Source organism: Heterodontus francisci, unplaced genomic scaffold (genome assembly GCF_036365525.1).
Source record: "Heterodontus francisci isolate sHetFra1 unplaced genomic scaffold, sHetFra1.hap1 HAP1_SCAFFOLD_571, whole genome shotgun sequence".
NCBI lineage: Eukaryota > Metazoa > Chordata > Chondrichthyes > Heterodontiformes > Heterodontidae > Heterodontus > Heterodontus francisci.
The window spans coordinates 799,033-870,279 of record NW_027141237.1 but is presented as its reverse complement, the minus strand read 5'-3'; the positions used below and the strand labels follow the sequence as shown (position 1 = coordinate 870,279).

The following is a 71,247-nucleotide window of genomic DNA, read 5'->3' as shown; positions in this document are numbered from 1 at the left end:
TTTGCATGCTATTTCCCCGACTTTGCAACTGCACTTCAGATATTCAACTATGGTGGGGGGGGGCATAGGGAGGGGTGGGTGAAGAGGGGGAGGGGTGGGGAGAGCAGGGAGGGGTGGGGAGAGGGAGCATGCAAAATGCAGGGACCAAACAGTTGCAATGCCTGAAGTACTGAGGAGATTTAGAGAAAGCAACTGGGTAGGGGAGAAAGCAACTGGATTGCGCATCCGCAGCTGGAGGGAACGGCTGAATGGAGAGGGCCGGAAGCGAGAGGCCGTAGAGAGCCGCGGGGAGCGAGCGTGCGAAGACCTTGGTGTCACCGGGTCCAGGGACTGGCCAGTAAGTCTTTTGCTGCACTCCTCTTCCGTTCCGCTGCTCCCCCTCCCACTCTCTCCCCTTCCTCCCTCTCCCCCCAGCTCTCCCCCTCCCCCTTCCTTACCCCTCCCTCTCCCTCTTTCACCCCCCCTCCCGCTTTCTCCCCCTCCCCCCTCCCCCTCTCCCTCTTTCTCCCCCCTCCCTCTCCCTCTTTCTCCCCCCCTCCCTCTCCCTCCCCCCTCCCTCTTTCTCCCCCCTCCCTCTCCCTCTTTCTCCCCCCCTCCCTCTCCCTCTTTCTCCCCCCTCCCTCTCCCTCTTTCTCCCCCCCCCTCCCCGGCACCGCTACCGCTGGTCTCCCCGCGCTGCTCTCCCCGGCCCCCGCGCTGCTCTCCCCGGCCCCCGCGCTGCTCTCCACGGCCCCCGTGCTGCCTTTCCCGGCCCTCGCGCTGCTCTCCCCGGCCCCCGCGCTGCTCTCCCCGGCCCCCGCGCTGCTCTCCACGGCCCCCGTGCTGCCTTTCCCGGCCCCCGCGCTGATCTCCCCGGCCCCCGTGCTGCCTTTCCCGGCCCCCGCGCTGATCTCCCCGGCCCCCGCGCTGCCTTTCCCGGCCCTCGCGCTGCTCTCCCCGGCCCCCGCGCTGCTCTCCCCGGCCCCCGCGCTGCTCTCCACGGCCCCCGTGCTGCCTTTCCCGGCCCCCGCGCTGATCTCCCCGGCCCCCGTGCTGCCTTTCCCGGCCCCCGCGCTGATCTCCCCGGCCCCCGCGCTGCTCTCCACGGCCCCCGTGCTGCCTTTCCCGGCCCCCGCGCTGATCTCCCCGGCCCCCGTGCTGCCTTTCCCGGCCCCCGCGCTGATCTCCCCGGCCCCCGTGCTGCCTTTCCCGGCCCCCGCGCTGATCTCCCCGGCCCCCGCGCTGCTCTCCCCGGCCCCCGCGCTGCTCTCCACGGCCCCCGTGCTGCCTTTCCCGGCCCCCGCGCTGATCTCCCCGGCCCCCGCGCTGCCTTTCCCGGCCCCCGCGCTGATCTCCCCGGCCCCCGCGCTGCTCTCCACGGCCCCCGTGCTGCCTTTCCCGGCCCCCGCGCTGATCTCCCCGGCCCCCGTGCTGCCTTTCCCGGCCCCCGCGCTGATCTCCCCGGCCCCCGCGCTGATCTCCCCGGCCCGCTCCACTCTCTCACTCCGGCCATTGTATTCTGCCACGTGTTTGTTAGGTTTCATCTCTGTGATTTTTTGAATAGCGCCATCTTTGGTCCTGGCAGCAGCAACAGTCGCTGGCTATGACGTTTTCGTGGCACATGCTACATCTGCGCATGTGCCAAAACAGCGCCACCTACCGATCGCGTTGTCAACAATTGCGGTCATAGAACAAATGGAGGCAGCTCACCATCTACATATAAAATGGAGGGAGATCTGCTTCTATGTATAAAATGGAGGGAGAGAGAGAGAGAGAGAGAGAGAGATGGTGTGAGAGAGACACAAACAGTCACAGACAGGCAGAGAAAGCAAGAGGGAGAGAAAGACATGGAGATAAAGAGAGAGAGGGAGAGGGCGAGACAGGGAAAGAGAGAGAAAGGGAAAGACAGAGAGGGAGAGGCAGTAGTGGAGAGAGGAGAGGCAGAGAGTGAGAGAGGGAGAGAGAGACAGACAGAGAGAGGGAGAGACAGGGACATTGATAGTGAAAGACAATGAGAGTCAGAGATGGGGTAGAGACAGAGACAGAGATAGAGAGGGAGAGACAGAGACAAGGATAGAGGAAGAGCCAGTGATAGAGGGAGAGACAGAGACAGAGAGACAGAGATAGAAGGAGAGAGAGGGAGGGACAGAGAGGGAAAGACAGATGGACGGACAGGGAGAGACAGAGATAGAAGGAGAGAGGGACAGAGAGGGAAAGACAGATGGACGGACAGAGAGAGATAGCGATAGAAGGAGAGGGAGGGACAGAGAGAGACAGAAATGGAAGGAGAGAATGGGACAGAGAGGGAGGGATAAAGAAAGAGGGAGAGAGAGATAGAAGGAGAAAGAGGGAGTGACAGAGAGGAAAAGACAGATGGAGGGACAGAGAGAAAGACAGAGAGAGAAGGGGAGAGAGAGGGAGTGACAGAGAGGGAAAGACAGGATGGAGGGAAATAGAGAGAGACAGAGATAGAAGGCGAGAACAAAGAACAAAGAACAGTACAGCACAGGAACAGGCCATTCGGCCCTCCAAGCCTGCGCTGATCTTGATGCCTGTCTAAACTAAAACCTTCTGCACTTCCGGGGACCCTATCCCTCTATTCTCATCCTATTTATGTATTTGTCAAGATGCCTCTTAAACATCATTACTCCTACCACATCCCCACCTGTCCCTATATTTCCCGACCACCTACCTGTACTAGGGACAATTTATAATGGCCAATTGACCTATCAACCTGCAAGTCTTTGGCATGTGGGAGGAAACCCACGCAGTCACAGGGAGAATTTGTAAACTCCACACAGGCAGTACCCAGAATTGAACCCGGGTCGCTGGAGTGGTGAGGCTGCGGTGCTAACCACTGCGCCACTGTGCCGCCCGCACAGTGTCAAAGGGATCAAGGGCGAGGGGGAGAAAGCGGGAACAGGGTACTGAATTAGACCATTGGCCATGATCTTTTTTGAAGGGCGGAGCAGGCCCGAGGGGCCGAATGGCCTACTCCTGCTCCTATTTTCTATCTTTCTGTGAGAGAGGCTGACTGAGATAAAGGGAGAGACAGAGAGAGATGGAGAAACAGAGAGAGAAGGAGAGATAGAGATGGAGAAAGGTGACCCTGATACTCTCTCTCTCACACACACAAAAACATGCAGACACACACATCACACACAGAGACACAGAGAGAGAGAGACACAGAGAGACACAGAGAGAGACACACAGAGAGAGACACACAGAGAGACACAGAGAGAGAGAGAGACAGAGAGAGACACACACACACACAGAGACACACACACAGAGACACCCAGACACAGGGACACAGAGAGACGGGGACACACACAGATTTTACATTCCACACTGATGTAAGTAAAAATCCCCAAACACAACCTCAGTAATAATCCCCATTATCTGCCCACTCCTGTATTGCAGGTTTAGTGTGAGGGTTTTAGGGGGGAGTGTTGGATCAGTGTTTAATATTTTCAAACTGCTGGGAAAGAAATAAAGGTTTAAAATTAACCAAGAAATGGTTAAAGCATTGCTGTCCTGGGATTAACATATCAATGGACTGGAAGAGTCAGGAAGGTCCTGTCCTGGGATTAACATATCAATGGACTGGAAGAGTCAGGAAGGTCCTGTCCTGGGATTAACATATCAATGGACAGGCCCTAGAGGCAGGAGATTGAGAGACAGCCCGACATGTCAGAGGCTCAAGGGGTGGAGTTTGTAAACAGCTCACTCAGGATATAACTGGGTAGGAAACTCCCAGTTCGAATGACAAAACCCAACTTTCACTCTCTCTCTGGAGAGTGTGGACACATTCCCCAGTCTGGTTCAGTGTGTGTGTCTCTGTGTGTATCTGTGTGTGTGCTCTCTCTGTCTCAATCTGGTTTATAACTGTGATTTGATTGTATTTGAATATTGTTGATTGTCTGTGTAACTGAGAGAGGAAACCCTGGGCTCTTGCTGTGCTATTTTGTTTAAAAATGTCCTTGCTTTGTATTTTAATCCTATTTTTTCTCCTTCTTTCCCCTCAGGAATTTTCATTCTGAAAACTGCATCGTGAAGGTGAAAAGAGGGAAAGACTGGGACGAGGAATCCTTGGACAGGAGCTTCCTGCAGAGGGGACGGACTGAGGCCTTGTCCACAGGCTGCACCCAAAGGGCCCACGTGAGTTGTGTCTGTTTATTCGCCCGAGGTTTCATTTCCTCTCTGGGGCCCAGCTCGCAAGACTAAATTAAACATCTGAAAGGTGAAGCTGTCTAAAGGCTTGTTATAATTCCCGAATAATGTTGGTGTTTTGGGCAGTGTCGGGAATTTCTCTCTCTCTTTCTCTCCATCTGTCTCTCTGAATGAGAGTAACAGGAGAGAGAGAGATGCAGAAGAGTGAGGGAAACATGGAGGGAATCAGAGGGGGTGAGGAGGGGGAGCCGGCAGTTATCACACTGCTGCTTGTTGGATCTTGCTGTGCACCAATGGCCTGCAGCTTTTCGAACATTGCAACAGTGATGACCACTTGAAAAATTAACTCATTGAGCTTCAAAAGCGAGGAATTAAGTCATAAATGAGAGAGTTTGTAAAGGCTTGTTATAATTCTAGAATAATCTGTGCTTTGGGCAATGTTCTGAAGCTTTACTGTTTAATAAGATGGACGGAGTCCATTTCAATTCATTTTACTGATGTTCTGAGTTTGGATTTCTCTCTCTGTCTCTCTCCAGCTTTCTTTCCCTCTGTCTATCTCAACCTTTAATAGTTAAAAACACACCACACACTGCAATATGATTTGTTGTTGTTTTAAATGGTGAGACAGAAATATTTCATAGCTTATTTCAATAAAGATTAGATATGAAATAGAGAGAAAAAACCCGATATGGACAGAGAGAGAGAGCGCAAGAGAGATGGATACAGGGGCGACTGAGATATGAACAGAGAGAGAGAGAGATACAGAGAGAGATAAAGAGACACAGACACACAGATACGCACTGGTGGAGGGAACTGTCTGAACACTTTTAGCCTCTGCTTTATTAACTGTGATTTTTGTATTTGGATGTTTCTGAGAGATTATCTGTGTAACTGAGGGCAATTCCTGGGCTCTTGCTATGCAATTTTGTTTAACCATGTATTTTAATCAATTATCTCTCTCTCTCCCTCTTGCCTTCAGGAATTTTCATTCTGGAAACTGCATCGTGAGGATGAAAAGAGGGGAAGTTTGGAAAGAGGGATCTTTGGACAGGAGCTTCCTGCAGAGGGGACGGACTGAGGCCTTGTCCACAGGCTGCACCCAAAGGGCCCACGTGAGTTGTGTCTGTTTATTAGCCCGAGGTTTAATTTCCTCTCTGGGGCCCTGGGTTAAACTAGTTTCTGTCGGATTGGGGCCCTGGAGTTTTAAACAGGTTGAAAGCCTGGGGTTAAAGGAGCAGCCCCAGGAGGGAGTCCCATTTGCCACTTGCTCCTTCCAGCCCTGTCTGTGAGATTTGCTGCTGTTTTGGGCAATGCTATGAAGCTAACAGTTAACTAAGATGCACGGTGCCCATTTTCATTCATTTTACTGTAGTTCTGAGGTTAGCTTTCTCTCTGTCTCCACATTCTTTCCCTGTGTCTCTATCTCCCCCCATGCTTTCTCTTCTCTGTCTCCATTTCACACTCGCCTTCTCCATTTGAACCTTTAATAAATAAAAAACATACCACACACAGCAATGTGATTTGTCATTATTTGAAATGGTGAGACAGAATCAGCAGCTCGTTCCCAGTTTAAAGAGGGAGTTTCGCCTTTTCTGGGGACTGAAATCTGGCTATTGTCACATTGCTGCTTGTGGGATCTTGCTGTGCATCTCGCGCCCTGCAGCATTTCCTACATGACAGCAGTGAGGACACTTTGAAATTCAGCTTCCCGAGGGTCTGAGTATGGATTTCTCTGTGCTTGTACAAGAATTTTACAACAATTACAAGAGCTGAATGTGAAGCTGTATAAAGGCTTGTTAGAAGTTTAAAGAAGGAGTTTAGCATTTTCTGAGGACTGTGATGGGATATCTGGCTATGATCACATTGTGGGATCCTGCTGTGCATACATTCCCTGCATCAATTCCTACATTACAACACTGAGGCAGAAACAGATGGAGAGAAAAGGAGGGCGAGAGAGAAACAGCTGGAGGTGGCAGGTTAAGTACAGAGAGAGAGAGAGAGAGAGAGAGATAGGGGGAGGGTGAGTGAGGGAGGGAAGGCAAAGAAAGTTGGAGAAAGACAGGGAGAAAGAGAGAGAGAGAGAAATCCACTCAAAACCTTGGCAAACTGGGATTTTGCTGTCTCTCTGAATGAGAGTAACAGGAGTGAGAGAGAGGCAGGAGAGTGCGGGAAACATGGAGGGAATCAGAGGGGGAGAGAGGGGTAGCACGCTGTTATCACACTGCTGCTTGTGGGATCTTGCTGTGCACCAATGGCTTGTTCCCAGTTTAAAGAGCTCGTTTCCCCCTTTCTGGGGACTGAAATCTGGCTGTTATCACACTGCTGCTTGTGGGATCTTGCTGTGCATTTAGTGCCCTGCAGCATTTCCTACATGACAACAATGAGGACACTTTAAAATTCAGCTTCCTGAGGGTCTGAGTGTGGATTTCCCGGTTTTCTCTCCCTCTTCCTCTGCTTTTCTCTCCCCCCGCACTTTCTCTATTTTAACCATTAATCAATAGGAGTCACAATGTGACGTGTGGTTATTTTAAACGGTGACAGAAAGACTTCAGAGGACGTTTCAATCCAGATTAAATCCCAGATCGAGAGAAAAAGAAACAGATGTGGATGGGATGTGGGGGAGGGAGCAGGAGAAAGACAGGGAGAGGGGTGTTTGTGATTTTCAAACTGCAGGAATGTTCCTCTCTCTGGGATCTCTAAACGTACAGCACTAAAAACAGATTATCTGCATGTTATCATATTGCTGTCTGTGGGATCTTGCTGTGTACAAATTGCCTGCAGGTTTCCTGCTTGCAACAGTGAGGACCACTTTCAAAATTAATTCATTGATTGTCAACTGCTCCCGAGGGCCAATAATTACAAGAGCTGAACGTGAAGCTGTATAAAGGCTTGTGAAAAGTTTAAAGATGGAGTTTAGCATTTTCTAAGGACTGTGATGGGATATCTGGCTATGATCACATTGTGGGATCCTGCTGTGCATACATTCCCTGCATGAATTCCAACATTGCAATACTGAGGCAGAAACAGGTGGAGAGGAGAAGTGGGAGAGTGAGAGACAGCTGGAGGTTGCAGGTTAAATGCAGAGAGAGAGAGAGAGAGAGATAGGTGGAGTGTGAGTGAGAGAGGGAAGGCAAGAGAAAGATGGATACAGACAGAGCGAGGGAAAGAGAGAACTCCACTCAAAATGTGGTAAACTGAATGTTGCAGTGTCACCATTGCTGGGATCTTGCTGTGCACAGCTTGCCTGCAGAATTCCCTGCATTGTAACATTGACTGAATTTTAGAAGTGAATTCATTGCGCGTAAAGCTCTCCTGAAGGCCTGGAATTGAAGTCCTGAGCTTGAAGCCAGTATAATTCCCGAATATTGCTGGTGTTTTGGGCAGTGCCGTGAATTTAAGGGTGAAATGAAATGTGCATCAATGCCCCGCAGCATTTCCAACATTGCAACGTTGATGACCACTTTACAATAAATTCATTGAGTGTCAAATACTTCTGTGAATCAGCAATGAAATGGCTGAAATGGGAAGGTTTGTAATGGCTTGTTCTCATTCGCAAATAATGCTGGTGTTTCAGGCTGTGGACTGAATTTGACAGTGAAATGAAACACCTGGGGAGCATTTGAATTCAAATTTTCTAGGATGGGAATGTGTATTTCTCTCTTTATCCTGCTGCAGGAGAGAGGATGTGGGTCACCAGTCTTTGTGTGTTTTTACAATGAGGCAGAAACAGATGTCGAGAGACACAGAGAAATCGCGAGAGAGAGAGAGAGAGAGAGAGAGAGACAGAAGGAAATGACAGGGTAAACACATCCACACTTCCCAGTCTCTGTCTATGTCGGGGGATGTATTTGCAAGACGGGGATTCACTGAGAGATTGTTTTCTGTCAGAGAGTCAGAGAAAGAGCCCTGGGCTCTTGCCGTGTTTTATTTCTGCTCATAAATGCTTTGCTTTGTTTGAATCAATTTTATTTCTCTTTTTCCCAAGGAGAATCTTTTCGGAAGCTGCAGTTGTGATGATGCCGAGGGAGAATCTTTTGGCTACATGGAATTCTCAGACAAGAGCTTTAACCAGAGAGGAAAATAATAATAAATATATATGTGTCATTGTCAAATTCATTTCTAGATACAGAAAGGACTGTGTGATTTCGGGGCTGATAGAAAAACAAAGTGCTGGAAATGCTCAATATTTCCGACACAGTTTTTATTTCAGATTTCCAACATCCGCACTATTTTGATTTTGTGTTTTCCGGGGTCTGTGGATTTTTTTTTACCACAAGGGAGGGGGCTGGAGGGCTCTCCGAAGGAAATTGTTTGGGAAGCGCTGCTCCAGAACAGTCAATGCAATCCCGTAGATCTCCCTCTCTCCATCTCTTGCTGCAACTTGTTCCCTGCACCTTCCTCCTTGTTCCGAGCTCTGTTTCTTCACATCTTTAAATCCCTATCTCTGTATCTCTCAACATCATTTCTATCTCTGCCTCTCTCTAGAGTCTCGCAGGTTTCCATTGTCACTCTTTTTGCGACTCTTTGCATCTTTATCTGTCTCTCTCTCTCTGTGCATTTCTTCTCTCAGTCACTTCCAAATCCCTGAATCTTTCCATCTCTGATCCTGCTTTCCTGCAAGATTATATCTGCATTTCCCTCCCCCCTGTCCTGGGACACCCCTCTATTCTGCAAACACATCTTACTTTGTATCTGTGCACCTCCAAATCTTTCTGTCTCTGCATCTTTCTCTTTGTCTGGGATCTTTCTCAATATCTACATCACTGCTGCATTCTCTCTGTACACCTCCAGCTCTCTCTCTCTGTGTATGTCTCCATTTCTCTCTCTCTGCCCTTCATGGTATTTCTGCCCTCTGTTCTCAGTTTCTCTCTCACTGGTTCCGGACTCCCTGCATGTCATTCTCCATCTCCCTTTCCATTTATTTCCCTCTCTTTGTTCTGTCCTAATCCCGGGATCTCTTTTCTGTGTTTCTGTCCCTCTGTCTGGGGGTGGATTTGAACTCGCTGCCTTGGTGTTGTACAGGACGATTGTGAAGCGGGATCCTGCTTTCCATCTCTGCCCAGTTTTGCTCCCATTGAGGTTAAAACAACGGATAGATGCTGAACGGACAGCCGATTCACAACCACCCGAACAACCCTGGTTTGCACCATTGGCACCTAGTCCATGTCAAGCCCAGTGTTTCTTTGCCTCTGTGTATCCGCTCCCTGACTGTCTCTGCCTGTCTCCTTGTGGCTCAATGGGGAGAGGGACAGATCAGCCATGATCTAACATTGGTGGGACAGGCTCAAAGGGCTGAATAGCCTCCTTCCATCCCTGTGCCAGTCAGTGTGTGTGTGTCTCCCTCTGTTTGATTCCCTGAAGCCGATGGGGAGAACAGGTGAAACACCTTTCTGCAGCTAGGGGAGTGTCTGAGGCTGGTATCTTCCTGTGTGTTAAAATCTCAGAATGCCAGTTAGTCTCTGGGGGCCCTTGCGCTACGCCCGGCCCTGTGTTTGTTCAGACATAAGTTAAAGGTGCCGGGGGGTTTGGGAGCCAGTTGATGGAATTCCAGTGGCTTATCCAGATCAGGAATTAAAGTGAATGAAAGACTTTCGGGAGACTGAGCCAAACCCAGGAAAGTGATGCAGGTGGGAATTACACGGGGGCGGCGGGGGGGGGGGGCGGTGGTCTGCTATGAGGGAGTTGATACAGGGTGGGAATTAGTATGGGGGGGCTTTTACAGCACAGTGAGGGTATTTAGAATGGGGGGAGTTTACAGTGGGGAGGCAGGGGGAGAATTAGAGGGCAATATTCACAAAGGAAATGAGTTACGTTAAAAATGAGAGGGGGGACGATTCTCCAAGTTTAAAATCGGAGGGGGCAGTGGGGACTCTCCAGGTTTAAAATGGGAGGGGGTTGTGGGGATTCTCCAGTCCGTTAATGGGGGTTAGATGTGAGATTTCACAGGGAGGATGGGGCTATTTACATGGGGTATTGTTCACAGGAAGGGTATTAGTTGGGAGTCTGTCCCTGGGGGTATTTAGATGAGGGACTGTTCACAGATGGGGTATTTAGATGAGGGTCTGTTCACAGGAGGGGTATTTAGATGGGAATCTGTTCACAGGAGGGGTATTTAAATGGGAGTCTTGAGATGGGAGTCTGGTCACAGGAGGGGTATTAGATGAGGATCAGTTAACAGGGGGATATCAAATAGGGGTCTGTAGACCAGTGGTATTTAGATGGTGGGGGTGGGGGTGGGGTCTATTCATGGGCAGGATATATGCAGGTTGGAAAAATAGCCCGGGGAAATTTGCAGCCGGGTGTGGGGGCGGTGGGGTGCGGGTGGTGGCAGGATCAATTGCAGGGGGGATTTGGAGAATATATTCCGGGGGCGGGATAAATTGCGGGGGGAGATAAATTGCGCAGGGGAGGAATAAATTGCGCGGGGGGGGGATAAATTGCGAGGGGGGATAAATTGCGAGGGGCGTGATTAATCGCGAGGGGAGATTAATTGCGAGCGGGGAATTAATTGCGTGGGCGGATTAATTGCGAGGGGGTCATTAATTGCGAGGGGGGATTAATTACGAGGGGGGGATTAATTGTGAGGGGGGAATTAATTGCGAGGGATTAATTGCGAGAGAATAGCAATGCATGGAATTGAAATCCAAATCATTATAGTCATTTTGAAGTAGGAATGACGGTCCTCATTCCTTAATGAAGTGGAAGAATGTGGCACTTTGGAGAAAATGGTTCCTTTCGAAGCAGATCAAATTCTTCTCCTGTGACGAGCACTTTCTCTTCCGTTTCAATTTTCAGAGAGAAAAAGGCAAGTCACCCAAAACAGCCACAGTGTGTGGTCAATTTCCACATGGAGTGGCATTTCACAAGCTGGTTTACACAATGACATTTGCAACATTGAACAGGCTTGAGGCCTATTCCTGTTCCCAAATTTATTGATGCTGCGATTTGCAGACCAGTGGGATGTGGGAAATAGATGTCAGGTTGAAATAACCCCTTAGTCGTGTTACAAGATTCCATATTTTGTTAAAACTTCGAATCAATATTTATTTTAAAAATGAAATTCGTTTTCATGGCTATTGAAACATTTGGAGATAGCTGAACTTTATGGATGCTTTTGAAGAAAAAGGCCAGGCCAAAAAGGGGCTCCAGGTTTTGACCAGTAAACAAATACTGGAAACCTGGTGATTTCAAGAAACCACAGTGTGGATTTGAACTAAGAGCTACCCTTTGTTGTGACAACAGAGAATTTATGACCTGCTTGAGATCTGCTTGGAAAACTAGTTTCACTTTGAACTGTTAACAAATGCTGTTTTTGGACTAAAAGCAGACAGTTAGAATCTTCATCTGGACCTGGCAGGAGATCAGAAGAATGACCAGACAACTGTTACCTGCGTCTTTGAAGAATACCTGCTCTGGAAAAGCAAATGCTGGTATGAAGTGGCACTTTGCCTCCTGTAATTTTGAATATATCCTGAATGCTTGCAGAAACCTTGCACCTTTTAAAAAAAGGACTTTTGCATCGAATGTGTGTGAGAACTGACACCTCTGTTGCTGCATTCTGATGGGAGACCTATCTGAAGCCCCTGGAGTTGAATTTCTTTGAACACCTATCCAAAAACAAACTCATCATCAACTTCACCTGTAAATACTCAGAGCTGCATCCAACTATTAGACTTTGAGACACCTCGGCAAACCAAAGGACTTCCTTCCAGTTAAAGGCAGTCTAAGTTTTTTTTATTCCTCTTATTTCGTTGAAGTAGCTGTAAGGGGATAAGGGGAATTTGAAGAAGAACTTTTTTTACCCAGAGGGTGGTGACAGTCTAGAATGCACTGCCTGGGAGTGTGGTAGAGGCGGGTTGCCTCACATCCTTTAAAATGTGCCTGGATGAGCACTTGGCACGTCATAACATTCAAGGCTATGGGCCAAGGGCTGGCAAATGGGATGAGGTAGACAGGTCAAGTGTTTTTAATGCATCAGTGCAGACTTGATGGACCGAAGGGCCTCTTCTGCACTGTATTAATCTGTGATTCTGTGATTGATTTCAAGGGCAGTCACTCTCACCTCATCTCCAGAGTTCAGCTCTTTTGTCCATGCTTGAACCAAGGCTGTAATGAGGTCAGAAGCTGAGTAGCCCTGGTGGAACCCAAACTTAGCGTAACTGAGCAGGTTATTGCGAAGCAAATGCTGCTTGAAGGCACAGTTGATGATACCTTCCATCGCTTTACTGATGATTGAGAGTAGGCTGATGGGTGGTAATTGGCTGGGTTGGACTTTTCCTGCGTTTTGTGTAGAGGACATACCTGGTCAATTTTCCACATTGCTGGGGAGATTCCAGTGTTGTCACTGCACTGGAACAGCTTGGATAGGGACGAGGCATGTTCTGGAGCACAGGTCTTCGGTACTATTGCCGGAATATTGTCAGGGCCCAAAGCCTTTGCAGTATCCAGTGCCTTCAGTCGTTTCTTGATATCACGTGGAGTGAACCGAATTGGCTGAAGTCTGGCATCTGTGATGCTGGGGACTTCAGGAGGAGTCCAAGATGGAGCATCAACTCGGCACTTCTGGCTGAAGATTGTTGCAAATGCTTCAGCCTTATCTTTCACACTGATGTGCTGGGCTGCCCCATCATTGAGTATGGGGATATTTGTGGAGCCACCTCCTCCGGTTAGTTGTTTAATTCTCCAGCACCATTCATGGCTGGATGTGGCAAGACTGCAGAACTTAGATCTGATCCGTTGGTTATGGGATCCCTTGGCTCTGTATTTTGCATGCTGCTTATGCCGTTTGGCACGCATTTAATCCTCTGTTGCAGCATCTCCAGGTTGGCACCTCATTTTGAGGTATGCCTGATGCTGCTCCTGGCATGCCCTCCTCGTGAACCATGTTTGGTCTCCTGGCTTGATGGGAATGGTAGAGTGCGGGATATGCCAGGCCATGAGGTTATAGATTGTGGCTGAGTACAATTCTGCTGCTGCTGATGGCCCACAGTGCCTCATGGGTGCCCAGTTTTGTATTGCTATACCTTTTCGAAATCTATCCCATTTGGCACGGTTATAGTGCAACACAACCCGATGGATGGTATCCTCAATGTGAAGGCGGGGCTTCGGCTCCACAAGGACTGTGCGGTGGTCACTCCTACCAATACTGTCATGCATCAGCGGCAGGCAGATTGGTGAGGACGAGGTCAAGTATGTTTTTCCTTCTTGTTGGTTCCATTACCACCTGCAGACCCAATCTGGCAGCTATGTCCTTCAGGATTCGGCCAGCAGTGGTGCTACCGAGCCATTCTCGGTGATGGACATTGAATTCCCCCACCCAGATTACGTTCTGCGCCCTTGCCACCCTCAGTGCTTCCTCCAAGTGATGTTCAACATGGAGGAGTACGGACTCATCACCTGAGGGAGGGCGGTAGGTGATGATTAGCAGGAGGTTTCATTGCCCATGTTTGACCTGACGCGAGGTGACTTCATGGGCCCCTGAGGTGTTGAGGCCTCCCAGGGCAGGTCCCTCCCGTATACCACTGTGCTGCCACCTCTGCTAGGTCTGTGCTGCCGTTGGGACAGGACAGACATGGGGCTGGTCATACACAACATAAAAGCTAAATACCGCGGATGCTGGAAATCTGAAACAAAAACAAGAAATGTTGGAATCACTCAGCAGGTCTGGCAGCATCTCTGGAATGAGAAGCAGAGTTAACGTTTCGGGTCAGTGACCCTTCTTCGGAACTGACAAATATTAGAAAAGTGACAGATTATAAACAAGTGAGGTGGGGGTGGGGCAAGAGATAATGGGGCTGGTCATGGTGGCGCTTGGGACGTTGTCTGCCATGTATGAGTATGTCAGGCTGTTGCTTGACTAGTCTCTGGGTCAGCTCTCCCAACCTTGGCACACTCCCCCAGATATTAGCAAGGAGGACTTTGCTGGTTCGACAGGGCTGCATTTGCCATTGTCATTTCCCTTGCCTTGGTCGATGCCGGGTGGTCTGTACAGTTTCATTCCTTTTTAATTGACTTCGTAGCGGTTAGATGCAACAGAATGGCTTGTTCGGCCATTTCAGAGGGCATTTAAAAGTCAACAACATTGCTCTGCGTCTGGAGTCACATGTCGGCCAGACGAGGTAAGATTTCCTTCCCTGAAGGACATTCGTGAACCAGATGGGTTTTCAGAACTATCGACACTGGTTACATGGCCATCATTGGACTCGCTTTTAATTCCAAATTTATTAACTGAAGTCAAATTCCACCTTCTGCTGTGGTGGTACTGGAACCCATGTCCCCAGAGCAATACCCTGGGTTTCTGGGTTTCTGATCCAGTGAAACACAGCACTACGCCACCGCCTGCCCTGATGCCGATGTGGTTGGAAGGACAAGGAGGGGCCCCCACATCCTAAAGCGTGAGAACATAAGAAAGAACAAGCAGATAATAAATTATAATTAATTTAATGTTCGTAAAAAATTTCAACCACGAAGATTTTGCAAGTTACTATTTGCAAAATCGCAAACTGCTCCCACCCTTCTAATAAAAGGTGAGAAAATCCTGCTATTCTTCCGAATTTACTGCTCCTCAGTTTAAAAATGTGTTTGCATCTACACGAGAAAACATGTATGCCTGCTTGTTGAATTGTATTGTCACAGAGGTGAGTTAGACTCGCTGTAATGTCCCTCCTCTATAAAATGACTCACTGTCTGCCAAAAAATGGAGGTGAGCCCATGTAAAAATAAAAGGAATAAAGTAGCTACTAGCTACTGAAATAACACAGCTCTTTGCTTTCAGCAAACTGGGGACTATTTTCTTCTTGCTGGATGGAATATCAGTTGAAAGCCAGTGTTGATCTAGTTACAGTTCGTGGTCAAAAGAGGAAGCAGATGGTCTGCTGAAATAACAAGGAAAGACGTTGCTGACACAAGCAATTCAAGATAAATGACAGCTTTACCGGACTGAAATGAGGAAGGTCAATAGATCAGCCACAAGATGAAGCACGGGAAAATAATTCAGTTATTTTATTAAGATATAGGCTGATCACTCCCAAAAGCAGCTCAATGACTATCAGCGCCTGGGGCAAAGTATAAACTATGTTGAGATGTTTGCATATGGTGGCTGGTCCAATCTTCAGCAGTGTTCAGAAATGGTGCTTCTTAGATAACCCGGCCCTGTAACCTGACCATAATGAGCAAGGCGGAAAACAATATATTAACACCTCTGACATTGTGTGTTGTCGGCTCGGCTCATGCTGTCGTTGCTAGGGCCTGCCGCCCTGTGGTCCCCAATCTGAGAGCTGTTGTCTACGTTCTTCGGCGAGATGACCTTTAATGTGCATGACCCACCAGTTTAGATTAGTGCAGCAGTTTGACTGTAAATGTCACTGCCTCAGCTCTGGTGTTAAACCGCATTCTGAGTAGAAATAAAACGGCAGGGCTCTTAAAAAAACAAACAAACATTGCTCTTTGGTGGATTGTGGCACATTTTTCTCTGCTTCCTCTATGAAATTTGCAACGGTACTGGTAGCACTTGTGGAATAGAGCAAAATGTAATCAAATTTACAATGAGGTATTCTCTCTGAAGTGTCACTTGCGCCCGTTCCATTGGAAAATTGCAGACCAGTTTCCTCATTTTTCATCTGACTTTTTTGTCGTGGATTTCCTCTGCATGCATTGCTCTTCTCTCTGGTAAGTTTGCACATGATTTTCTGGGTGATGTGTTTATTTTCGAAGATACTTCTATCGTCTTACTTCAAACTTGAAAATTTAAGGGGCGTCTCCTGTCTTCAGCAGTCCAGAGGCCCGGGTCCTCCCAAAACGCTAGGATTATGGCAATTAAATATATCAAATAGGTAACCGCCCCTGCATCTTTCTGCACTGTCAGGGCTCATTTCTGACTTAATATCCCAAATTACGAGGCACAAACGTTGACTGGCAGCGAAAATGTCCAAGCACCAAATAGAGAAATGTGATTGGCAGGTATTTCACCAATTCAAACAGCTAGAAATGATAAAATCGTACTTCATCCTACATTGAAGGAGGCCATTCGGTCCATCGGCTCTTAGCCCCAGGGCTCAGCTCTTTCCCCTCAGAAATTCAACTTTACACTTATTTATCCAATTCCCTTTTGAAAGTTTCTGCAGAATCTGATTCCAATCCCCTTTCAGGCAGCACATTGCAAATCACAACAACTCACAGTGTAAATAACATTCCCTTCATCTCCCCCTCTGGTTATTTGACCAATTATCTTAAAGACGTACCCTCTGGTTAATGACCCTCCTGTGACTGGAAACAGTTTCTCTTTATTTGAAAAATCCTTCATAATCTTAAACACTTCTATTGAATCTCCCTTACCCTTCATTGTTTTCTAACGAAAACTATTACAGGTTCTCCAGTCTCCCAACGTAATGGAAATCCCTCCGGCCCTGGTACCGACTAGTAAATCTGCACGACACCCTTTCCAAGGTCATGACAGTCATCCTAAAGTCCGGTTACAAGCATGGATGCAATATTGCAGCTGAGACCTAAACCGTGGTTAGGTTCAGAATAAAGTGTTTGTTTTTGTACAAGATGTCTGTCTTTATCAAGCTCGGGATCCCCAGGCTTATGAACAGCTTGATCTACTTGATCTGTCACCATCAAGGATTTGTCTGTGTACACCTCCAGCTCTCTCTCTTCCTGTACACGCTTTAAAATTATACCATTTAGATTATTATCGACTAACCTCATTCCTCCTTCCGAAATTCAACATCTCATGCTTCCCTGCCTTTAAATTAATGTGTCATGTGTCTTCTCATTTTATTGTGCTATCCTGGGTCTGGTACCATCCTGTTCACTGTTTACTGCATATTCGAGAGCTGTGTTAACTGTAAACGTTGAAATAACCCCCTGTGCCCAAGTCCAGGTCACTAATATATGCCAGAAACAGAAGTGGTGCTAATACCAGCGCCTCACAGACACCACTATATAGTTCCCTCCGCTCTCAAAAACAACCCTTTTTAACTTATCAGGTATTTTAGGAACCACACCACCTCTGAAAAAAAAGTTCCTTATTTCCTGTTTGTCAATGTAAGGGGCATCTCATATACTGAGCAGTTCAGATTCGGGTCCCTTACAAAATGATGTGAATATACATGTTTTAGGCAGATGGCAGTTCTCAGCATCATTCTGTCCTGTCCACGGTGACTTATAGATGTTACTATAAGGAGGCACAAATATTGACTGGTGGCTAAAGTGGCCAATAACCAAGTAGAGAAGTGCAGTTGACAGACAGCTCATCATTTGAAACAACCAGAAATGTTTTCAGCCAGAATTAATCTGCCTTGCTGAAGGTACTTCGTTTAATAGCACAGCCTGTCTGTTCGTCTTTCTCTGGATCGATCTATCCATCTATCTATCTATCTATCTATCTATCTATCTATCTATCTATCTATCTATCTATCTATCTATCTATCTATCTATCTATCTATCTATCTATCTATCTATCTATCTATCTATCTAACAATCTATACACCTATCATAACTTCTTGGAATCAAATAGCACAATTGTAGGTCATTCCACGCATTGTACCTGTACTAGCTCATTGATAGAGCTTTCAATTCTCTTTCACCCTGGCCAAGTAGTGTTTTCAATTTCAAGTACATATCCATTTATTTCGGATTCAGTCTCTACTTTCACCACCCTCCAGGTGGTGCATTGCCGACCTTAACATGTTACTATATGAAAGGAATTCTCCACATCTCCCCGACTGATTCTATTGCCAATTCTCTTAAACCTCTCTCCTCTCATTCCCAAGCATCCTGCCACTGAAAACAACGCTTCCCAATCTACAATGTTAAAAGCCTTCAGCATTTTCACACTGCTATTCAATTTTCCCTTAACCTTGTCTTCTGGAAGGCGAAGAACCCCAGCTTCTCTGGTCTCTCCACATTAACTAAGTTGCTAATCCCTGGTATTACCCCAGTAAATCTCTTCCACACCCTCTCCAAGGCCTTGACATCCTTTTCAAAATGTTGTGCCCAGAACTGAACAGAATACTAAATCCAGGCTCAACCAATGAATTATGAAATTGTACCGCAGCTTGTTGGCTATTGTGCAGCGTATATTTCCACTGAGAACGCATAGGATGTCCTATGCTTTGAAATGAACCTTCTCAACTTCTCCTGCCACCTTAGAAGATCTGTATGGGAGCGTCCTGGTCCCCCTGTTCCTGCCATCCCTTCAAAATTGTGCGATTTAGCTTGTATCTCCTCTCCTCCTTCTGCCTTTGACAATTCAACATCGCACACCTCTCTGCACTAAATTGTATCTGCCATGTGTCTGTCCACTTCACCCGGGTGGCAACTTCAAATTGAAGCCTGATGCAATCCTCATCATTGTTTACTATTTGCCCGAATTTTGTCTCTGCAGCAAACTTTGAAAATATGCATCTTTATGCAAGTCTAGGTCATTAGCATATATCAAAAGGAGCAGTGATCATAATGAACGCCTGGGAGACACCACTGCTCATGTCCCGCCACTCTAGAAGGAAATGGTTCACCCCCACTCTCTGTCTTCGGCTTCTTAACTAATATCGCCCCCATGCTCCAAATATCCAACTGTATTTCAGGCGCGTTATGGAAATTTCTCTGATTCCTTACTTCCTGTTTGTCAATTTAAGGGGCATCTCCGATCTTGAGCAACCCAGAGTCAGTCCCTCGCAAAACGCTGCGAATATAAAATAGGAAAATATTTATTTTAAATATTTGGCGGATTCCAACATCATTCCATGCTGTCAAGACTTACTTGTGATAGATATATGTCGCGAATAGCGAGGCGGGTCTTGATTAGCAGCTATTAACAGTTAATAGTAGCTGAATAACCACAGAACTGTGATTGACAGCTATTTAGTCCATAAAATAGAACACGAGAATTTCTTTCAGCACGAATTAATCTTCTTTGTTTAAGTAGCACAGTTTACAATGTTTTTAAATCTGTCTGTCTGTCTGTCCGTGTAACATCATAAAAGAACAGAATGTATTGAATAAACGTAATAGAAAAAAACAAGCCGACAAAATTAAACTCAATAACTTTAACAAACAAACCAAAGTCAAAATAAATTAAACATGAATTAACAGACAAATAACCGTCCATATGTATAATCACAAATTAGACCTTATATATTCGACACAACAAAGGTAAATTTCATGGATTTACTGGGCAGTCCACTGAGCATTTTGGAACCAGCTACATCCACAAAGTTCTGTAAAGCTCTGCGCTTCCTCAGGTGGATCTGCAGCTTCTGTCTTTCAAGATTCAGCCACTGCTTCTCATCCAACAGCAGTTCCCCATCAACCCAAGCTCCACGGGTACTGGTCTTCACCAAAAACAGCGCATTATTCCAGAACCTCCTCAGCTCTGCTCAGGACAGTTTTGATGGCGTGGATCCACCAATGTTACCTGAAGTAACTGAAACAGCTGCAGCCTTTTGTTTCGGAGGACCAGGGTACTGCTGGGTAAGGGAAAACTATTTATTTGGGCAGTTTTAAAATCATTTTCTTTTTTGCGAGGAGCAGCTTTGACAGAACGAGGTGTGGAGTGAACTTACAGCTGAGCAGTCAATTTCAGTGTAAGTTACAAGTTAATCCCCTTTTCTTTCGGAGGACCAGGGGACTGCTGGGTAAGGGAAAACTATTTATTTGGGCAGTTTTAAAATCATTTTCTTTTTGCGAGGAGCAGCTTTGACTGAACGAGGTGCGGAGCAAACTTACAGCTGAGCGGTCAATTTCCGTGTAAGTTACAAGTTAATCCCCTTTTGTTTCGGAGGACCAGGGGACTGCTGGGTCAGGGAAAACTATTTATTTGGGCAGTGGCAGTACCCGAGACACTACACGTGTAGTGTCTCCCACCCACCCTCCTCCTCTAACCAAAAAAAATGACTCTGGTGTGTTGATAAGGTAAGCTTTTTATTTAAAATGTTCAGTCCGTCGGATTGCTAAGCGAACAAGTTTTGACTTTTTTTTTTTGTTTGGTTTTTCAGTAGATTTGTTGGGAATCTAGAATAGTGGGAATGGCGGTAAAGGCAGTTGTAAGTTCCTCCTGCAGAATGTGGGAGGGAGGGGTCCCCAAGAGTGTCCCTGCTGACTGCATCTGCGGGAAGTGCACCCAACTCCAGCTCCTTGCAGACCGCGTTAGGGAACTGGAGCTGGAGCTGGATGAACTTCGGATCATTCGGGAGGCGGAGGGGATTATTGACAGGAGTTATAGGGAGGCAGTCACACCTCAGGTAAAAGAAGTAGGTAGATGGGTTACCGTCAGGGGAAGGAGAGGGAACCAGCAGGCAGTGCAGGGATCCCCTGTGGCCGTTTCCCTCAACAACAGGTATACCGTTTTGGATACTGTTGCGGGGGACGACTTACCAGGGGTAAGCAATGGGGTGCAGGTCTCTGGCACAGAGTCTGTCCCTGTTGCTCAGAAGGGAAAGGGGAAGAGGAGCAGAGCATTAGTCATTGGGGACTCCATAGTTAGGGGAACAGATAGGAGGTTCTGTGGGAACGAGAGAGACTCACGGTTGGTGTGTTGCCTCCCAGGTGCCAGGGTACGTGATGTCTCTGATCGTGTTTTTGGGATCCTTAAGGGGGAGGGGGTGCACCCCCAAGTCGTGGTCCACATAGGAACCAACGACATAGGTGGGAAGAGAGATGGGGATTTAAGGCAGAAATTCAGGGAGCTAGGGTGGAAGCTTAGAGCGAGAACAACCAGAGTTGTTATCTCTGGGTTGTTGCCCGTGCCACGTGCTAGCGAAGAGAGAAATAGGGAGAGAGAGGAGTTGAACACGTGGCTGCAGGGATGGTGTAGGAGGGAGGTTTTTGGTTTCCTGGATAATTGGGGCTCTTTCTGGGGTAGGTGGGACCTCTACAAACAGGATGGTCTTCACCTGAAACAGAGGGGTACCAATATCCTGGGGGGGAGATTTGTTAGTTATCTTCGGGGGGGGGGGTTTAAACTAAATCAGCAGGGGAATGGGAACCTAAATTGTAGTTCCAGTGTACAGGCTGTTGAGAGCAGTGAGGTAGGGGATAAGGTTACAGGGACGCAAGAGGGCACTGGCACGCAAGAACTTGGTTTAAAGTGTGTCTACTTCAACGCCAGCAGCATCCAGAATAAGGTGGGTGGGCTTGCAGCATGGGTTGGTACCTGGGATCCTGATGTTGTGGCCATTTCGGAGACATGGGTAGAGCAGGGGCAGGAATGGATGTTGCAGGTTCCGGGATTTAGATGTTTCAGAAAGAACAGAGAAGAGGGTAAAAGAGGCGGGGGGGGGTGGCATTGTTAATCAAGGAAAGAATTACAGCGGCAGAAAGGACGTTTGAGGACTCGTCTACGGAGGTAGTATGGGCCGAGGTTAGAAACAGGAGAGGAGAGGTCACCCTGTTGGGAGTTTTCTTTAGACCTCCGAATAGTTCCAGAGATGTAGCGGAAAGGATAGCGAAGATGATTCTCGACAGGAGCGTGAGTAACAGGGTAGTGGTTATGGGGGACTTTAACTTTCCAAATATTGACTGGAAATACAATAGTTCGAGTACTTTAGATGGGTCTGTTTTTGTCCAGTGTGTGCAGGAGGGTTTTCTGACACAGTATGTGGACAGGCCAACCAGGGGCGATGCCACATTGGATTTGGTACTGGGTAATGAACCCGGCCAGGTGTTAGATTTAGATGTAGGTGAGCACTTTGGCGATAGCGATCACAATTCGGTTAGGTTTACCTTAGCGATGGGCAGGGACAGGTATATACCGCAGGGCAAGAATTATAGCTGGGGGAAAGGAAATTATGACGCGATTAGGCAAGATTTAGGATGTGTAGGATGGGGAAGGAAACTGCAGGGGATGGGCACAAACGAAATGTGGAGCTTATTCAAGGAGCAGCTAATGCGTGTCCTTGATAAGTATGTAGCTGTCAGGCAGGGAGGAAGTTGTCGAGCGGGGGAGCCATGGTTTACTAAAGAAGTTGAGGCGCTTGTCAAGAGGAAGAAGGTGGCTTATGTTATTATGAGACGTGAAGGCTCAGTTAGGGCGCTTGCGAGTTACAAGCTAGCCAGGACGGATCTAAAGGGAGGGCTAAGAAGAGCAAGGAGAGGACACGAGAAGTCATTGGCGGATAGGATCAAAGAAAACTCTAAGGCTTTCTCTAGGTATATCATGAATAAAAGAATGACTAGAGTTAGAACAGGGCCAATCAAGGATAGTAGTGGGAAGTTGTGCGTGGAATCAGAGGAGATGGGGGAAGCGTTAAATGAATATTTTTCGTCAGTATTTACAGTAGAGAAAGAAAATGTTGTCGAGGAGATTACAGAGATACAGCCTACTAGGCTAGATGGGATTGAGATTCACAAGGAGGAGGTGTTAGCAATTTTGGAAAGTGTGAAAATAGATAGGTCCCCTGGGCCAGATGGGATTTATCCTATGATTCTCTGGGAAGCCAGGGAAGAGATTGCAGAGCCGTTGTTGTTGATCTTTATGTCGTCATTGTCGACAGGAGTAGTGCCGGAAGACTGGAGGAGAGCAAATGTTGTCCCCTTGTTCAAGAAGGGGAGTAGAGACAGCCCTGGTAATTATAGACCTGTGAACCTTACTTCGATTGTGGGTAAAATGTTGGAAAAGGTTATAAGAGATAGGATTTATAATCATCAAAGCCACTGTTGGTCCAGTTACAGTTCGTGGTTAAAAAGGAAGCAGATGTTCTGTTGCAATAACAAGGACAGATCTTGCTGACACAAGCAACTCAAGATAAATAACAGCTTTACCGGACAGAAATGAGGAAGTTCGATAGGTCAGCTATAAGATGAAGCACCAGAAAATAATTCTGCCATTTTATTCAAATACAAGTTGTTCACTCCCAGAAGCAGTTCAAGGGCATCCAATGCCTGGGGGCAAGTATCAGCTGTGTTGAGATGTTGGCATATTGTGGTTGGCCCAATCTTCAGTGGATTTTGGAATTGGCGCTTTTTAGATGGACCCGGCCCTGTAAACTGACCATAATAAGCAGTGCGGCAGCCAATATCTTAACACCTTTAGCATTGCGTGTTGAAGGATCGGCTCATGCTGTCGTTGCTGGGGCCTGCAGCCCTGTAGTGTGCTCACTGGAGCCACCAGTATTTGGGCAGATGTCTAAGTTCTTCGGCGAGATGACCTTTGTTGTGCATGGCCCACCAGTTTAGATGAGTGCAGCAGTCTTACTGTCAATGTCAGTATCTCAGCTCTGGTGTGAAACCGCTCTCTGAGTAGAAATAAAACCGCAGGGCTGTTAGGGAAAAAAAATACTTAAAATGTGTTGCAGTACAGGTTTGCGTCTGCCTGCAATGAATTTGGCCTAACCATCAGCCTCAAGAAAACGAACATCATGGGGCAGGATGTCAGAAATGCTCCATCCATCAATATTGGCGACCACGCTCTGGAAGTGGTTCAAGAGTTCACCTACCTAGGCTCAACTATCACCAGTAACCTGTCTCTAGATGCAGAAATCAACAAGCGCATGGGTAAGGCTTCCACTGCTATGTTCAGACTGGCCAAGAGAGTGTGGGAAAATGGCGCACTGACACGGAACACAAAAGTCCGAGTGTATCAGGCCTGTGTCCTCAGTACCTTGCTCTACGGCAGCGAGGCCTGGACAACGTATGCCAGCCAAGAGCGACATCTCAATTCATTCCATCTTCGCTGCCTTCGGAGAATACTTGGCATCAGGTGGCAGGACTATATCTCCAACACAGAAGTCCTTGAAGCGGCCAACATCCCCAGCTTATACACACTACTGAGTCAGCGGCGCTTGAGATGGCTTGGCCATGTGAGCCGCATGGAAGATGGCAGGATCCCCAAAGACACATTGTACAGCGAGCTCGCCACTGGTATCAGACCCACCGGCCGTCCATGTCTCCGTTATAAAGACGTCTGCAAACGCGACATGAAATCGTGTGACATTGATCACAAGTCGTGGGAGTCAGTTGCCAGCATTCGCCAGAGCTGGCGGGCAGCCATAAAGACAGGGCTAAATTGTGGCGAGTCGAAGAGACTTAGTAGTTGGCAGGAAAAAAAGACAGAGGCGCAAGGGGAGAGCCAACTGTGCAACAGCCCCAACAAACAAATTTCTCTGCAGCACCTGTGGAAGAGCCTGTCACTCCAGAATTGGCCTTTATAGCCACTCCAGGCGCTGCTTCACAAACCACTGACCACCTCCAGGCGCGTATCCATTGTCTCTCGAGATAAGGAGGCCCAAAAGAACACATGTTCCTCTGCTTCCTTTCTAAAATGTGCAACGGGGCTGATAACGTTCGTGTAATGGAGCAGAATTGAATTAACTTTGCAAGGAACTATTCTCTCTGAAGTGTCATTTGCACCTCTTCCATTGGAGAATCGAATACCAGTTTTCTCATTTTTAACATGACTCCAGTGGCATGGATTTCTTCTGCATGCATTGCTCTTCTCTCTGGTAAGTTTGCACATGATTTTCTGTGTGATGCATTTATTTTAGAAGATATTTCTAACTTCTTACTTCAAGCTTAAAAATGAAAGGTGCGTCTCCTGTGTTCAACATTCCAGAGTCCCCGGTTCCCCCAAACCGCTAGGATTATGGTATCAAAATATATTAAATAGGTGGCGGCACCTTGCAACTTTCTGTACTGTCAATACTCATTTCTGACTTAATATGTCCCCAATAGCGAGGCAGAAATGTTGACTGGCAGCGAAAATGTCCTTGCTTCAAACAGAGAAATGTGATTGGCAGGTATTTCACCATTTCAAACAGCTGCAAATGATAAAATCATACATCATCCAGCACAGAAGGAGGCCATTCAGTCCATCGGCTCTTCGTCCCAGGGTCCTGCGCTTTCGCCTTAGAAGTTCAACTTTCCAAGAAGTTATCCAATTCCCTTTTGCAAGTTTCTGTTAAATTTGCTTTCAATCCCCCTTCAAGCAGCACATTCCAGATCACAACAAGTCACTGTGCAAATGACATTCCCATCATCTCCCCCCTGGATCCATTGCCAATTGTCTTAAATATGTGCCCTCTGGTTACTGACCCTCATGCCACTAGAAACAATGTATCCTTACTTACCAAATCCTTCATAATCTTGAACTTCTGGCTTAAATCTCCCCTTAAACTTCATTGTTTTCGAACGATAACTATAACAATTTCTCCAATCTCCCCACATAATAGAAATCCGCCCGGCCCTGGTGCTAACAAGTAAATTAGCACGACACCAGCTCCAGGTTTGTGATAGTCATCCTAAAGTCTGGTCCCAAACATGGATACAATATTGCAGACCGAACCAGTGATTTATAAAGTTTCAGAATAAAGTGTTTGTTTTTGTACGAGATGTCCGTCTTTATAAAGCTCGGCATCCCTATGCTTATTAACAGCTTAATCAACTTGACCTGTCACCATCAAGGACTTGTCTGTGTACACCTCCAGCTCTCTTTCTGTATATGCTTTAAAATTATACCATTTTGATTATTATTGACTCACCTCATTCTTCCTTCCAAATTCAACATCTCATGCTTCCCTGCATTTAAATTAGTTTGTCATATGTCTGCCCATTTGACTAGTGTCATCCTGAGTCTGGTACCATCCTGTTCACTGTTTACTGCATATCCGAGCTCTGTGTTAACTGCAAACCTGATAATAATGCCCTGTGCCCATGTCCGGGTAATTAATATATACCAAAACGAGCAGTGGTGCTAATGCCAGTGCCTCACTGAGACCATTATATACGACCCTCCACTCTGATAATCAATTCTTTACAACTGATCAGTTATTTTAGGAATCAAACCACCTCTAAAAAAGCGTTCCTTATTTCATTTTTGTCACTGTAAGGGGCATCTCATATACTGAGCAGTTCAGATTCGGGTCCCTTACAAAATAATGTGAATATACATGCTTTCGATGGATGGCAGTTCTCAGCATCATTCCGTCCTGTCCACGGTGAGTGATAGATGTTGCCAGTAACGAGGCAGAGGTATTGACCGGCAGCACAGTGCCCAATCCCAAGTCGAGAAGCGTGGTCATAATTTGAAGCAACCCGAAATGTTTTCAGCCCGAATTAATCTTCCTTACTTAAGATAATTATTTAATAGCACAGCCCGTTCATTCAACTAACTAACTATCTATCTGTCTATCTGTCTATCTGTCGATCTATTCCTCTCTCTCTCTCCCTCTATCTGTCATAAAATCTGAGCATCATGAAGCACATTAGTAGGCCATTCAGCGCATTGTGCCTGCACTAGCTCTTTGACAAAATTTTCAATTCCCTTTCACCCTGGCCAAGTCATGTTTTCCTTTTCAAGGATATATCCATGTAGTTCAGATTGAGGCTACTTTCGCCACCCTTCAGGTAGTGCATTACCGACCTTAACAAGTCACTGTATGAAAGGAATTCTCCACACCTCACTTACTGGTTCTTTTGCCAATTATGGGTTAAATCTGTCTCCTTTCATTATCGAACATCCCTCCACTGCAAACAGTTTCTCCCGATCTACTCTGATAAAATCCTTCAGCTTTTGAACACTGCTATTCAGTTTCCACTTAACTTTCTCTGCTGGAAGTAGAACAACACCAGCTTCTCTGGTCTTTCCACATGAACTGAAGTTACCTAACCCTTGTATTACCCTCGTAAATCTGCTCAGCATCCTTCCCAAAATTTGGTGCCCAGTCTGAACCAGTGAATTACGAAATTGCAGTGCAAGTTGTTGGCTTTTGTACACCGTATATTTCCACTCGTAAAGCAAATGATCCCGTATGTTTTTAAGTCAGCCTTCTCAACTTTTCGAGCCAACTTACAAGGTCTGTTTATGAGAACCTCCGGGTCATTCAAAATTGTACCATTTTGTTTGTATCTCCTCTCCTCCTTCTGCCTTTGACAATTAAACATCGAACACCTCTCTGCACTCAATTGTACCGGCCATGTTTCTGCCCATTTCACCCACGTGCCAATTTCAACTTGAAGTCTGCTGCTATCCTGATCATTATTTACTCCTTGTCAGAGTTTTGCATCAGCTGCAAACTTTGAAACTATGTCTCTGCATGTACGTCTATGTCATTAACATATTTCAAAAGGAGCAGTGATCCTAATGAACACCTGGGCGACCCCTTTGTACAATTCCCGCCACACTGAAAAGCTATGGTTCACCACCGCTGTCTGCATTCGGCTTCTGAACCAATATCGTCCCATGTTCCAAATACCCCATTGTATTTGAGGTGCTTCATGCAAATGTCCCTGCTTCCTTTCTTCCTGTACGTCAGTTTAAGGGGCATCTCTGATCTTGAACAATCCAGAGTCAGTCCCTCAGAACACGCTGTGAATATGCAATTGGAAAATATTTACTTTAAATAGATGGCAATTCCCAACATCTTTCCATGCTGTCAAGGCTTACTTGCGACTGATAGATGTTGCGAATGAGGGGGTGGTATTTGATCAGCAGCTAAAGTGTTGAATCACCTCAGAAATGTGATTGGCAGCTATTCAATCCACGAAAACCACTAGAAATGCTTTCAGCACTAATTAATCTACTTTGCTTAAGGAGCGCACTTCACAATGTTGTTTTTCAGTCTATCTCATGTGTTTGTACGTGTGCCATTTCCCGATCTATCACTCAATCTATCTATGCATATTGTTATGATCCCGTGGAGATTAACAGCACAAAAGAACAGAATTCATCGGAGCTATCAATAGAAAAAAAAACAAGCGACAGTGGCGCAGTGGTTAGCACCGCAGCCTCACAGCTCCAGGGACCCGGGTTCGATTCTGGGTACTGCCTGTGCGGAGTTTGCAAGTTCTCCCTGTGTCTGCGTGGGTTTCCTCCGGGTGCTCCGGTTTCCTCCCACATGCCAAAGACTTGCAGGTTGATAGGTTAATTGGCCATTATAAATTGCCCCTAGTATAGGTAGGTGGTAAAGAAATATAAAGGGACTGGTGGGGATGTTATTGGAATATGGGATTCGTCTGGGATTAGTATAAATGGGTGGTTGATGGTCGGCACAGACTCGGTGGGCCGAAGGGCCTGTTTCAGTGCTGTATCTCTAAACTAAATGTTTATATTAACAAACAAACAAAAATAAAAAAATATCAAGGAGGAATTAACAGTCTATATATATAATTACAAATTACACCTAACTATTCGACACAACAAAGGTCGATCTCATGGATTTAGTGGGTAGTCCACTCTGCATTTTTGCACCAGTTACAGCCACAACGTTCTCCAAAGCTCTGAGCTTCCTCAAGTCGATCTGCAACTTCTGCCTTTCAAGATTCAGCCACTGATTCTCATCCAACAGCAGTTCCCCTTCAACTCACACTCCTCGGGTATGGTCTTCACCAAAAACAGCGCCCTACTCCAGAACCTCCTCAGCTCTGCTCAGGACAGTCTTGATGGCATGGATCCACCAGAGTTACCTGTAGTAACTGAAACAGCTGCAGACACTCGTATATGACTAGCTCTTGGATTCAGCTTCCACTACCTTCACTCCGCATGCACACTGCAATCTTGTTATCTGAGCTTGGACAGCTCTGAGTCTGATTTATCTGGTTCTATCCAGTTCTGTGTCCCCTGAACCCTGAAGTTGCTGGTTTCCTTTTCAGTTAGGGACTAACACAACATCCTTTGTCTGAAAAGGCGATTCGGGATATCAATCCTGAACGGCCAAGTTCTAATTTTAAGATAGTGCCCTGATAGTGCAGATTCCCTCAGCACAGAAAATAGCTTTGCCTGCATCTAGACCACCGAATTCCAATATGGCCTGAAACATCTCCGTTGGATCACTGGTTCGCCTTTTGCATTCAGTGGAGTACAAGGCAGATTTACGCATCATGCCCTCGTAATTCAACCCTTGAACCACCGGTGGCACTTCAATAAATCTATGCTTACACCTCCCCCCACCCCCTACAAGGCCAGTGTTTCCTTCGTGACGTGTGGTGTCCAGAATAAAATGGAATTCTGCAGTCTGACTAAAGCATATCTTTCTCCCCTTTGGCATTCCATCGTTCTTCAGATAAAAGCCTTTTTGATTGCATTTTAAACATTCGCATCAGTTTTTAGTGATTTATGGAGTTGGAGACGCAAATCCCTCAGCTCCTCCACGGTTTCCAGTCTCTCGCTATTTTTGTTTCTCTTGAATCCAGTGTGGATTATCTCACACTTCCCCACAAAGCACTCCGTCTGTCTCTGTTTTGGCAGCTTCCTGAAACTGGCTTTACCGCATTGGAACTTTCTGCTTCAATCTCCACGTTCTGATGATCCTCCTGACTTATTGTCGCCTGCAAACGGGGAGCGACAACTCTCTCTATTCCTTCATTCATATCATTGTTGTATATGCTGAAAAGCTGAGACCCCAGTCCGGATCCCCGGGAACGCCACTTGTCATATCACCCAATCAGAGTACTTCCCCTTTATCCCTACTGTCTGTTTAGTATATCCCAACCAATTATGAACCCACGTCCTAAGGTTATCTCCAATTCAATGAGCTCTCATTCTTGCCATATATCGCATACACTCTTGTGCAGAACCTTATTTAATCTGCTTTGGAAGTAGATAGAGATAACGTTTACAGACATTCCCCTGACCTTTTTGTTTGTGACCGTTTCAAAATAAAACCTTAGTCAGGCATGGGCATCACATCCATCCATACCGACTCTCATTGTCAGCCTGTACTTGTTCAGATGCTCATCCACTCTGTCCTTAATGATAAATTCCGGTAACTTTCCTACAATTGAAATTAACCTGACAGATCTGCAGTTACCTGACATCTTGCTTCTTGCTGTCTTTAAAATGGAATTACATGTGAAATTATCCAGGGGGTGCCGGGCAAAAATTGAAGGACTTCATAAAATGATTACAAGCATATTTTCAATTTCCCCGCCTCTTTTAATAAATATCTAATGGTTGGTCCTTTCAGCCCTCAAGGTTTCCCTACCTGACGACCCTTTATTTGCCCCTGTACCATTTTAAAGGTATATTAAGCCCACGAAGTTAGAGTCACACAGTCATATACAGCACAGAATCACAGAATTGTTACCATGCAGAAGGAGGAAATTTGGCCCAGCAAGTCCATTCCAGTTCTTCGTTTGTCCCCTGAACTGAGATTTTAGGTTCTCCTGAAGAAGTATGGAGTGTTCTTCCTCTATTGTGAAAAAAGGATACAAAGTAGGCACTTAACAAGTCTGACATTTCTGTATTGTCCAATAGAGTTTATCCTGTCAATGTTTTTAATGGTTCTGTTTCCCCCCATTAGTTTCTTCATATATTTATTAAAACGAGTACTGTTAGTGTTGGTTCCCCTTTCAACTATTTGCTCATCGTCTCTCCAGAGTCCTCTTTATTTGCATCATTTTGTTGTTTGATTTACAGTTGGTCCCTACTGCTGAATTTCACTTGTTGGCATTTGTGTAAGCCTTTTGTTTCAGCTTGTTCTTTGGTACAGACCAAAGATAATGAGAAATAGAGCGTTACTTTGGTTACAACTTAATAGAAATAAAATGCAACCTGAAATCTAAGAGATACGAAAGAGCCGTGACAGAAAGTCATCGGAGCCAGCTAAGAGAAACTCGAGTAAAGTAAAATTAGAATGTTTATCCTACAAAGACAGATAAGCATTTTGAAACAGTAGCACTTATTTCACAAAAAAAAATTGAAAACAATTCACCCAACGAAAAGTGGGTTCTTTCTTTGGCAACGGAGGAAGACAGGAATAGGAGGAGGCAATTCATCCCTTCTTGCCTCTTCCGACATTCAATTAGATCATAGTTGATCTGTAGTTTATCTCCATCAACCCACCTTTATCCCCTGACTCAACCAAAGTGTATCGATTTCCATTGGTTACAAAACTAGAATTATCCAGGGTGCTGGCATACATGAGTGCAACGCCATCTCAGTCCCTCGGGCTAAGTCTGCGCTATTGCGTCGACAATTTCATATGTGCTCCACCTGGTATTCCGTTCTATTGACGTCAATGGAGCAGAGTAACGGGCAGAGAGAATAATGGGCGCCCAATACAGTACTGCGCTATTTAAGCCAGTGGCCAGCTTTTACCCAGGGCAGTGCCTTGTGCACAATGGGCAGGTAATCGCGAAAGTGCATCTGCACTTCCATGGTAGTTAAATGTGTCTGCTCAGGACTTTATGTGCTATTAATAATAGGTGCCTTTGATTTGGATTGGAAATATTTCAACTTCCTTTTTGTGGCCTAATCATCTGAAGAAGGGTCCATGACCTGAAACGTTAACTCTGCTTCTCTCTCCACAGATGCTGCCAGACCTGCTGATTATTTCCAGCATTTCTTGTTTTTTACGTCCACAACTCTTGTTGTTCTTGCAGTTCCGGCCAGTAGAAGTGTCGCAGTTAATGAGTCCCTCACTGCTATTGTTGGGAATGAGGTGCTGCTTCCGTGTCAGATACCAAACAACAACACAAAGTTGGTGCAACTGTCCTGGGAAAAATCTACTGAGGAGACGCCCTTGATGGTATATAACCCTCGGTTTGGGATAAATTTCACAAATGAAAACTATTCCAGACGAATAGTTTTCAGAAACCATTCTCTGCAGGATGCATCAATCATAATAAAGGCTTTGGATATACAGGATGAGGGAAATTACTCATGCCGTCTCACATTATTCCCTCAGGGAATAATCGCTAAAAGAGTTCATTTAAGGATTCTAGGTATGTATTATCCATGGAGCAGAGCTCATGTGAAGATTTCTCTGCAATGCAGTATCTAAGTGCAGAGGGAGTTGTGATGAATCTTGGTATTGTGCACCCGGGTACGAAATCATTTCCCCTGTAATTGGCATTTGTCATCAAAAACAACTGATGCATATTTTCAATTATTTATTGTAGGCACATCCTAACTTTTATTTGAAACACACAGCAGATAGTTATTATTTGGATTATCCATTATTATTTGCTTTGCGGTTTCAAGATAAACATATATTCATTGGAACTAAGGTGTATCATATAAACCCTCCATCATCATTAGGTTCCCCTGTATTGGTATGGTGTGCTGGTCCTCTATTGTGTCAGATGTTACAATGTTCATCGCGTTGTTGACTAATCATAGCAATCAATCGCTATCAATTGGTCTGCATCTGACCCAGCATAAGGTGAGGAAACCCCTCAGTGTTGTAGCGATGTACGGAACCATATGTCCAAAACCAGCTGTTCATCCCGATCATGGTACACTTATCCCATGCTGTGTCTCAAATTACTCATATACTCTGTCACAGATGCGGTATTCCTACTTGTATTATTCAGCCTATTATAGCTCTTGGGTACACTTGGTCACTTTATTCCCCATCCACCATCTGTCCTCAATCGCTCGCCTTCGTGGCACCAACTTTTCACAGCTTCACTCCGCTGTGCCCGAGTATAACCTGCAGATCAAATACATTGACTTTCCCTTCCTGGCCAAAAGTGTCATCTCTCACCTCCAGTAAGGCCCAAATCTCCTTCTTCAGCCAAACACTCGGCCGAGGTTACACCTCCTACTAAGTGGCTCAGTCCAACACTAACGGTAGCGCTCCTCATGGCTCTTGCTAAACGGGTAATCAAAGCAGCCAGTTTCAATTATGGGATTTCTCAGTCACAGCTGTATAACATAATTGGTCTTTCGTTTATTATTGCTGAATATCTCCACAAAGTCCATCTCAGGTGGCAGAATCTTCAGCTAACTCAGCTTTCAATTCGCTGCTACATTTCTAATCACCGTTACAAACTGCTCCGAACCGAATTCTCCGATGTTTGGTCCTTTCCCTTGAAGCCCATCGTCACGCCCATCTTGTGAAGAGATTTGACTTCTTGCACTACCTGCAGTGCATAAGTTCGAGGTGCATCTTACTAAAAGCAAAAAGCTTCTGATTTGAAAACAAATCACTTTTTCATATTATTCCTGCTCATTCCTTGCTTCCCTATTGCCTTCATCCCATTTTCCTTTCTTTTCCGCATTATTTCTTACTTCCATCCTCGCTGTCTTTCTATAATGTTATCCATTGTGCGGTTGGACCAATGGATTAATGTTTTAGTTTAATTAAACGCCGTTGACATAGTTGAAAAAGTGATTGATTTTTTAATTATTTGTCTTCCTCCCAAGCAATTCCCACAAACAGAGCGATACCCATTCTGACAAAAGCTGGTGCTTTGGTGATGCCAGTGGCTATTTGTACCTCAGCTAATGGGAATCCAGCAGCCAACATCACATGGATTTCTAATCTGCCTGGCAACTATACATCAGTCCAGATGGAAAACGACAACGGAACAATCACTGTTACCAGCCAATACAAAATGGCACCGAGTAGCTCCGATAATGGTCGTAAGCTGGCGTGTGTTATATCCCACTCGGCATTAAGCACCACAGAGAATATCACTGTACAATTATCAATCCTCTGTAAGTGCAGAGGACAAACACAAATAAGAATGTGATCCAATTCTAAGCATAATATAGTTGAACAACAAGGTAGCCAAACAGGACAAGCATTGACATTAGCTCATTGAGTGAGTTGACATGTTCTAGATATCTATGATTACATTATTTCTGGGCGATTTACTGTGACTGTTTTTCATTGCCAGCCCTCTGTTTGTAAACTCCAACTGAATACATGTAATTATCCCGAAATCAATATATTCTTCAGGGGTCCAGATTCAATGAAGCTTGCATTATCTTTAGAATGTGACGATCAATTGACTTGTGTATCATAACACTGGGACATTTTCACTTTGAAGGATAACTCTGCTTGGGATGTAAAAGTTGCTATTTAAATGCTAGCTATTGTTAACTTGCAATATGGACGCATGAGCTGCCCATTGTGCGTCCTGTCCAATGTTGCTTTCGAGTGAAGTCACTGGATATGGCAAATTGCGCAGCGGGTAACAATAAGCTGACAATTTCCCCAGTTTGTATGACCGCCCGATGCACGTTTTGTCACCATGTGGTGTTTGTTGAGGCACCACCTCAATAGGCATGTGTGTGGCTTGACAGTGATAGGGTGAAATCTGCACAATTGTAGTTCAGGAAAACCTCTTATCTCGATATTACTTTTCACACTATTTGAACAGAGACGTTAACGTCATGCAAATAATGTGTTACTGCTCCTTTAAGCCTTCCACTGAGTGTTTTTAAGAAAGAGGCAGCAAAACAGGAAAACAGGATCCTGTTCTCATTCCACATGGAGGGTGACCGGATAGTGATCAGGAACAGCAACCTGATGGTAGACGTGACTGTCCGTTATCTGGGAGAGTTAATGTCAATTGTAATGTTCCTATAGTGCTGAGATCGTTAAAAAAAGACTCAGTGTATGCAGACCAGGAACCAACTGGCATTTTCCTGGTTCCCATGGCTTAATTACCCAATGGGCACTCTATTACAGCCACCCAGGGCTACTGATATGAAGTAAAAAATATTAAAGCCGTTAACATAGTTAAATAAATATCTCAGGACTTTCGTGAATGGTTCTCCATTCACTTTGTGATTGTTAATAATGCTCATAGAAGTTACATGACCCCATTTCTGACTTCATTTCACAGAATATCGAGCAGATTCCTTGGTACAAGTAGAAATGTCGCATATTTCTTTGTTATTTTCTTTGATGTACACACGCAAGGCCCATCCAACGTTAAACATAAACGATGTTTTCTGTATGTAGGTGGCCCATAGTTGGTATCTGCTTACTGCCATTGTGGTTATTTGCTTTAAATTTAAGTTAATTTAAACTGGATTATCTGATACGTTGGATGCACTGACTACATGAGCCCAACCATTTCCTCCATAGATCCACCGGAAGTGACTATAAAAGGGTATGATGGGAATTGGAGTGAAAATACAAGTGATGTTTCCCTCGAATGCGTCGCGAATGCCAATCCACCAGCAACAATGTACTCTTGGCAAGGGTAAATAAGTGTTGGATTTATTAAGGATTTCATTGTATACATTTCCAAAAAGGGTACAGATAATGGATGGCTCAGATAATTGTATAATTTCATCCCCTTTGTGATATGATTGTTTAACTGAAAAAAGAGCTATCAAAACTGTTATTGTTTATATATCAGTGTTGTTAAGGGAAATGTTTGCGAATATGTCCTGGAAACACAGCGAAAGTGAGATGAATCCTCACTGACTGGCACTGGATGCATATTCCAATGATCTTTCGGAAACCCACATTGAGAAACTGTGACATGTGAACAAATATACTGATGGATATATAGATTGACAGATCAGAGAGAGTTCATTTGTTAAATTAATATCGAAATACATTGGCGCATTAATATACAGCAAAGTCAATTGAATTAACATCAAACAATCATCCTTCCATTGTTATAGCCCACTGTTTGGATTTCTGAAAAAAAAAGAATTGGCAATAAACCTGAAATCATTTTCACCGCAGCGAAATGTGTTGTCGACAAAATACAACTAAACCTAAATAACCAGCTGTATGTTGGGGTGAGATTTTCCTTGACCGTTGCCAATTATGGACATCTTAAGCAAAGCGAGCCTTTCAAGACAAGGGAAACTGTGTTATGACGAATCTTCACTGCTTGTCAACATAGCACGAATGAAGAAAGGGAGATTTCGTGTGTGTAAGATAATCATGCATGCACTTTTATTTTGAACGACACATTGGGTGTAATTTTAATTTATCTGGCTCGCCAGGGAACTAATGTGTTTGGGCTGAACACAGGTTTTATACCCTGTCTGAGTGACCACTGTTCAAAACTATGGAGAGTAAAATAGAGTGGGATCTGAGCCCGCCAGTTTCCCGCCCTATGATTAGGTTCAAATTGCTCTAGCATTTCCTTCCATGTAGCGCACAGAGTTTGGACCAAACAGCCAGGATAATTTTAACACTTATTTGGGGTGGTGGGGCGGGGGGCGGGGGCGGGGGGGGCGTGGGTGGCGATGGGGAGTAGGTGGGGTGGTATGGGGTGATGGTTTGAAACGATCAATATAGAACTGGTTCCCCATTATACAGCACGCCTGATATTCCTTACCAATGCAGTCAGTGGAAGGTGCAATCCGCAGGAGCCTATCATGGATGGCTAACTCTATAAAGGCCAAAATTAAAACTACCCTCCTGTAGATAGTCACTGGGACATTTTCAAAATGTGGATTTACTAATATTATCTTCCTATGCAACTACCTGTTTCCAAGATTAGCAGAAGGACTACAGACTGAAAATGCAAAAATATACATAAAGAAAGTGAACAGTCTCATGAATGGAAACTGGACCTGTGAAGCGACCAATTCCGTTGGGATAGGAAAGGGTGAAGTGGAGATAATAATAAAAGAAGGCAGCAATGCAGGTACATGTTAATGAAGTGCAGTGAAAAGCGCCAGATTCATTCCATTTTGTGAATTAAAGCACATGTAACGGCATTTGATAAAAGATTAGTCAAAAATGGTTCATTTGGCTAATGCATTCACTTTGGAACGTCTGGAGATCACGAAAGGTGCCATATAAATTCCAATGGTGAACGAGTCACACACTGGAACGGGAGGCTACCTTCATTTCCTTCATCTACTATTTCTCCATATTTACACTTCAATCGGTCTGGGTGTGGTTGCTTCATTTGTTGCTGTAATTCTTGGTCAGCCTGAATAATTAAGTATGTAACAATATGAAGGCCTTTTTCCGAAGGCCCGATATTTTGCCAAATGGGAGTAAAAGGCAGATTTTTCTGCTCGCATATCTTACATTACAGAGTTGCTTGGGCCTAGCGAGTACACGGTCACTGGGCCATTTTGAAAGCACACTGTAAGGATTTGCCTGCATCCCTTCAGACAAGGCAATCGAATCACATGAATTATATCATGCTGATCTAGCTGGCCTAATTATCAGGGCCAGTGTGAAACTAATGAATTAGGAGCTGAATCTTGAATTAATTATATTTCTGTTGTACTTCCACATTAATTCCTTCCTAATTGTTGTTCCCTTGTTCGAAGCAAATTACATCTCCCACCAAGAATGACAATCGACCAGAAGAGAGACGCAGTGATACAATATGTTTTGCCCACGCTAAATTCGATGAACTGACTACATAACATGTCCCTCTGCTTCGATTCATGTTTTGAATTGCGTATTACGTAATCCTTTCAAATGTATTTCCCCAGATGACCCTGAAGATTTAAACACGATCCATATCACCATAATAATCGCTGTTATTGTGTGTGTTGTTGTAATCGTATTGGCCCTGACGTTAACATGGTGGAAGAGACGAACTCAAGGTATTTTTTTTTAGATTTAGAATTAGAACATTACAGCGCAGTACAGGCCCTTCGGCCCTCGATGTTGCGCCGACCTGTGAAACCATCTGACCGACACTATTCCATTTCCATCCATATGTCTATCCAATGACCACTGAAATGCCCTTAAAGTTGGCGAGTCTACTGCTGTTGCAGGCAGGGCGCTCCACGCCCCTACTACTCTCTGAGTAAAGAAACTACCTCTCACATCTGTCCTATATCTTTCACCCCTCAACTTAAAGCTATATCCCCTCGTGTTTGCCATCACCATCCGAGGAAAAAGACTCTCACTATCCACCCTATCAAACCCTCTGATTATCTTATATGTCTCTATTAAGTCACCTCTCCTCCTCCTTCTCTCTAACGAAAACAACCCCAAGTCCCTCAGCCTTTCCTTCATTGAAATGAAACAGTACAGAAACTAAGTTTATTTGCTGCATGGGAAGACAAGTAGCTCGAACCCAGTTTTTAACTGGCGTTTTGCATTGGCCGCTTGTTACAAGCCGACTTTGATAGGCCTTGGAGCCAGGCTGTGCCAACTGCGGTTCAGTTAGTAGCACTTTCACCTCTGAGTCACCAGATTCCAGGTTCATCTCCCACTCCAGGGGCTTGAGCACAGCAATCGAGGCTGTATACACCAGGACTGAGGGAGCACTGCACTGTCGGAGGTGCTGTCTTCCTGATGAGTCAATAAACTCTGCCTGTTTGGGTGGATGTAAAAGATCCCAAGGCACTATTTCGAAGAAAAGTGGAGCTTTCTCTGGTGTCCTGGTCAATATTTGTCCCTGAACCCGCTTCACAAAAAAGCAGTTTATCTTGTCATTAACACATTTCTGTTTGTGGGAGCTTGGTTATAATATTCCAAAATTCTCTGGATACAGGAAAGGTTCCAGTAGATTGGGGGAAAAGGGAGGCAGGCAGAAGGTAGCAAATTATAGACCAATTAGTTTAACATCTGTCGTTGGGAAATTGTTGGAACCCATTATTGAGGAAGTAATAGCAGGACATTTAGAAAGTCAAAACGCAATCCATCAGAGTCAGTATGGTTTTATGAAGGGTTAATCGTGTTTGACTAATTTGCTAGAGTTCTTCGAAGCTGTAACAAGCAAAGTGGATAATGGAGATCCTATAGATGTAATTTATATGGACTTTCAGAAGGCATTTGATAAGGTGCTGCACATAAGGTTAATACACAAGGTCAGTTCACATGGGGTTAGGGGCAATTTATTGGCTTGGATAGAGGACTGGCTAACCAACAGAAAACAGAGAGTCGGGATAATTGGTTCTTTTTCCAGTTGGGAAGATGTAAATGGTGGATTGTCACAGGGTTCGGTCTTCAAGCCTCATCTATTTACAATCTATATAAATGACTTGGATGCAGGGATAGAAAGTATTATAGCCAAATTTGCAGATGACACTAAAATAGGTGGGACAGTAAGTTGCAACAAAGAAATAAGAAATCTACAAATGGAAATGGATAGATTAGATAAATGGGCCAAAATTTGGCAGATGGATTTTAACGTAGATAAATGTGAGGTTATCCATTTTTGGTCGGAAGAATAGAAAGGCAAATTAATATTTAAATGGAGACAAACTTCAGAGTGCTTCGGGGCAGAGGGATCTGGATGCCCTCGTGCATGAATCACAGAAAACTAGTTTGCAGGTACAGCAGGTGATAAGGAAGGCAAATGGAATTTTGGAATTTATTGCGAAAGGAATAGAGTATAAAAGTAGGGAAGTGTTGCAGCAACTGTACAAGGCATTAGTGAGACAGCACCTGGAGTATTGCATAAAGTTTTGGTCCCCCTACTTGAGAAAGGATTTAATTGCATTGGAGGCAGTTCAGAGGAGGTTCACTACATTGATTGCAGAGAGATTGAGCAGGTTAGGCCTTTACTCTCTGAAGTTTAGAAGAATGAGAGGAGATCTAATTGAGGTATATAAGATGATTGACGGGATTGACAAAGTAGACACAGAGAGTATGTTTCCTCTTGTGGAGCAATCTAGAACGAGAGTTCATATTTTTAGGATAAGGGGAAGCAGATTTGAAACAGATGAGGTGAAATTAGTTCTCTCAAAGGGTCTTGAATCTGTGCAATTCACTCACCCACAGTGCGGTGGATGCCGGGACATTGGGTAAATTTAAGGAGGAGATAGACCGATTTTTAATTAGAAATGGGTTGAAGGGTTATGGAGAACGGGCAGGAAAGTGGAGTTGAGGTCGAGATGAGATCAGCCATGATCGTATTGAATGGCGGAGCAGGCTCTGGGGGCTGAATTGCCTACTCTTGCTCCTAGTTCTTATGTTCTTGCTGTGTTCACGCTGGCTGCCGCCTGTTCGGCTTTATAACAGTGGCTACACATAAAAAAAGTACATTATAGCACTTTGAGATGTTCGGTGGCCGTGAAAGGCGCTACATAAATGCAAGTGTTCGCTTTGTTTCAATGGAATTAATTATCAGGCAGGGTGTGTAGTGACTGGTCAATCCGATACCCCTAGCTTGAAGCTTGCCTGAGATGAATGTTTACCCTGTATATCTGCAGGTTTGTGAAATCTTGGTGACTTTGACAGGGAATGAACGGTATTCATTCACAAAAAACCAACAGTTGTTAAGTAAACCTCAATTATCAAAGAAGGAATGGGGATAAAAGAGAGATTCGACACAAAGCACAACAGTATGAAATGCGAATATTTTGACTGTATCAGTTGGAAATTTATAGATTAATCACTTTAAGGCATGCTGTTCTTCCAATTTCACAGAAATAGGTGTTCACCAAGATGGCAACAGCTCCGAAACTCAGGTAAGTTAAATGCAACGTGTCTGTTGCCAGTTAAATTCTCAGCCATTGTTCCATTTGATTGACACTTTTTGTTGTAGATTGTTATCAGAACTCCCGGATATTTAGCATCCACTGGAAGGAGGGCAGAAAGGAAAACCAGATGCAAAATCTGTGGGATTTTCTTTAGCCTACATTCAATGGAAGGAATAGCAAAAGGTTCTGTTACAGACTTATAATGGGCCCAAACAGTTTTATCCTCTGTGTGTTAATACAGTTAATACTTCACACACAAGTGAAAACGTCCAAAATATACCCCGTTGTAGCATAACATTTCATACGGATGCACCTTCTCGGGTTAGAACGTGACTTTTTTAATTATAAGGGATGAGAAATGATTTATTATGTTGCTCAAGCTTTGTGCTAAGGGATTCTGATAGGAAAGGTAGTATGATTTCCCATTTCTCTTGTTCGCCCCTGGGTTCCTACAGTTAGATCTCGGGCTGAATTTTGCCAACTCTCCGACGTCGGCGGTCTGGCAGGGAGTGGGGGGCGGGGAGGGGGGGCGGGCGGAAAATACTTCCGCGAGAGGCCCACTTGGGGCCTCGATGCCGGGAATGTCCCGTCCCATTTTACCGGCTGTGGCGAGGCCTCGAGGCAGCCCCCCAACCCCCTTTCCCGCCGCCCCAGCTACTCAGTGGCCGAGCTTCATTCAGATATTTAAATGAATTTAAATCAATGAATTATCACCTTCCTTGACCCGATGGTCGTACCACGCCGATATTCCGGTTGGTGGCCCGAAGTCCCTCACTTTCGGATCTCCACTGGGAGCTCCGAGGCGTGACTATGATGGGGAGGGGGGAGGAGTTAATGTTTCAAGGCGAAGTGGGTGGGGTGAGACAAAAACGACCACAGTTCTTTGAGGGGCTACTGGGAAGGGGTTGATAGCTAACGGAATAAATTTTCGGGACTGGAGTGCGGGAAGGTGGTGAGTGAAAATTTATTTTCTGGGGGGTGATAGGAACAAATAATGAACGGATTATTGTTTGTGGGGGAGGGGTTTGGAAGTGTGCATAAAATTTTATTTTTATTTATTTGTAAACATGTCATTTTAAAAACTAAAAAGCAACTGAAGAGCTTGAAGCCATTTAAAATAGCGCTGGCTCTTGCGTCGTGGCGTCGGAGGCCTTGCCGGGGTTGGTGCGCCCGCTCCCTGGGCGTCATCGAGGGCGGGTGCTCCTCCCGCTCCATGTTAATGAGCCTCTGGGGAAATATCGCGGCGGCTCCACAGCGCACCTGTCCCGCATTTGCCGTGCACATTTTGACGTTGGCCGCCGAGCAGGTCGGTGAGTTATTAAAATTCTGCCCCTCCAGTCGGAAACCAAAGGTCGAGATTTTCCCAGTGAAAGGCTTGTTGGAAAACTGAGTCCATTTATGTCAATGGATTGAAAGTCACTGACAGCGGTTTTCTGACAAGACACGCGACTTTCAGAAAATTCAGTCCATAACAAACCAATTACATGGACTGTGCATCTGTCCAATGAACGGAATATCGGGCGCTCCTGGGAGATTGCGCCCGTTTTGAACTGGCGCCAAGATGAAATTCTAGCCGGTTATTTGTCAATTTCAAGCAGTTGACCGATGTCCTGTGGGTTTCTGACATTTTTCTCCTATTATTTCAACTGACGTCTGCCCTTACTAGTCTGAAATGGAAGTTTGAAATCATACTTTCTCCCCCCACAGGCAGAACAAAGGATTGTTTATGCGGTGCTCGATTTTAGTGTACAGGCGAAGCACGTTTCTGCCCAAAGGGAAGAGGAGAGTACGGTTTACGCAGGTGTCAAGTACAGCCAGAATTAATTTCGCTTCATTTCCTCAAATAGAATAGACTTGAAAATGCTGTGCAACACTTGCGCAGTAAGGTCAAAGGTACCATGTGTTTTCATGTTAATGCTTGAGCATGCGATAATTCCAGTATCAACTCGCCTTGTTCATTCCGACTCCTGTGCCTCTGGCTATTGGATCGCCTGCGAAAAATGCAGGGAAATCGGACGAGTCTGAGCGAATCGCCTCATGACCTCGCAAACCACGGACACGAAATCAGTCCGAATTCACTTGGTGTTTGTCCTCAACTCCAGCTATTGTCAGGTCACAAGAATATAGTCCCAGGGACAAGCACATGAGCAAGAAAATGCCCACTACATGTGGGTTAATGTGATCTCAATAAATAAAAGCTGTGCCTTGCATCCGCTGCCATCTTGTAATCTGAACCTCAGGCACTGGTTTTGCTGCTTGCTATATGAAGCTGCTGAACAGAATGTAAAATAAATGATGGATTTTCGCAAATTCTCGAGCGCTCTTTAGATTCTCACATTGCCAAGGTGTGGGGAGGTGGGGGGGGGGGCGGGGGGCGGGGGGGAAGAGGTCTCCTAAAACAGTTGCTAGTGAAGGCACAGCAAGTCAACACTCTGGCCATTACTATTTCCTGTTGAATTGGCTACAGCGCAAGAGGAATTTCAACTAAATATCTTTTTTATCCAAAAGACGCTTATTGAAAATAAAAGAACGTTTTTGCATTGGTCTGTTGTGGGATGAACTTAAGAGCAGACCACATTAAAAAGCTGTAAATGAAGGTCCCCGGAGCTTGACCACACATGACCAAGGAGTTGTGGGTGTCAACCGACAGAGTGAGATATGTTTAGATTGGCTGGTACAGTAACTGTCTGTATATATAAGTGTACATATATTATATATGTTCCAGTTAAGCTGAAAAAACAATGCTTGCTTTGGCTGTTAAACCAAAGGAGCAAGCAATATTACATGGTCCAGCTTTGATAGGTGGCCTATACTTTTGCTGAATGCGGTTGTTCGATTTCAAGAAGCCCGTTTTATTTTGTGAATATAATAGTGATGCTGGCATCTGGAACCTGCATTAATATTTTCAGCAACCAGTATCAAATTCCGAATGTATGATTCCCAGGATCAATGTTGTCATTGCGATTTAGTTTTGTGTAATTGCAGTGAGACAGGGACAGCAGAAGATGGAGATCATAGGATCATAGAATCATAGAACATTTACGGTACAGAAAGAGGCCATCTGGCCCATCATGTCTGTGCCAGCTGTAAAACGAGCCACCCAGCCTCATCCCATCTTCCAGCATTTGGTCCGTAGTCCTGCAGGTTATCACACTTGAGGTGCGTGTCTAGACACCTTTTAAATAAGTTGCGTGTTTCTGCCTCAACTACCCTTTCAGGCAATGAGTTCCAGACTCCCATGTGAATGGATATTTCCTCATCTCCCCTCTCATCTTTCCACCAATCACTTTTACTCTGTGCCACCTAGTCACTGACCTCTCTGCTAAGGTAAATAGGTCCTTCACATCCACTCTATCCAGGTCCCTCACTATTTTGTACATTACAATCAAATCGCCCCTCGGCCTTCTGAGTTCCAAGAAGAACAGCCCCAGCCCATCCAATCTTTCCTCAAAGCTGCGTCTTCCAGTCCCAACAACATCATTTCTGTAATGAGGTAACCAGAACTACTCACAGCACTTAATTTGTGGCCTAACCAATGACTTAGGCAGTTCCATAATAACCTCCCTGCTCTGACATTCTATACCTTAGCTAAGAAAGGAAAGGATTCCATATTATTTCTTAACCAAATTATCGACCTTGCTAAAATCCATGTAGACCGCATCAACTGCACTACCCTCGTCAGTCTTCTTTGTTACTTCTTCAAAAATTCAATCAAGTTAGTCAGACAAGTTCTTCCCTTAACAAATCCGTCCTGACTATCCTTGATCAATCTGTGTTCTTCTAAGTGACAGTTCAACCTGTAATTATTCGGTGTATCCTTCGCTCCATTTTTGAACAAAGGTACAACGTTAGCAGTTCTCCAATCCTCCGAAACCAAACCTGCATCCAATGAGATGTGGCAAATGATGGACTGACCTTCTGCTTTTTTCTCTCTGGCTTCTTTTGACAGCCTGCAATACATTTCATGCGTCTCTGGCGATTTACCCACTTTCAAGGATTCTAATTCAATTGATATTTCCTCTCCCCCTATGCTTATCACAACCAATACTTCACAGCCCTCTTCCTTGGCTACAATATCTGCATCCTCTTCCTCTTTAATGAAGACAGACCAAAGTATTCATCAAGAGCATTGCCAACATCTTCTGCCCCAGCACAAATGTTACCTCTTTGGTCATTTATGAACCCTACCCCTTGCTTAGTTTTCTTCTTACTCCGAATGTATTGAAAAAACACCTTTGGGTTCACCTTGATTTTGGTTGCTAATATTCTTTCATGCTCCCTCTTTGCTGTACTAATTTCATTTTTGATTCCACCTCTCCACTTTTTATATTTCTCTCGGCATCCTGTAGTATTGAGTTCATGGTGTCAGACAAAAGCTTTCCTTTTCTGCCTGATCTTACCCTGTGAGCCCCTTGACATCAATATGGCTCTCGAGTTGGCCGTCTCACCCTTTTTCTCAGAACACCTTGAATCTCCCATTTGAATGCCTCCCACTGCTCAGATACTCTAGTACCTTCATGTAGCTGTCGCTGTCGCTTTCGCTAAATCACTCCTCTGCTTAGTAAACTTGGCTTTGCCCCAATTCAGGACTCTAACTCCTGTTCTATCTCTGTCCTTTTCCATAATTATGTTAAAACGATCTGAATAATGATCACAACCACCAAAATGCTATCCTACTACCACTCCTTCCACCTGCCCAACTTCATTTCCTAAAACTAAAGCTAAAATTGCACCCTCTTTTGTTGGACTTGCTACATTCTGGGCAAAAAAATGTTCTCCTGAATGCACCTGAAGAATTTTGCTCCCTCAATCCCTTTCACATTGAAACTATCCCAGTTAATACTGAGGGAGTAAAAACCCTTACCATTACTGACCAATTGTTTATGCACTTCTCGGAGATTTGCCTACGTATCTGCTCTTCTTTGTCTGACACATCACCCTCCTTATATCTGTCAGTGATTCTTTGACCAAAATTGTCACTGCCCCTTCTTTCCTATCACGAATGAAAGCCCTGTAACCAGGAACGTTAAGCTGCCATTCCTGTCCCTCGTTAAGCCACGTTTCTGTAATAGCTGTGATATCATGCTGCCACGTGTCTCTCTGTTCTCTCAGGTGATCTGCTTTGTTTGCTGTCCTCCTTGCATTGAAGTAGATACCGTTGAGCTCTGCCAAACTCTTTATTTTCTAACCTTTGTTCCCTCTGTCTGCCAGACTCACCCACTAAGTTTCTGTCTTCCATTTTCATTTTTGGGGTTTATCAAGCAGATTTCTACAATAAAGGGATGAACACCTGCTTGAGGCACCGGCCCGGAAACGTACGTGAAGCTTTAACGGCTCCACAGTTAAACTGGTGTGGTTCACGTCAGTTTTACGCCCCACCTGCGGGGTGGGGGGTGGAAGGCACCTCACTCATCCTGTGGGACATTTCCGGCAGGAAAAACAGATCAGTGTCTGATGGGTTGAGGGCTGGATCAGCAGCAGCGACTCCTGGCATTGTTCAGGGCTCTGCAGCCATTGCCTGTGCCCAGCAACATTCCCTTAACAGGCTCACGGTTTATGTCAGTGCCCAGCAGGGGCCCCCAATATTAACACCCTTAAAGGGTGAGTTACCAATGAATTGACAAGGAGAGCTAGCATGCTAATTTTAGGGATGGATAATAAATTCTGGCATTGCCAGGGACACTCACATCCCATGAGTGAACACAATCAAATCGGCACAGGGACCAATTTGGCAAGTGATTAGCGCACTGCATACACAGTAATGATCTGCTTCCGAAAGCTGGCAGCCAGGAAATTCTCCCCCACCATTCCAAGCGTGAAACTGCTTCAGTCGTCCTATCACAGTGAATTCCGTTTATACCTAAGATCAAGTTCCTTATCGTGACTTCATTTCCTTTAGTACATTCAAAAAGCAAGACATATTTGAATTTATATGGCAGCTTTCACAACCAATGGACGTCTAAAAAGTGCTTTAGAACCCATGAAGTACTTTTGGAAGTGTAGTTATTGTTGTAGGAAACACAGCAGCCAGTACATGCAAAGCAAGATCCCACAAAGGGCATTGTGATGTTGACCAGAAAACCTGTTTTTGTGATGTCGACTGAGGGACATCTATTTCAGGACTCCAGGGAGAACTCTTTGCTCTTTTTCAAAATGGTAACAAGGGATATTTTACATCCAACCGAGCAAGTAGATGTGGCCGCAATGTAGCGTCCCATCTGAAAGACGGTGCCTCTGACAGTGCAGCACTCCCTCAGTACTGACCCTCTGCCAATGCAGCACTCATTCAGTACTGACCCTCCGACAGTGCAGCACTCCTTTGGCACTGGCCCTCCGACAGTGCAGACCTCCCTCAGTACTACCCCGCCGACACTGCAGCGCCTCCTCAGTACTGAACCTCCAGCAGTGCAGTGCTGCATCAGTAGTGAGTCTCGGACAGTGCAGCACTACCTCAGTACTGACCCTCCGACAGTGCAGCACTCCCTCACTTCTGCACTGGAGCGTTAGCCTGGATTTTTGTGCACCAGCCCTGGAGTGGGATTTGAACTCGAGCTCAACGGCGGGAGTGCTGCCAACTAAGCCACAGCTGACACACTCAGGCAGCATTGTGACATGCCCAGTTTAGTCCCGCTCAGCCCAGCTTTTTTCCCTTGACCCTGTAAATGAGTCCTCTTCAAATACATGTCCAATTGCCTTTTGAAAGTTCCTATTGAATCTGCTTCCAGTGATCAATGTAAATTGGATGAGTGAATGAAGTAACAGGGACTAAAATGATAAGCGGGCAGTGAGGGTAAGTGTGAGTGGAACAAGTTGCTCGTGTGGGAAGGTTAAATGCCGTCACAGTGTGGATGGGCCGAGTAGCCTGCTTCTGTATCGTACTGATACGTGCGTGAGTATTCCTCTGGATATCCAATGCTTTGGTGTGGTCCGTCACCCAAAGGGACACACAGCACTCCAGGTATGGACATTCAGCCTGTCTGGTCAATGCCGGCACCGCCCCCCCCCACCCCCCTTCGCTTGCAGGAACCTCCTCCACTGGCACACCCCGCAGGAACCAGGCACTGAGTCAAAAAGAGAAGCACACGTGCCGGCCATCCATGCACCCGCTTGGAGCACGAGAGACATTTACCCTCCCCTCCCCTACCAATTAACCCCTCTCCCATTGCCCCTTCCCCATTCTCCCATCCCTATTACCTACTCCTCTCCCCCTCCCATTTCCCCCTCTCGCTTTCTCCCTCCCCATTCCACTCTGCATTCCTCTCCCTACACTCCCTATCTCTTTTCTTCCTGCCCATTCATGTATCTGTCCAGACACATCTTAATAGACTCCATCGTGCCCGCATCTACCACCTCCGCTGGCAACGCGTTCCAGGCACCCACCACCCTCTGCGTAAAGAACTTTCCACGCATATCCCCCCTAAACTTTTCCCCTTTCACTTTGAACTTGTGTCCTCTAGTAATTGAATCCCCCACTCTGGGAAAAAGCCTCTTGCTATCCACCCTGTCTATACCTCTCATGATTTTGTACACCTCAATCAGGTCCCCCCTCAACCTCCGTCTTTCTAATGAAAATAATCCTAATCTACTCAACCTCTCTTCATAGCTAGCGCCCTCCATACCAGGCAACATCCTGGTGAACCTCCTCTGCACCCTCTCCAAAGCATCCACATCCTTTTGATAATGTGGCGACCAGAACTGTACGCAGTATTCCAAATGTGGCCGAACCAAAGTCCTATGCAACTGTAACATGACCTGCCAACTCTTGTACTCAGTACCCCGTCCGATGAAGGAAAGCATGCCGTATGCCTTCTTGACCACTCTATTTACCTGCGTTGCCACCTTCAGGGAACAGTGGACCTGAACACCCAAATCTCTCTGGACATCAATTTTCCCCAGGACTTTTCCATTTACTGTATAGATCACTCTTGAATTGGATCTTCCAAAATGCATCACCTCGCATTTGCCCTGATTGAACTCCATCTGCCATTTCTCTGCCCAACTCTCCAATCTATCTATATTCTGCTGTATTCTCTGACAGTCCCCTTCACTATCTGCTACTCCACCAATCTTAGTGTCGTCTGCAAACTTGCTAATCAGTCCACCTATACTTTCCTCCAAATCATTAATGTATATCACAAACAACAGTGGTCCCAGCACGGATCCCTGTGGAACACCACTGGTCACACGTCTCCATTTTGAGAAACTCCCATCTACTGCTACTCTCTGTCTCCTGTTGCCCAGCCAGTTCTTTATCCATCTAGCTAGTACACCTTGGACCCCAAGCGCCTTCACGTTCTCCATCAGCTTGCCATGGGGAACCTTATCAAACGCCTTACTGAAGTCCATGTATATGACATCGACAGCCCTTCCCTCATCAATCAACTTTGTCACTTCCTCAAAGAATTCTATTAAGTTGGTAAGACATAACCTTCCCTGCAGAAAACCATGTTGCCTATCACTGATAAGCCCATTTTCTTCCAAATGGGAATAGATCCTATCCCTCAGTATTTTCTCCAGCAGCTTCCCTACCACTGACGTCAGGCTCACCGGTCTATAATTACCTGGATTATCCCTGCTACCCTTCTTAAACAAGGGGACCACATTAGCAATTCTCCAGTCCTCCGGGACCTCACCGGAACCTCATGGATGCCTGTTGCTACACTGCCTGATGTGCTAAAGATCAAGGCGATTTTCTACTACCAAGCTCTGTCTTTCCGTTGAATATTCTCTGCATCCTTCCATGCATAAAGAACACATCAGGCACTTCAAAACAGGACAGTCATGAAATGCTTTGGCAATTTAACGGCTTCTAGATTTGACACTCTGTACACTTCTGCTGCAAAGACATCCGGATAAAATTTTCCATCAACATATGCTATCTGTACATCCCTGGATATATGTCAACTTTGTTACCTCCGCAGTGTAATTGGTCGGCAGTGCTCCAACAAGAAGAACACTGTTCCTTAAGTAGTTACACGTTCTTTACAAAAATATAACTTATAATGTTGATTTTCCCATTATAGGTTGGCCACAGAATACAGCATTGTACCTAAAAATATTCACTTCAAAGCAGTTTATTTCTTATTGACAATGGACCACACATATGCTCCATTTTAACCATCTCCTGACATTGGCATGAATAATGGCCAGACCATTTTCTGTTCAGGCTATGAAGCGTATGTACTCCCCATGTCTATTTGCTTGTCAACTTTAGCTTCAGCTCCGGACCAGAGCCCATCACTTCCATTTCCACTTTATTATTTTCTACCCTCCATCAGTTTCTTTCCTCTCTGGTACTCTGCATTCTCAAATCCTAAACCCACCCCTTCAGTATTCTTGGACATTCCTACTCGTCAGCAGGCTTCTCAGGGTTGCCTCGCTCTGAGATAAGCCTGCAGCTTCCCTCTGTGACTCTCTTGCCATTCTCTGAAGGACACATTGATGCACACTGAAATCCCTCCGCACAAGCAGCATTATCAAATTGCCTACCCTATTCACTCACTGACATTCCCACTCAGTATGCATGCTTGGTGCTGATCTTGCCCGTTCCTCCCTATTTAGCTCACAATTCCCAGTGCTGAACCTGTGGACTCCGCCAGTGGTCCAATGATCACAGCCCCTCTCTTTATTTTGCTCCAGAAGGCTGTTTCACTCAGAAACAAAGCGTTTGGAATTCATGACCTTAAATCGGAATGATTACATCAGAATCATGGTCTTAATGGAATCCTGGCTGAAATGTAATAACACCTTCCCCCTAACTGAGGCCCCTCTGTCTGTCTATACCTTTCACCACTTTCCTCACGCAGACCGTCAAAGTCGTGATGTGGCTGTTATAACCAAATCTCATCTTTATCCATCTCCTTACTCCTCTGGCTCTTTTCCCCTCCTTTGAGTACTCTTTCTTGTTCTGCCCCTTTGCCTCTAATTTAAAATTGTGTTCTTTACTGCCTGCCCAAATCCCATGCCAAATTTCTCAAAAAACTCTTCTCCCGCAGCAGCTTCTCATCCTCGGCGATTTTAACTTCTATCACAATCCATAAGGTACTCTCTCCGTTCAGATCACGGCCCTTCTATCCTCCCTTAACGTCATCCAAACATTCATCGCCACCAGCCTGACCTTCTCATGTCACGTGGCCTTGCTTCCCCACACTATCATTCATGGATAAAGGCATCTATGATCCCTTCCTTGCCTTTCTCTCCACCTACATCCCACTTCCCCCTTCAAACCCTGCTTCCATCTGCATTTTCCCCTAGAACAATCTCTCCCTGTATTCACTTAGAAGTGCACTCTGAAATTTCCAATTGTCTATCCGTTGACCCTCCTTTCACTATGGCATTTCTGCAGCTATTGACCTGCTCAATTACACCGTCACCTCCAGCTTCGGTGCAGTACTCCCCTAAGACAACCATTGCTCTCATTCACTCTGGCCGTTCCCTTTGTTCTAGCCTTCATGACCGATTCCTGATATATGAGGGACACAGACTTGAATAGTCTCGTGGACAAGTGGTTGAGCTATTCATCGACAGATGTGACTGAACCGCACCAAACTCTATTTGGCCCTGATTTATCTGTGGAAACAGTTCACGATTTATCCTGGCAAAGATAATCCCGGCTTTTTTTGCTCCACTGCAACCCGACATTTTAAAAGTCTGCTCCCACTCTCCTCCACTCTCACCTCCAACAACAAGTGCGAGGAGCTCGTGGATTACTTTCTCGCCAAGAGTGAGACTCACTGTTCAGTTGCCTCGATCACTTCCCTCCCTGCTCACAGCCAATCTGGGCGCACTTCATCTCAGGCTTGCACAGCCATCGCCCTGAATTTGTTTCCTTCTCTAGTTTCCCTCATATATCCCCTCATGCCATCTGCGAGCTCATCTTGACCATAAGGCTCACTTCCTGCTCTCTGATCCTATTCTCGCTAAACAAATGACTGCGTAATTTCCCTTCCTGGCTCCCATGTTAGCTCACATTGTTAATGGGACTATCTCCTCGAGCTCTGTATCTTCCTCCTTTAAATCAGCCATCATATCCCCTCTCCTCAAAAAAGAATAACCCTTCACCCATCCTCGCAAGCTTCCACACTATACCCAACCTTATTTCCTCTCCAAATTACTTGAAAGTTTTGTTACCTCCCAAATTAGTGCCCATCTTGTCCAGAACTCCAGGTTTGAATCCCTGCAATCAGATTGCTGCCACTTCCACAATAAAGAAATGGTCCTTATTAAAGTCACAGATTAAACCATGTGTGACTATATCAAAAGTAATCTATTCCTTCCTTGACCTTCCCGAATTGTCTGCAGTCTCTGTCACAGTTGATCACACCATCTTCCTCCAACGTCTCTCCACTGTCATCTGGCTCGATAGTTTTATTTTTATCTATCTAATCCGAGCCACAGAATCGCCATCAGTGGTTTCTCTTCACATTCTCGCACAGTAGCCTCTGGCGACCCCCAAGAATCAATCCCTGGAATCCTCCTATTTCTGATGTACAATCTGGGACTGAGTGACATCATCAGAAAATACAATGTCAATTTCCATATGTACACTAGGAACACCAGGCTCTACCTCGTGACCACCTCACTCGGCCCTTCCACGGCTCTTTAATTATCAGACTGCTTATCCAACATCCAGTACTAATGAGCAGAATTTCCTCCAATTGGATGTTGTGAAGGGTTTCTCACCACAAACCTGGATCGCTCACTACCAATTCCATCCCTATCCCTGTCAATTGTTTAAGGCTGAACCAGACTGGTCACAGCTTTGGTATCATTTTTGACCCCACGATGGCCTTTCAACCACATATCCGTGCTGTCACTAAGATCACCTATTCCAACTTCCACAACTTCGCCTGGTTCTGCCCCTGTCTCGACCCTTCTACTGTTGAAACCTTCATCCAAGCCTTTATAACCTTCAGTTTTGACTTGTCTAATGCATTCCTGGCCGGCCTCCCACATTCTCCCCTCTGTGAAATTGAGATCATCCAAAACTTTGCTGCCTATGTCCGAATTCGCTCCAAATGCTGTTCACCCATCATTCCAGTTCTGGCTAAGTGGCACAGGCTCCCAGAAAAACAATGCCTCAATTTTTAAATTGTTGTCCTCGTTTTATATCGCTCCAATCTTTGTAATTGCTTCCAGCCCTGAAACCCTCTGAGAGACCTGCATTCATCTAATTCAGGCTACCATTGGTGGCTGTACCTCAGAATTACTAGACCCTAAGCCTGGAACATCCTCCTTAAATCTCTCTTCCTCTCTACCTCGCGTTTGTACCTGAAGCCACGGCTTAAACCCTACCTCTTTGACCAAGCTTTTGATCATTTGCTATATTATTTCCCAAGATGACCGTGTGACCTTTCGTTTACAAAACCACTGTGAAGTGCCTTGGGAGGTCTTATTACGTTAAAACCGCTATATTCTTGCCGTTGTTCTTGCTGAGATCGTTAAGATGACGAATACCAGACACTAGGTATCTTTTTGTCTTTTCCGTTATGAAATTCTGGCACTCACAAGTCAGTTGTTGCAGTGGCTTGAATCAGGTATAATGCTCCTCCATCAAAGATTTCCAACTTGCAATTTGCCAATGAAGTTTTAAGGACAAGGAATAGATTCATGTTGGAATTTTGAGATGCTGTGCTCCCTGCTCCAACTTATCACAATACTGTCTCATTTGATGATATTGCTGAGATGCCTGTCGAAAGCAAATAAATATACAGCAGAAAGCAAGCAATCCTCAAACTTAGAAAAATTCCAATACAACATGATTCGAATTTTTTTTCAGAACATTACAGTGCAGTACAAGCCCTTCGGCCCTCGATGTTGCGCCGACCTGTGAAACCAAATGACCTACACTATTCCATTTTCATCCATATGTCTATCCAATGACCACTTAAATGCCCTTAAAGTTGGCGAGTCTACTACTGTTGCAGGCAGGGCATTCCACGCCCCTACTACTCTCTGAGTAAAGAAACTACCTCCAACATCTGTCCTATATCGATCACCCCTCAACTTAAAGCTATGTCCCCTCGTGTTTGCCATCACCATCCGAGGAAAAAGACTCTCACTATCCACCCTATCTAACCCTCTGATTATCTTATATGTCTCTATTAAGTCACCTCTCCTCCTCCTTCTCTCCAACGAAAACAACCTCAAGTGCCTCAGCCTTTCCTGGTAAGACCTTCCCTCCATACCAGGCAACATCCTAGTAAATCTCCTCTGCACCCTTTCCAAAGCTTCCACATCCTTCCTATAATTCGATGACCAGAACTGCACGCAATACTCCAGGTGCGGTCTCACCAGAGTTTTGTACAGCTGCAGCATGACCTCGTGGCTCCGAAACTCGATCCCCCTATTAATAAAAGCTAACACACCATATGCCTTCTTAACAGCCCTATTAACCTGGGTAGCAACTTTCAGGGATTTATGTACCTGGACATCAAGATCTCTCTGTTCATCTACACTACCAAGAATCTTCCCGTCAGCCCAGTACTCTGCATTCCTGTTACTCCTTCCAAAGTGAATCACCTCACACTTTTCCGCATTAAACTCCATTTGCCATCTCTCATCCCAGCTCTGCAGCCTATCTATGTCCCTCTGTACCCTACAACATCCTTCGGCACTATCCACAACTCCACCGACCTTCGTGTCATCCGCAAATTTACTAACCCACCCTTCTACACCCTCTTCCAGGTCATTTATAAAAATGACAAACAGCAGTGGCCCCAAAACAGATCCTTGCGGTACACCACTAGTAACTAAACTCCAGGATGAACATTTGCCATCAACCAGCTAGCCAATTTCTGATCCAAAGGTCTAAATCACCTTCAACCCCATACTTCCGTATTTTCTGCAATAGCCTACCGTGGGGAACCTTATCAAACGCCTTACTGAAATCCATATACACCACATCCACTGCTTTACCCTCATCCACCTGTTTGGTCACCTTCTCGAAAAACTCAATAAGGTTTGTGAGGCACGACCTATCCTTCACAAAACCGTGCTGACTATCGCTAATGAACTTATTCTTTTCAAGATGATTATAAATCCTGTCTCTTATAACCTTTTCCAACATTTTACCCACAACCGAAGTAAGGCTCACAGGTCTATAATTACCAGGGCTGTCTCTACTCCCCTTCTTGAACAAGGGGACAACATTTGCTATCCTCCAGTCTTCCGGCACTATTCCTGTCGACAATGACGACATAAAGATCAAGGACAAAGGCTCTGCAATCTCCTCCCTGGCTTCCCAGAGAATCCTATGATAAATCCCATCTGGCCCAGGGGACTTATCTATTTTCACACTTTCCAAAATTGCTAACACCTCCTCCTTGTGAACCTCAATCCCATCTAGCCTAGTAGTCTGAATCTCAGTATTCTCCTCGACAACATTTTCTTTCTCTACTGTAAATAATGACGAAAAATATTCATTCAACGCTTCCTCTATCTCCTCCGATTCCACACACAACATCCCACTACTATCCTTGATTGGCCCTAATCTAACTCTAGTCATTCTTTTATTCCTGATATACCTATAGAAAGCCTTAGGGTTTTCCTTGATCCTATCCGCCAATGACTTCTCGTGTCCTCTCCTTGCTCTTCTTAGCTCTCCCTTTAGATCCTTCCTGGCTAGTTTGTAACTCTCAAGCGCCCTAACTGAGCCTTCTCGTCTCATCCTAACATAAGCCTTCTTCTTCCTCTTGACAAGCGCTTCAACTTCTTTCGTAAACCACGGCTCCCTCGCTCCACAACCTCCTCCCTGCCTCACAGGTACATACTTATCAAGTCACGCAGTCGCTGCTCCTTGAATAAGCTTCACATTTTGATTGTGCCCATCCCCTGAAGTTTCCTTCCCCATCCTACGCCTCCCACATCTTGCCTAATCGCATCATAATTTCCTTTCCCCCAGCTATAATTCTAGCCCTGCGGTATATACCTGTCCCTGCCCATCGCTAAGGTAAATCTAACCGAATTGTGATCACTATCACCAAAGTGCTCACCTACATCTAAATCTAACACCTGGCCTGGTTCATTACCCAGTACCAAATCCAATGATGTCCCCACTCAAAGCACAGTCATTTCGACAATTCAGATGAGCAAATATTCAGGTAGATCACAGATGCGGTCTTACATTTTTGTGACTTGGTAGAAGTGAAAGAAAAAGGTCTTGATTTTGAAAACTTTCAACAGGCATTTGGGTGCATTCTTCCACTGCAACAGCTGTTTCACACTCAATGCTGCAAATAAATTTAAAGAAGCAGGATTTTTCATGCTCAGAATTTATTGAAAAGAACATAATATACGCTGCAATATTTTATTTCTCCAAACTCTATTCTACATGTATTTAACTATCTCTGCAATTAATTGTCAGAAAATGATCCTTAGGGATATTTTACCCTTTGCAACCAAGTTAATGTAAAATTACAATTGCACTACACGATCATGCTGCAATTAAAGTCATATTTACGACTTTTCCAATCGAGTGTCTACGAATTTGTAACATAAATCTCAGCTTCAATGGTTGGATATGTGGATAGTTAAATGCTAATATTGACTTTAATATACATATCAGGTTACATTACTGAATAAAATATGACAACACCTATCATGGTTTGTTCAAATAACTATAACTAATATCCCTGTTCATTCCCTAATTGTGTCACACGAGGCTGCACTCGGCCGTTAAAAATGCAATATGCTTGGGCTATAAGCATGGTGAAAATTGCTTCCCTAAATCTGAGATTTTGACATGAATGAGGAATATTCGGTCTTCTTGAATTTTCAGCGAATGGGCACACAAACAAATTTGATCATAAGCTACTGTAATTTTGCCTGGATTTAAGCAGTGGACTGCTGCATAATCTTTGCATCTGTGTGACTTGTTTGAATTTACGACGAAACGGTTCCACTGAATGTGTACTCTCGAGCAACATTTCTCAATTTCACACATTTTTTCAAAAATCTTTCTACTGTTACATTTAAAACCTTCATCGGAAATTCTGTCATTTCTGCAAACTTCCTGGTGGATGATATCAGGGGAGATGTCCACAAGATCGATTTAATCACCCAACCTCCGTTAATATTTAACTCATTTCCAAAAAATGCTGTATTCATTTTATTCTCTCTTTGGCCTCCTTGTCTCAAGAGACAATGGGTAAACGTCTAGGGTCTGCATCAGCGCTGTATCTCTAAATGAAATAAAATAAATCTAAAGGTCACGGTGGGCACCAGAAAACCAGTAGAAACAGAACATTAATTATCCTGTCTGCATTTTAGGCTACCAGGTGACGCCAGTTGAGATAGAAAACAGCGTTTGCTATTTCGACACTGTCCTTCGCCTCGTTATTGCGATGACTGCCCTGATACAATAGTCTGTGCAGCAACCGACAGGTGGAAGGAAAAGCGACCAGGATAGGACTCCGATTAGAATTCAAGTGAGGAAAGTGAAACTGAATTAAATTGCTAGATTCCCTACGTTTGCAAAATCTGCAGGGAAGAGGAATAATTGTAGAAGACTTCAAATATATTGGTTTCAGGACATATTTAAAATTTCACTACAAATCATGATCATAGGAAGCCTTCTGTTTATTGTACAGTATAAACAACACAAAGCGGAGGAAGCAGATGGAGATTTCTCCCTGACAGCAGCAAAATCGCAAAGGCTTCTTTAGAGACAAGTTCCCACTTTGCAAAATTCAGCGCCCAATCAGCAATGACTCCGCCTATTTTACAATGAAATAGAGTTAATTCTAATTGGCCACAACTCTGAGAGATGTCCGATCCAAAGGCGCGCAAGCAATGTCAGACAGTAATCCAGTGCAACATTCGGCTAATTTGTTTTAATCTCGGCGTAGAGGATGGCTTCTTCTGATCGCTTAACACTTTTCCTGGCTTTTCCCAGTGCATACAGATTAATTGCTGCATAATTTTTCTCATTAATCTGCACCGAAGGAACAGGACATTGAATTAAATATTCATTAATTCAGGAAACACTTTCTCGTTTACGAGGATTTATTTATTTGTTTCAACTTTTTAGCAAAATTATTAACATATTGCAAATGGAAAATCAACAAGTCAATCAAAGTATGTCGAGGACACTGATGTACTGACATATCTTTCTGGAAGCCAAACAGCAACTTAATATCATTGAATCATGGAGGAATACAGAATAGTCGGATGTCATTCGTCTAAATGTGTCTGTATCAGCTGCAAATTTGCCTTCAAATATTTATCCAATTCTCTTTCCAAAGGGTGAATGTTTATTCATGCATGGGATGTAGCGTCACCTCTTTGCCCTTTAGCAGCTGTTGGTGAGCTACCTTTTTGAACTGCTGCCATGTGGTTTAGGTACATGCACAGTACTGCTGGGACAGAGTTCCAGGATTTTGATCAATAGTGAAGAAACAGTGCAAAATTTCCAAGTCAAGATGGTGGGCGACTTGACGGGAGCGTGTAGTTGGTGGTGTTCCATGTAGCTGCTGACCTTATAGTTATAAGAAATTGTGGTTATGAAGGTGCTGACTAAGGAGCCTTGATGAGTTGCTGCAGTGCATCTTGTAGATGTTACCTACTGCTGCTCTGTGCACAGGGGTGGAGGGAGTGAATGCTTAATGTGGTGGAAGAGGTGACAATCAAGTGGGTCTCTTTGTCCTGGATGGCATTGAGCTTCTCGGGTGTTGTTGGAGCTGCATTCACCCAGGCAAGGGGAGAGTATTCCATCATAATCCTGACTTGTGTCTTTTAGACGGTGGACAGGCTTTGAAGAGTCAGGATGTGAGTCACTTGCAGCAGAAATCCCACCCTCTGACCAGCTCTTATAGCCACAGCATTTATGTGGCCGACCCAGTTAAGTTTCTGGTCGATGGTAACCCCAGGATTTTGATAGTGGTGTCTCAGCAATGCTGAGGTAATGCTGCTGAATGTCCAGAGGAGATGTTTAAGTTCTCTCCTATTGGAGTTGGTAATTGCCTGGAACTTGTGCGGTACAAATGTTACTTGCCACTTCTCAGCCCAAGATTGAATGTTGTTCACGTCTTGCTGTATGTGGGCACTGACTACTTCATTAACAGAGGAGTTGTGAATGGAACTGAGCACTGTGTGGTCAGCAGTGAACATCTCACTCTGAACCATATGATGGAGGAAAGATAATTGATAGAACAGCTGAAGATGGTCGGACACTGCCGAGAAACTCTTGCAACGATGCCCTGTGCTTAGATGATTGGTTGTCAACAACCAGAACTATCATCCTTGGTGCAAAGTGTGACATCAGCCAATGGAGAGTTTCCCACCCAATTCTCATAAAATTCCATTTTACTCGAGTTCCTTGATGCCACACTGGCTCAAAAGCTGCCTTGTTGTTAAGGGCCGGCACTTACAGCTCACGTTTGAAATTAAGTAATGAGGTCTGGACCCAAGTGGTTTTGTTGGAACCCAAAGTGGGCATCTGTGAGCATCTTATTGCTGAGGAAGTGTCACTCGATAGCACTGTTGTTAGCACGAGACTGGTGATCAAGAGAAGAATACTGGGACTGTAATTGGCTGGATTGGATTTGTCCTGATATTTGTGGACAGTTTTCCCCATTGTGAGGTAGATGACAGTGTAGTAGCAGTATTGGGACAGCTTGACCAGAGACATAGTTTGTTGTGGAACACAAGTCTCCAACACTGCAGCTGGAATATTATCTCGGTGCTTAGCATTTGCAGTATCCAGTGCACTCAGAGGTTTCCTGATATCCCTTGGAGTGAATTGAATTGGCCGAAGGGAAACATAGTGATATCCAGGAAGAGACCAAGATAAATCATTGACTTGGCACCTCTGTCTGAAGGTTATTGCAAACACTCCACCCTTATCTTTTGCACCGATGTGCTGTGCTGGTATAAAATATTCAGGTTGAGAATTTATATTGCAAATTTTATGTGTTCTGAGTGGCGGGCGATTGCTGGGATATAATCATGAGTTCTTTAGTTAACAATCATAACCATTTTGACCTGTCTTGCATTTTTGGTGGAGTTAATTCTTGTTTTAGGAGGTGGATGGGTGGTTAGATCGACACAACATTCCCCGATATGCCTTATTTCCAAGATCAATTATTTTCTTTTCCTTTCATTCTCGCTTCACCCCCACTTGCATGATTGATAGATCGGTCATAAAAACATAAAACTTACCTGAGCCGAATTTTGATCTGCTGTCGCAAAAGGAAAAGAAAGAAATAAGTATTGGCAATATACTGTAACAAGATACAGAACCAGAACAGATTTAGATATTTCACCTTGTCTAACTCTAAACCAATATTCTGCATAGAAGGTATTGGGTTTATTTTTGGGGAAATAGAATTGAAAAGCAGAAAGGCTAAGTAAAATTTGTTTAGGAGCTTGGTTCGATCGTAATGTGCACGGTTCTTGTCTCCATTTAGAAATCAAAGATATGGAGGCAATGGAGAGTGTAGAAAAAGATTGAAAATGATAATACCAGAACCGAGAGCATGTACCTATCAGGAAAAATAGAATGGCCTTGAATATTTTTCTTCGGATAGTGAAGGCTGAGAAGTGACCCAATTGATCTCTTCAATATTATGACATAATTTCATCCGACAGATGTAAAGAAGATGCTTCATCTGTGGGGGAATTTCCAACTGCAGGCCATCTACATGAAGTTGTCAACAACAAATTCAATGGGGCACGCAGGAGAAATTTCTTTACCAAAAGGCTGCTGAGCATGTGGAACTCCTGAGCACATGGAGTAGTGAGGTGAATGGTATAGATATATTTAAGGGGAATCTAGATATGCACACGAAGCATAAAGTTATATTGCGATATGCTATTGAGAGAGAGGTAGTAGGGTGGAATAGATCATTTGTCCAAATGGCCTGTTTTAGGGTTGCACATTCTATGTAATACTATCAATATTCTGAAAACTTTCAGTCCAATTCCATTTGTTTAGGTATTGGAATAATATTATAATGTTTTACATAAAATAACTGCACCAAGAGACTGACTGTCACATAAATCTAGAAACATTGCTGTTCCTGTTTTATAATGCCAAGTACAACCCTGTTTCTTCTTGGTTGCAATCCAAATGTTTGAGGATTGAAAGAGAGAGAAGCATCATCCACATTGACAGCAGATACAATGAAAAAGATCTCTTTGTGTTTCAGAAAGGAAGAGCCCGATTACGTGATGGTGCAAGTAAGATCACAGTCAAGCGCAGCGGTTGATGTAATCAATGTGTGAGTTCATGTTCTCATCCGTGTCAACGGGGGAAAGCATTGAATCACTTCAACCAAAGGGGTGAAACATAGGGGCTGAGACATCATAGTGGTTATTGTCTCGTCTCCCTCTTGATCAACAGGATGTGCAGAGATCTGGAAAAGTGAGTAATTTTAACGTTGGGTGGTAGTCTGAAATGGTGATATCGAACTATGCAGATCATCAAATGGGCGGCGAAAATGGTATCATCCAAATCAAACTGACCGCCCGCGATGTTGCTCATCGTAACATTCAACTTAGAAGCAGGAAAAAGAGGAAACAGAATCCTCAATGTGAATAAACATCATGCTAACTCATCTCAAATTCAATGTATGATGTGTTTACTTGATTTGGTCTTTTTTGTGCTTGTCAAAACTAAACTAAACCCAATTTCTTTATTTTACAGAACCCCACCATAAACGCTCCGGAATCTGGCAAAAACTAACAGTAAGTTTGAAATATGGAAGAGAGAGGAGATAAAATGGGCAGTCAGATGGCAGATGAAATTTAGGGTCGAGACATGTGAGAGATGCCTTTTGGTAGGAAGAATGAGGACAGCCAAGATGTGCAAAATTATAAAGGAGGTGCATGCACAGGGAGACCTGGGAGTATATGTACACAATTCTTTTAAATGGCAGGTCAAGCTGAGAAAAAATGTTTAAAAAGCAGATGCAGTCTTGCCTTTATGCATAGAAGACTAGACTGACAAATGAAGCACGTTCTGATAAACCTTTATTTAAAAAAAAAACACTGGTTAAGCCACAGCTGGAGAACTGTGTCCAATATCGGGGACCACAACTATAGTAAGGATGTTAAGGCCTTGGAGAGGGTGCAGGGTGCAAGCCCCTTACAGAATTGAAGTGACAGGTAAAAGAAAATAGTCGGACTGTGAAAGTGTCTGCCGATACTCTACCAGACCATTTCAAAAGATTGACACAGAACAAACTTTCCTTCGGGTTGATAGAAACTGACATAATGTCCAGGACACCCACTTAACTAACAGAAGACGCTCCTCTGAATTGAGACACTTATTTAGCAGCTGGATTTTCTGAGCTCCGCGGAGAGCTGGGATGAGTGACAACGCAAATGGTTGACAGGAAAGAGAAAGCTTTTCACCTTATAGGAAATGATTGATCCAAGTGAACGGGAAGTCCAGAAGTGTGAACAGCCAGAAGCTTGAGTTCCAGCACTGAGTTGCAATACCTTTAAAGTTATGCAGCTATTGTATCTGTATGTGTGTTTTGCAACATTTACCTGTTGATTTGCATTTATTCTTGATCAGCAAACCTATTAGAACCATGGCAAGAACAAACACTGTAACTCCAACTGCCGCACCTGTGATGGCTATGTTCCTCTTCATATTCTCAGGTGGAACTGCGAAAATACACACTCAGTGATAAAGTAAAGCAGAAGTTTCAACTAACTGTTCCTATCTAATGTTTATTAGATTAGAGATACAGCACTGAAACAGGCCCTTCGACCCACCGAGTCTGTGCTGAACATCAACCTCCCATTCATATTAATCCTACACTTATCCCATATGCCTACCAAACATCCCCACCTGTCCTTATATTTCCCTACCACCTACCTATACTAGTGACAATTTTTAATGGCCAATTTACCTATCAACCTGCAAGGCTTTTGGCTTGTGGGAGGAAACCGGAGCACCCGGAGAAAACCCACGCAGACACAGGGAGAACTTGCAAACTCCACACAGGCAGTCGTTAAATGGATATAATGCGTGTACTAGTTAATTTTTGCAGGTATGTAAGCACATTTCATAACTGTTAACTTTATTGTTTTGTCAGGGTTTTGGTTCTGCTTTTTACGTTCAAATTGAAGATTGAAGATGTCTTTGTGACCGGTTAAATGAGAAGTCACTGGGGTACAGTTTAGTCTCCGCCATTTCTGGGCCCAGATCTAGCTCTGGATGAGTGGCACATACACAAAGAGAGCGGCCTGCTGTCAGTTTGAATTGGGCCTCAGTCATATAATTATTCAAGGCATGTTGGAGATAGCTTTCCGTGTGGGATAGGGTGTAAAACGGTCTACATGGAATTAGCTGCCCATTGCACACAACTCTTGATTTTCTTTACCATTAAAGTCAATAAAAGGGGACACCTGGCTGGTTGCAAAATAGAAGTGAATTCAATATTGTTCGTTCTGCATCATTTATCACGGGTAATGTCCCCCACCTCAAAGACCGTCAGGATTTTCACTGCCAGGTACAATTAGCAAAAGGCAACATAAAGCAAAGAGAAAACGAGGATTTCACCTAATGTTCCAGTTGGTGAATTCCCTGTAATGATGGACGTCGGTGTAAGTTCTGCAGGAAACATTAAGAGGAGGAAAGGAATTTCAAGGAAATAGACACCCGTGATGAAAATTGGCACTATACTGATTGAAGCTATCTGTGTGGCATAACCGGCAACATGGTTGAAGCGTGTCATTCAGGGAGGACTTTGCCCAGATTAGCTTCCAGTGCTAAAGTACGTGGCTGTCTATTATTACTCTCTGGATGACTGTGGATAGGCGGTAATTGTGCATTCTACATCTGAAGAATCGAAAGATGAATCTATTTGCTATTGCTCCATTTTGCTTTGAAAGGGTGAACCCGAATCTCACTATCTGGTTCCAAGACAGGCCGTACCACAGAAAGGTGGACAATTGTGGGGTCTGATGGGATGAGAAACTGCAATCTGCTGTGGTCATTGTGGGTTGCAATTTATATCAATTTATCTTCCTGTTGGTGTTTTCAATGTCTCCCAGGAAACGGATTTCACAGCTGTGGGACAGAAGATCTGATGTTACCAATGTTACCTACAGACTGGTTATGGTGAGCACGCTGAAACTGGTGACATGACCTGCCTTTTAGAACAGGCAACATTGGACCGAGAATGGCACAAAAGTATCCTGCAAAAAGAATCCCAATGGGAATCAAAAGGAATTGGTCCAGTTGTTGGAATTCCACCAGACACACAGCAGGTTGATGGAATCTGTCAAAGGTCAATCATCACAGCCCGGGATATCAGTGCGGGGATTTCTCAAAGCAACCTCCGTGGTCTATTTTCAGCCACTTCATTAATTATTTTCACTCTGTAATGAAGTCAGGAGTGGGCGTTTTCACTGTCGATTTTACAGTATTTAGTTCCAATAATGAAACAATCCATGTCTGCCTGCAACAGTCTGAACAACATCAGGACTTGATCAGACAAATGCAACATAGCGTTTACATCATATACTCCAAGAAGACCATCCATCTACCCTTGATCTTTAATTGGCGACATCATTGCCATTCGGCAATGAGGCCGTTCGGCGCAAAGGGTCTGTGCTGACCATCAACCACCCATTTATCCTAATCCTTCCGACAACTCACAACTCGTGGATCACATTTACCTGGAAGCAGAACTAGGCTGGTGCTATGAAGTCTATGGTCACAACAGAAAGACAGTGCAAACTTTTTAAAATTGAGATTCATTTAAATAAGCTGAATGGGACGTGAGTGGGGCTTTGTAGAATTTTTAATAGTTTAAATCAGAATGATTTTTTCTCATCTATAATCGCCTTGGCGTTTTGTGATAAACAGGTTGATTTCAAAGCTTTGACCATGTAGTTGTACAAAGCGGGGCATAACTCTATCCCTCCTCCCAAATCCATTTATTGACCACAGTAAGATCAAATTGTTCACTGCAAATGCACTTCCTCGGGTTTACCACGCCTGGACCAGCAAGAGCAGGTTTCTCAAAATGATTTTTGCGGGTGACAATAGAGAATAATTTTTTGTAGTTGTCCTTGAAACTTATCTCCAAGGTTTCCATCAATTTTGCCGACCGCTTTACTAGACTGACCTGTGTCAGATGTTACCTAAAAAGGGCAGCCCCATGGAAATTTGGGAGTCACAAATTATTATATTTGTCTTTTTACAAACTTCCATCGGGGTGGTTAGTCATACAAACCGAGAAGATTTTACAGAGAACTGGAGGCTATTCTGAACAAAGAAAGTTGAGAGCAGATTTGATACAAGTCAGAGAGCACTGAAACAGGCCCTTCAGCCCAAAGTGTCTGCGCTTACCATCAACCACCCATTTTAACTGCATTAATCCCATATTCCCTATCACATCCATGCAATTCTCCTCCCTGCATTAAGGGGATTTTATAATGGCCACTTTACCTATCAACCTGCAAGTTTCAGGCTGTGGGAGGAAATCAAAACACCTGGTAGAAACCCACGAGGTCACAGGGAGAACTGGCAAACTTCACACAGGCAGTACACAGAACCGAACTCGGGTCATTGGAGCTGTGAAGCTTCCGTGCTAACCACTGCCCCCACTGTGCCGCCCGAAAGAAGTGATTAGACTTATGAGGAGTCTGGACAGAGTCGATCAGGAGGAACTGTTCCCATTGGCAGAATGGTCAACAATCAGAGGACACAGATTTAAGTCCAATGACAGAAAAAAATGGCAACAATCGGCTGTTTTATGCAATGACTGGTTAGGATATGGAATGCACTGAACCAGAGTCCGCTGGAGGCAGATTCCATCCTGCTTTCAAAAGGATATTGGATCATTATCTGAAGAGATAATTGATCGACACCCCACCTACCACCTTTAACATTCACTCCCTCTACAACCACTGACACACAATTGCAGCAGTGTGTACCATCTACAAGATGCACTGCAGCTACTCACCAAGCCAGCTTCGGCAGCACCTTCTGAACTTGTGACCTCCATCACCTAGAAGGAGGAGGGAAGCAGATGCGTGCGAGCTGCTGGTGGTGTGTATGCTGGTCAACCAGCAGAAGTCTTTAAACAAACAGTACTGCAGATCTGCACTTGCAGTAAAGGCTTGCTCGGGTCTGCAAAGGAAACCCGACCCGACCCCGACAGAACTACATCCGACTGAAACCCGACCCGGCCCAAGTCAATTCATTTTTAACCTGAACCCGACCTGACCCAAGCCTGACCCGGCCCGAGTTTTTTCACTTTTCTTTCCGTGCCCGACCCGAAAACCAGAATGTTCACTTTGCCCTACTTTCTTTTTTTCACGTTTTCAGTTTGTGCAGAAAAGCAACAAAACCTGCATTTGGACTTAAAAGGCTGTTTAAAAAAGATGAAGATCGGAGCCACGAAGTCAGTGATTGTTTGATCACGTCTGAAACAGAAACTCATGGAGTTGTGCCCAGACAGGTTGTGTCACACTGTACCCAGTATTGCTTAAAATAAACACAGCAATTGCCCGAAGGCTCAGAATATATAATTATACATTACCTAGACTCCTGCTTTACAGGTTGAAATACTTACTGCGAGTTTATCCAGTGAGCAGCTGAGATGCATAGACCAGGAAGGTCCAGAGTGAATAATGATTATAGCATATAACACATTCATATGAAAAAAAATACAATGATCACTGTCAGGACTCTAGTCGACACACATACAGTACTGAGCCTTCGGGCAATTGTGTTTATTGTAAGCAATACTGGTACTGTGTGGCACAACCTGTCTGGGCACAACTCCAAGAGTTTCTGTTTAACTAGTGACCAAACAATCACTGACTTTGTGGCTCCAATCTTCATCTTTTTAAACAACCTTTCAAGTCCAGTTACAGATTTTGTTGCTTATCTGCACAAACTGAAAAAGTGAAAATCGAAAGGTAGGTAAAGTGAACATTCAAATGATCGAGTCGGGTTAGGTTGGATCAGGCGCGGGATAAAAATGGTAGGAGACGGGACGAGTCCGGTTCAGTCGTCTTTCTTTCCTGACCTTACCAGGCCTTTAGTGCGAACACCACCACTTGCAAGTTCCGTTACAAGCCACACACCATCCTGCCTTGGAACTCTAACGGCCTTCCTTCTCCATTACTGTGTCAATATCCTGGATCTCTCTTCCTTATAGAACTGTGGGTGTACCTACACTACATGGACTGCAGTGGTTCAGTAAGGCAGCTCATCACCACATTCTCAAGGGCAAATATGGATGGGCAATAAATGCTGGCCTAGCCAACGAAGCCTCCATCCTATGAAAGGAGACTAGAAAACGCAGGAGGATAGGAACAAAAAAAAGTGGGGAAATGGGTCGAATTGAGTTGATCTTGCTGAGAGCTGGCACACACACGATGTGCCCAATGGTCTCCTGTGCTATATATAACATTTCTATGATTCTTTGATTTTGGGACCAAATTGATGTCAAACATCACACGCAAATGGAAGTTTAAGATTCTGGCTAACCTGATATCTCCAAGAGAGAGTTATAAGAGCAAAATGACTTTCCATTCTTGTATCTGACAGTATACGTGTAACGTCCGGCATCACCTCGTTGAACATTGCTGATATTCAAACTCCTGAAATCAAACTTCCGCCGCTGGTCTTGATGAATCAGCTCGTTGTTCAACTTCCACTGAATTTCAATCTCTTTCCCAGTTATTACGTTGCTGTCAGTGCTCCAATCAATGCTGTTAAAATAAGACAGGTCAGAAATCTCACAGGTCAGGAACACGGAGCTCTCCAGGGGAATCGCACGGGCCGGAGTCACAGACACTGTGGGAAGAGGAGAACCAGTTAAACTGATAGAATGCGCCATGGATTATACTGTGGCCTGGAAATTCGGTCACGCACAGTGGGCCAGTGCAGCTGCTGGGCCTGCCACACCTTATGGTCCAAAGCCCAACCTCATTCGAATGATTCACGTGCATGCACTGTTCAGCGGTATTGCCTGTGTTTTTAGTTGGAGAGAGAAACCAAATCACTGACGACCTTAAAGAGCATTTGCATCTCTTCAATGGGATGTGTTTTGTGGCCTGCTCACATGCTCGCCAGCCAAGAGTCAATCCCCTCGAAGTCAATTTCTACCCCAGTGAGTTTCGAGCAGAAGTGCTGAGGGGAAGGTTCCAGAAATGCAACTGATTTCCCATGGGAGCACAGAGTCATTTCGAGAACGGAAGGAGGTCATTCGCCCATACAGTCCATGCAGTCTCTCCACGAATCTCTGCTGTTAGTCCTATTCCCCGTTTGGATCCCAGTAGCCCTGCAAGACTATTTCTCTCAGGTGACCATCCAACATCCTATTGAAATCATTGATTGTCCCTACTTCCACCACCCTTGTGGGCAGTCAGTTCCAGGTCATTACCACATGTTGTGTAATAAAGTGCTTTCTCATATTCGCCCTGCATCTCTTGCCCAAAACATTCAATCTGTGTCCCCTAGTCCTTGTACCATGAGTTAATGGGGGCAGTTTTTTTCTCATCGAGCATATCTAAGCCTGTCATCATCGTATACAGTTCTATTAAATCTCCCTTCAATCTGCTTTGTTCTAAGGAGAACAAACTCAACTTTTTCAACTTAACCTTGCAGAAAATCCCTCATCGCTGGAATCATTCTGATAAATCTCCTCTTCACCCTCTCAAGAGCCCACACATCCTTCTTGAAGTGTAATGAACAGAACTGGACACAATACTCCAGTTGGCGACTAACCAAAGCTTTGTAAATATATTTCCACAAAATTTAGTGTTTACATTTAGGGTTTAGAAAGGGTTTTAGATGTGTGCAATAACTCTGGCCAGTGGCACTGTTTTAATGCTACTCTTTTCCACGAAACTAATGAACAAACATCTGGTATTTAATAAATTAGAGTCTAACAGAACATTGGTACAAATAGGAAAAATGATGGAGCAGTTTGTGTCAGAGATATAACTGGACAATGACATGGTTTCAGTAACTTACCATTAATCACTATCAGACGAATTTCCATCCTCTGAATTAGGTCTTCTGGATACAAGAAACAGTAATAATTTCCAGTATATTCCATTGTCGCGTTAAAGTAAAGAGAATAATTCCCCATGGTGAAATCCTTTGGCTCTGCCAGTTTTATATTCGAGTATGTCGTGGAGTTACACTGATGCTTCTTCTTATCGATTGTGCAAAGTCTAGTCCCATGGTTTCCCGAGGCAGGTTCAAATATCCACTGGATCTCTTTAACTCCATGGGGAAGCGAGGAGGAACAAGGCAGTAAAACCAGGCTTGATCCGTTGGAAAGAGCCAGTTCTGTACTATCTACACCACGTCCATCCTCAGTGGTACCTATGTCGGAACAAAATATGTTACTAAACAGGACGGGACACGTCTGGATAAGTATTCAGCTTTACTCCTTAAATCCATTCCCAAACGAACGGCTCTATCTCTGTCCCCCGCCACCGTCAAAGGCTGAATCAGAACATTCACAATCATGGCGCCCTACTTAACTCCAAGCCGAGCTTCCGAGTCAATATCATCACCATCAACAAGTCTACCATAACGTCCACCACAGCAACATCGCCTGACCCTGCTCCAGCCTTAGCTTAACAGCTACTAAAAAACTCAACCATGCATCTGTTCTCTCCATACTGGACAATTCCAATGCTCCCCTGGCCTGCCTGCAACTCTCATTTTTTTTTACAGCAATCTATGTTGTAGCAGCTGCGCTAAGCCCATTGATATGGCATTACTCTGTCCAACAACTAAACTGAATCATTAAACTATTAAAAACTTAGAAAACAGTTGAACGTTTAGTTAAAATAGTGAGTGAATTAATGTCGAACAAACAGGAGTAAACGTGACTGGTTAAACTTGACACAATAATTCCCAGCTTTCAAATTTTTCACAGTAGGCCTGACACCGACTCTGCCTTCCAGGGAGAGGCCTTTGATTTTTTTTTTGTTCTCACATATTTGGATCAATGCGCCGGCCCGCCTGCAAAGTGCTGCCCTTTTTGTGGAAAGATCCAAATTCCCAGAGCAAATTTGACATTGGCTGAAAATGTCACTTCCGTAAAACTGCTGTAGGATTGAGTTGATTTTATTATAGCACTGTTAGACCTTGTTGTCTTATCCTTAAGTATAACAGTTAAAATTGTATTTCATATGTAACATTACGACAAAGCATGATGTGAGCTAAAGTTCCGTACAATTCATGACATGCGGAGAAGCAATGGGAAGTGTTAATCCAGACCATGCAAAGACCGTTTATTTAAACGTCGTTAGACTGTGGATTACCCCAGGGATCCTGTTAGCGTTTTAATCAGAAAAGACTGTAAACATGTCCAGCGAAATAGCTGTGAAGCAGGGCAAGCACATATCAATCTCATGGAGTGGTCACTGTGGATGAATACACAGCAAGGACACACCAAGTTGCAGCCCTTGAATGACAATGACAATGACCTAAACATGGCTTAAAGAACCATCATGGAAGGGAATTTAGGTAATGACTGACTAATCAGATGAACAGAAACAGGTTTCACCAAATATGGCACAGAACTAAGCGGGGAAAGGTACATAAATTTAGAAATTGTAAGACCCCAAAAGTGTGCAGCATCATCCAGAATAAGACAGAAGGTAGACTTCAATCAAAAGGCAAGGCGCCAAAGTTAGCCAAAGGTTGAGGACCGGTATTCCATCGTGAATACAAATGCTGACAACTGCCCTTTGTTAAGTATCACGATTTTGTGCTTATTGTGGAAAACGCAATAAAGCCTGTGAAGCCTGTGAAAGCACCCTCGGAGCCGTGTCGGTTTGTAGCTCATCTGAACGGTAAGTCCCATTTAGATCTGATTTCCCAACTTAAAGTGTAATTCTGATTGACCTAAAACTTACAATGAAATTAAAGCAACTCCCAGACCTTCCACTTCCTTGACACAATCAGTTTCTTTTTCAGTAAATATTGCAGAGCCTCCCGGACTTGAGTCACTTAGCCCAGTGTGCTGCTTGTGAAATCCATGATGGGAACGGATGGCCATGACTAGGGGGAATAGAATCATAGAATGATTTCAGCACAGAAGGAGGCCATTCAACCCGTTGTGTCTATGCCAGCTCTGTACAAGAGCGACTGATCTAGTTTCACTTTCCTGCCTTTTCCCTTTAGCGCTGCAAATTTATTCTCTTCAAATATTTATCCAGTTCCCTTTGATTCAATGCATCCACATATTAGTTAGCAGCCGTTGATAATATACTTAATGAAATAAAACTAGTAATCAAGGGGTCTAGGTGAGTGTGGGGTGTTGAAAGGTATTTGCCTCTCGGTGTATTAAAGGACACCATCTACATAGCCCCACAGTATTATCAAACTCACATTTTCACTCTTACTTGAGTTTGAAGTCGCAAAGAGAGGAATTCCATCCATTGTATTACATGTTGGTTAATACCGAACATGATGGGGATGAAATTTGACAGAGGCGGTGAGGCAAAACGGGCGGTATTGTATTCGGCACCCGTTCTCCTGTCCAGTATTGCACCCTCTGATTTCAATAGAAATTAGTCGCTCAAATCGAATTTCGCCCCCATTGGGTGCCACAACAAAAATAAAAATAAATGTCAAATTAGTTGTAAAGGTTACCTGAATTTAGAACGTGGAGAAAAACGGAAAGGCCAAGAATAAGACTCTTCATACTGTTGGCTGTTGAGTGTGGACTAAACGCAGAAAAATAGCCAAGTGTATCAGTTAGCAAAACAAGAAGCTGTTCTCGTTTCCGTTTCTGGGAAATTAAACAGACTTGACCATGTGATTATTGGTTAGAATTTCCTCAGTGACTAGGTAAAATCCAGAGGCAGTAATTTCCACATCCAAAGGCTGAAATTTAACTGGGGTACCCGGTGCGATGTCACGCATTTTGCATTCCCACCTGAGCCGATATTTACTTCCCAACACTTAGCTTTGGCATCACATGGTGTGGGAAAAATTCACACCGAATAATTCCTCGGCTATGACAATCTTCAACAGGAATAAGAAGAATAAACTCAAAAAGGCCGTTTTATCCGAGAACCTGCGGCTGGAGCCTTTGTTCTCTACCATAAGAACA

General features: G+C 44.5%; 3 protein-coding genes and 1 long non-coding RNA gene across 14 annotated transcripts; 2 read left to right on the top strand and 2 right to left on the bottom strand.

Annotated features, from left to right (window-relative positions):
- The first annotated feature begins 3,932 nt into the window (after positions 1 to 3,932).
- Positions 3,933 to 9,371, top strand: LOC137362506 (uncharacterized). The gene is made up of 3 exons (XR_010972510.1): positions 3,933 to 4,137; positions 5,129 to 5,261; positions 8,135 to 9,371. It is a non-coding gene; the product is annotated as an uncharacterized lncRNA (long non-coding RNA).
- Positions 9,372 to 11,903: 2,532 nt separating this feature from the next.
- On the bottom strand, positions 11,904 to 17,149 carry LOC137362508 (uncharacterized). Its single transcript, XM_068026898.1, has 2 exons — positions 16,483 to 17,149; positions 11,904 to 13,772 (listed from the first exon to the last, which is right to left on the bottom strand). Exon 2 carries the CDS (start codon positions 12,943 to 12,945, stop codon positions 12,226 to 12,228), a length of 720 nt encoding a protein of 239 aa, XP_067882999.1. The 5' UTR covers positions 12,946 to 13,772; positions 16,483 to 17,149; the 3' UTR covers positions 11,904 to 12,225.
- Positions 14,237 to 42,499, top strand: LOC137362507 (nectin-1-like). 6 transcript variants are annotated; one of them, XM_068026895.1, is made up of 8 exons: positions 14,237 to 14,267; positions 31,465 to 31,806; positions 33,233 to 33,526; positions 34,908 to 35,025; positions 36,284 to 36,435; positions 37,244 to 37,357; positions 40,137 to 40,177; positions 41,897 to 42,499. In XM_068026895.1, exons 1-8 carry the CDS (start codon positions 14,252 to 14,254, stop codon positions 42,011 to 42,013), a joined length of 1,194 nt encoding a protein of 397 aa, XP_067882996.1. In that variant the 5' UTR covers positions 14,237 to 14,251; the 3' UTR covers positions 42,014 to 42,499. The 6 variants fall into 6 exon arrangements, with proteins under 6 accessions (XP_067882996.1, XP_067882997.1, XP_067882995.1 ...); XM_068026896.1 differs by lacking the exon at positions 14,237 to 14,267 and adding an exon at positions 19,473 to 19,623; XM_068026894.1 differs by lacking the exon at positions 14,237 to 14,267 and adding an exon at positions 24,334 to 24,590 and having other exon boundaries at positions 31,393 to 31,806; positions 33,233 to 33,451.
- A 13,010-nt stretch (positions 42,500 to 55,509) lies between these two features.
- LOC137362521 (uncharacterized) lies at positions 55,510 to 70,869 on the bottom strand. Of its 6 annotated transcripts, none has more exons than XM_068026912.1 (6): positions 70,785 to 70,869; positions 68,142 to 68,498; positions 66,651 to 66,959; positions 61,682 to 61,801; positions 59,348 to 59,367; positions 55,510 to 56,370 (listed from the first exon to the last, which is right to left on the bottom strand). In XM_068026912.1, the coding sequence occupies exons 1-6, from the start codon at positions 70,834 to 70,836 to the stop codon at positions 56,323 to 56,325; spliced, it is 906 nt and encodes a 301-aa protein (XP_067883013.1). In that variant the 5' UTR covers positions 70,837 to 70,869; the 3' UTR covers positions 55,510 to 56,322. The 6 variants fall into 6 exon arrangements, with proteins under 6 accessions (XP_067883013.1, XP_067883014.1, XP_067883016.1 ...); XM_068026913.1 differs by having other exon boundaries at positions 59,348 to 59,364; XM_068026910.1 differs by lacking the exon at positions 55,510 to 56,370 and adding an exon at positions 56,828 to 57,122.
- Between the last annotated feature and the right edge of the window lie 378 nt (positions 70,870 to 71,247).

Bases quoted from the DNA above. Each gene is read 5' to 3' on its own strand.
- LOC137362507 (XM_068026892.1), top strand. From the start codon at position 24,542: ATGACTCCAGTGGCATGGATTTCTTCTGCATGCATTGCTCTTCTCTCT. The intron at 24,591-31,392 runs GTAAGTTTGCAC...CTCTCTCCACAG, and splicing joins ATGCATTGCTCTTCTCTCTG to ATGCTGCCAGACCTGCTGAT. The intron at 36,436-37,243 runs GTACATGTTAAT...GTATTTCCCCAG, and splicing joins AAAAGAAGGCAGCAATGCAG to ATGACCCTGAAGATTTAAAC.
- LOC137362521 (XM_068026910.1), bottom strand. From the start codon at position 70,836: ATGAAGAGTCTTATTCTTGGCCTTTCCGTTTTTCTCCACGTTCTAAAT. The intron at 68,499-70,784 runs GTAACCTTTACA...GTTCCGACATAG, and splicing joins TCTCCACGTTCTAAATTCAG to GTACCACTGAGGATGGACGT. The intron at 59,368-61,681 runs GTAAATGTTGCA...CTTTTGCGACAG, and splicing joins GAATAAATGCAAATCAACAG to CAGATCAAAATTCGGCTCAG.
- LOC137362508 (XM_068026898.1), bottom strand. From the start codon at position 12,945: ATGCGTGCCAAACGGCATAAGCAGCATGCAAAATACAGAGCCAAGGGA.